The sequence below is a fragment of the Gallinula chloropus genome (genome assembly GCF_964237585.1).
Source record: "Gallinula chloropus genome assembly, chromosome: 4".
Lineage (NCBI taxonomy): Eukaryota > Metazoa > Chordata > Aves > Gruiformes > Rallidae > Gallinula > Gallinula chloropus.
In genome coordinates this window covers 69,423,797-69,495,306 of record NC_140088.1, presented here as the reverse complement: position 1 = coordinate 69,495,306, position 71,510 = coordinate 69,423,797, and the positions used below count along the sequence as shown (strand labels likewise).

At 45.0% G+C, this 71,510-nt stretch overlaps 2 protein-coding genes across 4 annotated transcripts; one reads left to right on the top strand and one right to left on the bottom strand.

Annotated features, from left to right (window-relative positions):
• Window positions 1–25,753: 25,753 nt before the first annotated feature.
• Window positions 25,754–38,318, top strand: LOC311191841 (uncharacterized protein C4orf54 homolog; the record flags this gene model as incomplete). 3 transcript variants are annotated; one of them, XR_014617310.1, is made up of 3 exons in its annotated part: window positions 25,754–30,115; window positions 34,538–34,651; window positions 36,817–38,318. XR_014617310.1 is itself a non-coding variant. In XM_084264138.1 (2 exons), the coding sequence occupies one exon, from the start codon at window positions 25,754–25,756 to the stop codon at window positions 30,104–30,106; it is 4,353 nt and encodes a 1,450-aa protein (XP_084120264.1). In that variant the 3' UTR covers window positions 30,107–30,115; window positions 34,538–38,318. The 3 variants fall into 3 exon arrangements, 1 of the variants encoding a protein (XP_084120264.1); XR_014617311.1 differs by having other exon boundaries at window positions 36,032–38,318; XM_084264138.1 differs by having other exon boundaries at window positions 34,538–38,318.
• Window positions 38,319–45,182: 6,864 nt separating this feature from the next.
• MTTP (microsomal triglyceride transfer protein) lies at window positions 45,183–71,181 on the bottom strand (the record flags this gene model as incomplete). Its single annotated transcript, XM_084263328.1, has 18 exons — window positions 45,183–45,724; window positions 46,632–46,802; window positions 47,133–47,257; window positions 52,002–52,229; window positions 52,988–53,109; window positions 53,211–53,308; window positions 53,917–54,128; window positions 55,192–55,404; window positions 56,405–56,512; window positions 57,062–57,230; window positions 58,092–58,249; window positions 61,455–61,605; window positions 62,381–62,520; window positions 62,797–62,913; window positions 63,626–63,733; window positions 65,682–65,825; window positions 66,391–66,578; window positions 71,121–71,181. The coding sequence occupies 18 exons, from the start codon at window positions 71,179–71,181 to the stop codon at window positions 45,556–45,558; spliced, it is 2,682 nt and encodes an 893-aa protein (XP_084119454.1). The 3' UTR covers window positions 45,183–45,555.
• Between the last annotated feature and the right edge of the window lie 329 nt (window positions 71,182–71,510).

The following is a 71,510-nucleotide window of genomic DNA, read 5'->3' as shown; positions in this document are numbered from 1 at the left end:
GCTGTGGTCACATATTCAAATGAAGAACCTCATGAGTTCAAGCTAAGCATGAGAAACTGGCTGTTAAAGGGGGAAATAACAAAAAAATCTGTTCTTCTAACTTTCCTGACCTCTACTCTGCAGCAACCCGCTGCTGAGGACAGCTGAAGGAGATGCACTGAATCAGCATGTCTCAGCTGCTTTGGCCACTTGCCCTCCTCGCCCACTCTTTGGGTTTCCCTGGTTATGGCTCGGTCTGTATTTATACCACGCTCCCCAGATACTGCAGTGGCCCCTGTGGTATAAATACTGCTAGACAGCTATATATCACTATTGTCACTGAGAGGCCTGAGTATGGTATAAATATGATTTAGCAACGGGTCTCCTGGGTCTAAGGGAGGCTTTTGAGCTGCTTTCTGACAGCATGACTTCTTCCATCGCTGAACTCCTGCCTTGGGATCTTGGGAACCTGCATATCGGTTGAGGGAGGTTGGGGTAAACTTGGGGCAAATCTCTTTCCTTAAATGACAGTGTCATTTTCAGCCATGTCACAGCAGACACAAACTGTAAGGCTTACTGCTCCTGTAGCATCTTTGCATTGCAGAAGAGCACAGGGCTTCACAGGACTGATAACATATCCATTTAGGTTTTTTGGGCCAAAACCAGCCCGCTTCATGTGGTGCAGAGTGCAGGCTTGAGACAGTCTGGCTTCATCTGCCTCTGCATCTGCAAGTGCATGCCTGGGGTTGAGCAGAGAAGCCAGTGGCTTACTGGAGGAGTGATGGTGGTAATCAGGGTGGGGACCTTAAGAAGAGGGTACCCTGCTTTTAGTCATGTGGACACTGGTTTTCACACTTAGAAAGTTTAGGGTATGGAGAGATTAGTAGCGTAGGAAAGTTTAAACAGGGGCTTTGCATTTTGTTTTATTTTCCAGAAAAAAAGACCGAAAAACAAACGCCAGCATCCTTTACCACTATGATGTATGTATGGGACTTGGAATATTTTTTTTAAATGCTCAGACTACTTTAGGGGTCTCTACATAGGAAAACAAATGTAAAATTTCTAGCAGCATTAGAGGAGAAGAAACAAAAGAGAGTTCTGCTTTTAATCTCCAGGAGTGTCCCTGAGGGAGGTGGATATAAAACACTGGTTTTATTTTGGGGAAAGTTTCCACATCAGCGCTGTCAAACATGAGAACTCAGGAGGCTGATTCTTCTCTTATCAACTAAGTCTGACAACCCCCTCCAACGTCACTAAATTTGTTTAGTTGTTCATGTTAATTTAGTTGAGCAACTACACAGTGCAGGAAAGGAACAGAGACTGTTTTTAGTGAAGCTAATTATTTGTTGAGAAAGCTAAGACTTCTTCTGGTCTTTCAATTAGGAGGCCAAATCAAGAATTTCGGGAGTTGGTAATCTGTTTGGTTTTGTACTGGGACATATGCATGGGCAGTTTGGAAAATGGTATTTTAATTCCTGCTCTCTGAACTCCTTTTTTGTGGGGTGGTTAATAAGGAGGGCAAGTACTATATGCATAAATAAAGGCACTTAGTGTTTTGTGAGTAACCCTGAATATAATTTTAATATATTTATATGGAATAACGTAAGTCTAAAGGGAGTGGACAGAGAGTAGAGGTAGCAGTGACAGTTTGTAGTTTCTGTGGAGGGTATGAAAAAGTCCTGTAACTCTTACAGGTGACATCAACAAGCTTCATCTACTAAGTGATTGCTTTGAACCCCCCACCCTTGCACCTGTAGCCTTGCAGCTGTCCAAGATGAGCCATGAAGGTGGCCCATCACCTAAATTTAAAGACCAGATTTAAATTTCTGCAGATTTAAATTTCTGCAGCACATGATATCTGAAGCCAGAGAAGTGGAAAAATGGAATTGTCTTTCTTGGCAGGGCTTTCTCTGACAGCTAGAGCTGCCCGGTTTTTCTCATCACCTAGTCTGGATTGTTTTGTCTTGTTTTATTTTTTTAATGAGGAGAGAACTAGAGACGGGGTTTCAGCTAGAAGTTGTGCTCATTGTGCAGTTGTATCACAGCATCCTCACCTCGTCCTGGTGTCTTGTGGGCAGGAAGACAAAACAAAGGGTGCATACTGCAGACAGAAAGTACGTAAGGTGGCTTGACTTTGCATCCTGATCTCTGAGCTGCCTTGCTTGGGGCTGTGGGAGTGGAAAGAATGAGAGGTTCAGGGGGTCGCATCCATGTCTTGGGGATGAGCCAGGGGCTTCTCGTTTGCCTTTTTAATGACGGGTGAGCAGCCCTGTGCACCAGGCCGCACCCCGCACCTTGCCCCCGAGGCCAGGGAAAGGCATACCCTTCGAGTCAAGCTGCCCATAGTCACTCAGCGAAAATAGCAGGAGCGCCAGCCCTGCCGAGGAGGGGGACATGCATCACCCTCTTGCTCTTGTGCATAAATTTTCTTAGAAGCAGCTACCTGACAGGCGTTTCAAGGGAGCGTCCAGGAAAGAGCAGCGCGCGGCCGCCAGCGGGGCATTCTCCGCATTGCTTCCCCCTGGGCAGCGGGGCTCGGGGGAGCCTCTCCCTTTCCCTTGCACCCACATAGTGACAGCGTCCAGGAGAGGGTTTTTTTCTCCCACAGCTTTGTGGAGTCAGGTTGGCTGAAGGGGCACATGGAAGAGCGGGAGGAACTGGAGTCACAACAACTTTTGGGCTCAGTTGCAGTTTTACAGGAGAATGTGTCTCATGATTCTAAAGAAGGGAGGTGACATTTGTACCTCTCCTAGCTCTTAAATCAGTCTTTTTCCCCTCACTGCAAAACACGGAGACGCTGTTTTCCCGTTGAAATATTTTCTTCCGAATATCTTGCTGCTGGTGCTGTTGCCCTGGAGGCTCACACTGTGTCAAGACCTGCTAACATCTGCAGCTTCTCTGGCTTGCAGATGGTGCCCCTACCTTAAAAACCAACTGCATTTTGAACTGCGAGGAGAGACCAGGACTCTTGAAACCAAGAGTAAGGTGTTCTCCCTGGCTTGTGTGGATACATGGCATAAAGCAACAAAAACAAAAGCTTTGAGGCTTCCTGTGGCACTAGGAAAACAATACTAGCATGAGAGGGCACGAAAGAGGTGACAGCAGAATATACTGTCCCAAACACTACTTTTTCTTACTTTTAAAGTTTTTAACCAACTCTTTAACTGGATTTTAAAAGCTTTTATTGCTTAAGGAAAGCAGCAGGGAAGGAGAAAAATTGTTACTGGAACAAAAATGCAAGCACTGGCATATTTATTTCTTTTTAACCAAACATCAGAACAGCAGATAAAATATATCTAATTCAGCAACTGTTGAGTAGAAAAATTATGTGCTTTGATTATATTTTGTGATACCACTGGGGGACAAAAAAAACCCTGAAAACAACTTTGAGATGCCACATGAGGAAAGAGCCTCAAAGAGTGGAAATGATACTCTGGAGATGTGTTTCTGTAATGCCAGCAGACCAGAGATGGACAAGAGCAGCCCCGGGTACTAAAGCAATGCAGCAGCTTGCTCAGGGGGAACTCAGGTCCTCAAGACAGGTTGCAAGGTGTGAGGACACATGGGTGTTTTCTTCCAATATAGGACATGTGCCTTCGAATTTGCAAATGGGCAGGAGCCAGACAAGCTAGGGAAAGTGTGATTACAGCATAGATAAGAACTGAAAGTGTCATAGAATCATAGAATCATAGGGGTTGGAGGGGACCTCAAGAGATCATCAGGTCCATCTCCCCTGCCAAAGCAGCTCCCTAGCTCATATTGCACAGATAGGCGTCCAGACGGGTCTTGAAGTACTTAAAAGTACTGAAGGTGGAGTGATGGAAGAAAGAAAAAAACGTGGAGTGGAGAGGTGAGAGGCAAATAGCAAAAAAGAAAGCCCTGAGCCTAGTTGTAGTCCTAGCAAAAACTTCGTCTGGACTATATTTAAAAAGCTTTCAGAATCTGTGGGTCATGGTATAAACAGCTGCTCCTCCTCAAGGCTAATGTCATTGAGGAGAAAAACAAAACGGGAATTTGTAAATGTGTCCGTCTGGGGGGTACCTAATGCAGCCTGCGTGTTAAGAGTATGGATGTGCTTCTGGTACTGAGTAGTGATTGCAGAATGTACAGTAGGGAATATATATTTTTATTAGAAGAAGAATAAAAACCTTAATCTTAGACTTAATTAAAATAGTATAACTCTTTAATCTTACTGCTAAGCATCTCTGGAGCAGTATACAATCAGAGGTGGAGAAATTGGGCCTCCACTCATGTAACAAAGAAGTCCCCATGTGGGTGTGTGCACAAGACTGTATCAGAGAGGAGGAACATACCAGTAAGCAGGGTCCCAGGGAGCTGTTTGAGGTAGGTACAGGTATACATACTGGCTCACCTGCAAGGTGCTGTTTGGGTGCTGGCAGGTAGTAAGCTGGTGGTTATTTGGAACACAAGAATTTGCTAATTTTAGAGCATATGTGTCCAAAATGGGCCATGCTTTGGAAAACAGGGACTATGCAAAGCTTTATTGTTTGCACAGCTGTGAGCAGGAGAGGGATGGCATTAGCTTAACGTGACATGAAAACAGTGCCTATCATTCTTCATGTCACACTACAGAAGGGTTGATCTGGGAGGAACAGTGACTTTCAACAGACAGAAGCAACCAGTGACAGGACACGTGGCAATGGGCACAAACTGGAACACAGGAAATTCCACCTGAGTGCGAAGGAAAAACATTTTCACTGTGAGGGTGGCAGAGCACTAGGACAGGCTATCCAGAGAGGAGTCTCCTTTTCTGGAGATACTCAAAACCTACCTGGACATTGTCCTGTACAACCAGCTGTAGGCGATCCTGCTCTGGCAGGGGGGTTGGACTGGATGATCTCCAGAGGTCCCTTCCAGCCCCCATCATTATGTGAGTCTGTGTTTCTGTCACCTCCTTGCTTTTCTCAGTAGACAAAGTGCAGGCAGCTTATTTCTGGTTTATGTGCTGGAAGGAAAAGGTGAAGGAGTACAGAAATGTGAGGGGACCAGAGATACTCAGGACCTGTCAGAAGTGTGGTCCAGAGGCCACCGTCTGGTACTTAGTGGAGGAGGCAGAGGGTGAACACAAGAAGTGTATGATGGCAGGGGGCAAAGCAAGCTGGTGAGCACTCCTTCCTCTGAGTATCCACCCATGCCAGAGAATTCCCTCACGAGTGACTGTGATGCATAGCAGCACCTCAGCCGAGATCCTTGCCCTCCAAGGAGAAAGCAAGGCTTGGTGTTTGAGGGAACCCTCTCTCTGCAGGTCATTTGAACCCAATAGCTGCCAGGTCTGTGCAACCATCCTCCCAGATACCACCGCTGCTGAGCTCCCCAAGGATGGAGCTTGTGATATTTAGAGAGCAGCATATCGCCTTTCCTCGGAGCTTGGTCTGGCAAGGCACAGGACGTGATCTAGCAGAGGAATTTTAGCCTCCAAGGCCTGTCTGCCCTGTCAAGGTATTTCTGTGTGGATGAACTGGCATACAGAAGGGTAATATTAAGTGCTGGTGTCTAAGTGTACATGCTAAAACATCGTAAGGAAAATAGTCCGAAAGGACCCACTGTCTGTGGAACTATCAAGGGCTCTTGTATGAGTTTTTCAAAGCAGTTTTTGTCAGTGCAGTAATTGCATCATAATTATGCAGCCGTAAAAAGCAAGGATGATGATAAAAACTGTGAGGAATGAGAAGAAAAAATGACATCGGAGCTCTTAACTCTTAATCCCCAGCAACATTTGAGTTAAACCAGAACTTTGAATCCCTAGTGTTACCCACTGATATGTGCAGGTTTCATCTAATCTTTTGGCAGAGTATTCAAAATTGGTTATGTAGTCAAAATTAGTTATGTAGCTAGAAATCATACTGCCTTAATGAGTTAAATAGTGCTTATTCACACTGGATTTGCAGACCTTATTTTCCAAATAGTGAGGAGGATGTGGAAAAATGCTTGAATATGATTATTTTTCGAAAGAACTGAGGGCAAAACAGCCTTTTAAGGCAGGAAATGTGAGACAGCAAATAACCAGTACCGCCCATAGTGTGTGACACAAAGAACCAGAAAATATTATTAAGAAAGTCTTGCAGAAACATCTTTCTTTTGCTTAAAGTCCCCAGTTTGTATACACATACATTTGGACATCCTTGTCTAAGACTTATTTGTCTGCTGCGTAGTACAAGATCTGTTGCTGATATAGGAAACGTTTGGGCTTTTTTTTAATGATTTGTAGTCTGTTGTCCATCATGAATCCAACTGGGATGCTCATACCTGAAGGAGCATGTTGCCCTTGTGTATAGAGCAGCAAGGCTCAGTAACATCACATGGTTTAATGCAGATGTCAGAGCAGGGAGAAGCCAGAGCCTGGGGGCTGGAGGAGAAGGGGGTCAATGTGGCACTGAAAGCGGACTGGAAAAAAAAATGCCTCAGGAAAAAAATAACCTAAGTGACAACCAGATGTAGTTCAGACAAGCCCAGTGCAAACTTCTGTGCTCCTCCAGTGGCTAATCCACTACAGAGGTTGGCGAGAGCTGCCTGCTCACCTGCTGCCCTGCTACCTAGAACTGCCACAGCAGGACTGAGCATCCATCCACTGAAATACCTAGTACAGCCCCTGCATTACACAGTTTGATATCCCTGAGGGCCAGCACATCGATTTCTTCCCCTTCATGCACAGCACTATTCACCCAACAGGAGAAATGTGAAAAAAATTAATGGTAATTTAAAAAAAGACATTCTAGCAGGGAGCACAAAGTACTCCTCAGTGAGCTGTAAGTGTGGGATAGAAATATATACTGAGGAGGAGAGGTCTGCAGCCATGCTCCCCCATATTCTTTCTCCACTGCCCAACACCTCTATCCCACTGAATGTTTTGCTCCCTGGGAAAGCAGGTAGTTTGAGATGTAAATTAAAGTTTGGGAACCCAAAAGCACATCATAGCTCACCACATGGCAAGGAAAAACGTAGCCTTGGATTTGGGTAGCTAGCCATTTAAAAAACACTGTAGTAAGCTCTGTGATGGTATCAGCAGGTAGCTCTGATTTATGTGTGACATAACCAGTGTGGTTTCTTCCTGGAGGGATATCTGCATCTAAAAATAAATATGGCACAGTTTGTGTTTTTTGGCAAGATGAGACAAATACTTTTCAAATTACTCTGTTCACTAGAAAACAATTGCACCTCGTCCTCTGATGAGCACCAGCACCTGCTGCCTCCTGAAGTTTATTTGCAGCATGAATCACCAGCAGGGCCTTGAAGTGCCATCGGTCCATGTTAGGCTCTGGAGACCTGGAACGCACAAAGACCTGGCCTTTTATGGACTCCACCTGGAAGGCCGTCTTCTGAATCTTTGTTTTGTTCCTCAGCCTGTGTCCCTCCCATGGGAAGGGAATATAACCTGTGTTTCAGGGCGATGGAGGCCCTGCTGCTGTGGTTGCTGTTTCTATTCACTCAAAGGGAGGCTTTCCAGCCTGTCATCTCCCTGTGCAGAAGTCAGGCAGTCTTTGCCACCCTGTGGTCTGTAAAGGAAGTGAATGAAATGTGATCACATCCATTAACTAAAAGAGCAGTGGAAGGATATTTCTGTACAAAGACATGTAAGCTTTTCTCATCTAGAACATGGGGAAAGCTGGTCTGTCCTGTAACTCAGACAACTTGGAAATGTTACATCGTTCCCCAAACTGCCAGTGGCTTTGCATACATAATCTAGTCTTTAACTCTTTCTCCATGCATTTCACCATATAAAAAAATTATTTAGAGTATAGAGCTATAAGGATAATGTCTCCACCTCAAAGCTGCAGAAACTCAACAGTTCTAAAAGCCCTTGGGTGCGAACAGCACTGTACAGTAGGCACTAAATGTTATAGTGGCATTTACTCAGCTAGGCTGGTCAGTTGAACGACAAGGGCCACATTAAGAAATATATTGGTACTATGAGTTCTTTAGGAAAGAGGTTGGAAGGCAACTCATGATGTGGCATGGTTTCCCAGACTGTGGGGAGAAAAGCTGCATAAACTCGTGTGTGTGTGTGTGTGTGTGTGTTTGTGTGCGCCTGTTTCTGGCTGTTGGCCTTGCCAGTAGATTCAAGGTTGCCTATGAGTGAAGAGCACATGTGCAAGGGAGCAGGGTGTTGAGATGATGAAGTTAACCCCAAATAAGCTCACTCAGGAATCAGAAGCAATATGCCACCTCTCCGAAGCACCGCGCTGGGTGTGGTGCCTCTGCTGAGGTGTGTGTGGTTGCAGCCAGAAATGGTCCTCACCTCTGGGGTCTTTCCTGCAGTACGTATAGGAAGGTTATGAGGTGTAGGTATCTGTAAGGATGGGAAAGGGGGAGTGTGTGTCTGTCTCATCCTGCACTGCCTTGCAGTGTGGACATGTTCTGGGTGTCCTTGAGTACCTCTTGTATGCACACTGTTCCTGTGTCTGAAGCCAGAGCCACTCAAATAGCTCCCTGGGAGCTGTGTGTGCACCCTGCGCTCCTCTCCTGAGACAAGACAGCTGCAACTCATCTCTCTTCCCCTTTGCCACGTATGGCAGCAAGGCACGGCTGGCAAGGGCTTAGCTCTCCTTAATGGCCAAATGTCTCCTGCCTTGAATGAACGTGACCCATCTAAACCCCGATTGGGCGTCTACCACCCCCGATCCTCTTGTGCACGGCATTTCGATATGATTGACTCAAGCCCTGAGGGCTTCGAACCTGTTCTTCCTGACATGGATTAGTGCTGCTAAAATATGGGCACAGCAGATGTCTCTTCTGTCCCACAGGTGCCAATCTGCCCCTTAGGTGCCCCTAAATGCATCTCCCTTGTTGCCATTTAGCAAGGGATTTTGCAAGGTCCCTACAGACACCAGCCACATCTTGCAGAACTGCTAAAACTCTGTGGTTAAGCATTAGTTCATTTAAAATGTGGTCACAGCATACAGTATTGCAAAACTTGCCTGTAAAAGCCAAATACCTAAACTGAAGGTAAGCTACAGCTGGGAGGCAAGCAGGTGTTGGAGAAATCCTCAACAATCTGAGAGTTCCCATGGGGCTATCAGACAAGTCTTTAAAAGGTCAAATAAAGCAAGTTGCCAACCTTACCCAGCAAAAGCAGCCTAGCTTTGCCTCATTGTAGGCAAAAGTAGACAAGCTTTTGGGCAGAGGTCACCTCCAATCCCTCAGTGGGAAATGGTGCCTTCTGTCTTTTTGAACAATACAGAAAGTTTTAAAGCAACCAAGCAAAGGATTTTCATTTTGGACCAGCATATCAGAAGCATACTAACCAGTTGGTGAAAGCTCCTGAAGCCTCACTGGGACCTTCTGTCTAGAAACATTTAATCTGTTCCTCCTCTGTGCCATTGCACAAACAGACTGCTTGGAAAGCCCAAGCACAGACTGGCCGTGTTCAGGTGAAGGAGCAAGACCAGCCACACTCCCAGTCTTCATAAAAATCCAGAACTGGGGGTAACCATCCTAATTGCCCCCCTGCCAGGGGTGTGCAGGCAGCTCCCCTGCTCCAGTATTGGAACAGGTCCTGCTACTGTTTATAGAGGCAATGGGTTTTTCTGGATGAAATTATTGACTGTAGAGATGTGCAGGAAGCTTCAGAATCTGAGAAGATCTTATTTTGCCTGAACACAACATAAGCTATTGCAGTCCACTGCTCAAGCCAATAGAAAGGCTAATTTTCTTTCAGTAGTTTAAACAAAACCGTTTTTTCTTACCATCTTAATTGAACATTACAAAGGGAGGAACTGGATCAGATAGATTAAGGACAAACTTAAAAGGAAATGTCCTCAGAGGGGCCTGTTTGATGTCTGTAGGGCATGTGCCAGGTTTATTCCAATCACTTCACTTTCTCTCCTTGCTGCCCCTGTTTCAGCCCCTCAAAGCTTTTGCTGGAGCTCTTCTGTGAAGGTTGGAGCCTGGTTTTACAGCACCTAGCGCAGCCAGGACCCTGTCCTGAACAGAGCCTGTGGCAGGGGCCCCACTATGAGGAAGAGCCACTACAGCAGGGCACTTCTTCTACTTAAGACAGCTAAGGTACTTAGCAGCCCTCCCAAACAAACTTGCCAATTGCTCATCTGACATGCCGAGATAGTATGTGAGCTTGATGTGCTGCCATTCAGGTTACTAACCTGTGATAAGTGTGGGCAAAAAGGAGCAGAAAATCCTGTCTGATGTTTTGCAGGATGCCAAGTCTGCATTTCAGGCATCACAAAACTCGGAGCTATTTGGAGCCAGGATTTTAGCTGGGTGCCTTTAGTTTGGCAGTAAAACTCTTCTCAAATTCCATTCCTGGAGTCCTAGGAGGAGTTTCAAATTAAATCTTGAAATTCTGAAATCAGCTATGTTGTTCTAGGCTTCCGTCAAGTGCAGGAGGTGATTTTTACCAGGATGGTTAGCTGCTTCCAGCTCAGGGCTCTGTGAATGTCTGATGAAGGTCAGCGTATTCCCCCTGATAGTTATCCATGCTGCTCGTTGGGATGTAATGAGAGATTAGCAAAAGCACAGGCTCTGTTCTGCTCCACATGCTAAACTGAGAGCAGAGAAGGTATTGTACCAGATACTTCCTCCCATCTGGCAGCTCTGAGGACGTGCTCTCTACGGAGAGCTTGCTTTCCATATAGAAAGGTCACATGAACTTCACACTTACTAGATTTTATTAGCCAATTTTACATCCTTCCTGATGGCTCTACCGCATGGCTAGCTTGACCTCTTCATCCTTCATTAGCAGTGATAATTATGTTAATTTTCACTCTTTGCCCCAACCCTGTAGGTGCCTGATGATTGCTCAGCCTGTACCTCTTACACTTTTGTGCATATACTTCTCCCATGAACTGAAGCACTCAGAAGCAACTTACTGCTCAGACAGTTTGCCCTGAAAATTGGGCAAGTGTAGACACTAAACAAGACTGGGTAAAACAAACCCACCTTCAAATATGAAACCAATAATTATGCTTTTATACTGACTTAGATGAAACTTGTCTTTAGAGTATTTTGCAGTCAGACTCTCACCAAAATGTACCTTATTTGCAAGGTATACTTTGTATTTGTACTTTGTACTTGCTGTGTATTTTAGCAAAACCCTACAGCTGCATTGTAACTTGGCCATGACTATGGCACGCTCAGTGTTGTGTTTCGGTATATGGGTTATTTTTCAGCGTCAGCTTTTGTTAAAAGTGTGATTTAATAGAATGTGAGTGACCAATGGAGGGTCCCAACCAGTTTGTCTGTCTACATCATGTTAAACAAATCTGATTAATTTGGAATTTTCATAGAATCGCAGAATGGTTTGGGTTGGAAGGAACTTCAAAGCCCAACTAGTTCCAATCTCCCTGCCATGGGCAGGGAAACCCTCTATTAAACCAGGCTGCCCAAAGCCCCGTCCAACTTGGCCTTGAACACTGCCAGGGAGGAGGCAGCCACAGCTGCTCTGGGCACCCTGTTCCAGAGCCTCACCGCCCTCATCATAAACATGATTAACATATTTCTTTCTTATATCTAATCTAAATTTACCCTCTTTTAGTTTATAGTTATTGTCCCTTGTCCTATCACTACACTCCCTGATACAGAGTCCCTCTCCATCCTTCCTGTAGGCCCCCTTTAAGTACTGGGAGGCTGCAATAATATCTTTTTGGAGCCTTCTCTTCTCCAGGCTGAACAACCCTAAAACTCTCAGCCTGTCTCTGTAGGAGAGGTGCTCCAGCACTCTGATCATCTTTGTGGCCCTCCTCTGGACTCACTCCAACAGGTTCATGACTTTCTTGTACTAGGGACCTCACAGCTGGACGCAGTACCTCAGGTGGGTCTCACAAGAGCCGAGAGGAGGGACAGAGTCACCTCCCTGCTGGTCACACTGCTTTTGATGCAGCTCAGGACACAGCTGGTTTTCTAGGCTGCAGGTGCACATGGCTGGCTCATGTTGAGCTTCTCATCAATCAACACCCCCAAGTCCTCCTCCTCAGGGCTGCTCTCAATCCATTCCCTGCTCTGACTGTATTTGTGCTTGGGATTGCCCCATCTATCTGCAGGACTTTGCATTTGGCCTTGTTGAACTTCACATGGTTCACCTGAGCCTACCTCTCAGGCCTGTCAAGGTCCCTCTGGATGGCATCCCTTCCCTCCAGTGTGTCAGCTGCACCACACAACTTGGGGTCATCGGCAAACTTGCTGAGGGTGCACTCAATCCCACTGTCCATTTAAAGCGTTTGTGATTGGCAGTACCATTAACTTTTAATCTAGTGCCAAGAATGTAACAGTACCTTTTCTGAGGTGTTGCTGCATTGTTGACAGCATCATGACCTTTGGCTTGCTTTCTCTGTGCAGTTCCATGTTTAAAATCAACATTGATCAAAGGCAGAAGCAGCCCACAGCAGTTGGACTAGAGCAGCAATTAGCCTAATGGCTGGTGGGTCATCTAGAAAAATCTCAACAATTCAGGACTTTTCTTTTTGGGTTTCTGCGTTATTGTTTTCTCTAATGCTCTGATTTCTTTAATGGGAAGTTTTGTGAGTAACCATTGAAGTACAAGGCTTTTCTGAAAACATCTGTTGATCTTTGTACAGTGCCTCTGTAAATAGCCAGTGGAGCTATTGCATCCTTGTCTTAACCATTATGTCAGCATTAACGTGACTGGAAAAAAAATTGTCTGTGGAAGATACCAAGTTCTTAAGGCAAAAAAAATGTTGGGGTGTCACTCCACTTTCCTATCTTCTACTGAGATATATTTCAGTGCTCTCTGGCTGCCAAGGGGTGATGGGATTATTGCTATGATACACTGAACTTAAAATCAGGCTAAGGAGAGCTGTTAAAATGCATCAATACAAATCCAGTGTAGTATGTCGCCATGTTCTTTTGTTTGAAAACTTTAAATCCTCCTCTGCTTCAGAGAGGTCAGATAATGTCCAGCTGGGGGGAAATCTCCACCTTGTGCCTGGTGAAAATGCTGGAGCAACACTGCAGGCTGTTCAGCAGCAGGTGTGAACCTTTGGTTCTGCTTTCATGCTGATGTAAATCTGGAGATATGTTGTAAAGTCAGCGGGCCAGCCCTTCCTCTGGCCAAAACAGGAGATGATTTGTCTTGTACAACCTGCAAAACAAAATTTACAAAACTCAGGGGCACCCAAGCAATGGGAAGTGCCCAGGTATGAGCCCAGGACCTACTTCTATTTCTCTAGTTTTGCAAATTAAAAAAAACAAACAAACTTCTTGTTAAAAGGATGTTGACTTTTCTGTTATACTTGTCTGTACATAACCAACTGCATGTTACTTTAAAAGTTAGTTTTTCTTAACAAGTCTGCTCTTTTATTCTGCCCTACTGACCAGCAGTCATGACGTACTGACAACACTTTGCATGAAAGATTAGGTAATCCATTTTCTGGTAGGTCAGCTGATGGGTCAGGAAATGATAGCGGTTTTCTCTCAGGGGTTATGGATACTCATATCCAGAGCAGCACTGCACAAGAACAGTGGCAAAGTTATACAATTGCAGAAAGCTTTGTAAAGTATTATCAGGAATATTAATAGCTCTGATGACTTGTCTTACTGCTGGTGGTGGGGATGTGGATATGTGGGGTTCCCCCTAAAACAAAACTGTGGTATTTGACCTAAGCCATATTCTGTATCATCCTCCAATAAGCACAAATCAACCAAAAAAAAAACCCCAAAACCTATTTCTTGAATTTTCAGTTTTCCTTTGAGACGCTGTTTAACACGGGTGCATTTCAAATATGCTCTTCCTAGGTATTTGTTAACTACTACTAGTACTTAACTTTGTAAACATGATATCAGAAAATAAAACCTAAGCAGAATGCAGTAGAGGAGAAATATGTTTTCATCTCTCATAGCAGCATACTGTGAATTTTCAGCTACCAAATCATTTCCTGCGCAACAAAGCTTGGGAACCGAGCTAATTTATTAAAAAGGAGAATGCAATGAACTTCCTCCACACTCCTACCCAAAGACCTCTCTGAGAACGCCTGGTGTGACTTGTCAACAGAGGGCATTCATGCATGTGGGGGCAAGACAGCTTTTGTGCATGTATCTATGTCTTGCCTGTTTGGCTTTTGTGCCAACTTCAAAGCCATCTGCTCTGGGGTAGAAAAGCCTGCCTAACAGACGAAGGCAGCTGCCATGGAAGTTTTTGCATGCTGATCTCTCAGCTACTTCTCCCGTAACCTTGGATGACCATCTTTTCTAGGTAGAGAGAGAGAACATGAAGCTCTGGGTTAGGATCTGATAAATCGTGCCTTTCCCCTAGCCATACGTGAGTAGGTATATTGCCCCTGGTAAGCAACGCACTAAACCGCGTAACTTGAGATGCTGGCTGCATACGTTAGAGACTGGCCTTGGTCTGCTCAGCTCCAGCTATGGGCTGTACTCCCTCTGCCGCTGCACAGCTCTTCTCGGGTTCCGGCTGTATCCCTTTAACTGCTTTTTGCTGTTTCTGACCACAAAAAAACAACTGTGCAGCCCAAACAGGATATGTGTTAACTAGGGCTTTATGGTCAAGTGGTGTTTGACTTTAGCCTGGGTCGCTTTAAGTGCCCACCCTCTTCAAGAGGAGCTATGGAGGTTTCAGCTGAGAGCAGTGATTTGTCTAAAAAAGATCAGTGCGTGCTTCCTTGTAGTGATAGAAAAGTGTTACTCTGCATTCTCTGCCTGCTTTATGTTCACTTCTTATGACCTACTGCATAGTCAAGTCAACTGGCTTGGGCTGCTGCTGCACCAGAATACGACCTTTGTGGACTCAGCTTTTTCCAGTGTGGAGACGAACATGCGCTGGTTGAACACGTTTGAACCAGGGCTCAGGAGTTCACTCAAGCTAAATATATCATTGCGGTGCTGTTCGAGGTGTCAGGTGCTAAGCTTATATATAACTGCTTTTTTTCCATACTAATGAAATTATACCATTCACAAAACCAGCCAAAGCACAAACTGGTTTCCATTTGCTTTCCTTTTGACTACACAGTCTCAAGGAGACCACTGATCCCAGGTCAGATGGAGATACCCACCTGGCAGATCTTTTTATGGAAACCTAACAGTGGATTTCCAGTACATCACATACCTCCCTGAGTCCCTTAAAAGTGCCACAGGGCTTTTTCTCATAAATGGGAAGTGAGGCAGTTATATAACCATGAAGTTCATGCTACCGAAGTGATTCATCTGAACTAAGAAGCTAATTACTGTAGGCTAATGACAGAGAAACTGGGACTTCAGGTGGGTTGAATTCACCCTTTGCTGGCTATACAAGGAACCTGTGCTCCCAATCTGAATCGCTCAACCGAATTCCTGGCATGAAGTGGGATGGTAATTGGTGAACCTCATCATTTGGGCAGAGAAGCATTAAATGAAGGAGTGTCCCTGGAGTTTTTTCAGCATTAAAAAATAGGATAGGAGATTTCTAAGGCCATTGATCAGGTGATTTTGGATTTGAGTGGTTGGAGAGGTTGCTGTTGGGTTTGTTTTCTGTTTCTTAAGGTTTGGGGAAGAGTCTTATTTTAGAAGCATTTTCTCCCATCTGTTCCATGTCCTGACAGGGAGGCAGAAACAGGAATGGAAACACGTAAAGTAATTTTAAAGGGATAAAATTCAGATACAGTTGCCGTTTTCCAGTCTTGTAAAGCATAGAGCAGCAGGCAAGAAATGCTTTTTTGTGAAAAAATCTAGCTGTACTCCCTTTTTTTAAAAAAATTATTTTTAATCTCTTTTACATCACAAATTCCTGAACATACCTGATCTCTCTGATGAGAGATCTCTCCTCATCAATCTGACGAGGAGCATGTTCTCAGGTTTGGCCCTTGAGGGTCTTCACTGTCACAGAGGTGACTGTGACATGGTGCTGGGACAAAAAATGCTCACAAAAGGATACCTAAAGGTGAGATATCCCAGCCCAACTTAAACCCTCTGCTTTTGCTGATGAACGAATGGCCAGCATCCCAATTTAAAGGTAGCTCAAGTATCTCTGTGCTACGTGCTACCCCACAGCCACAAGCTAATACAGTTGTTATTTGTGTCACTGCATAGCGATCTTTTGCAATGTCAAGGCTGGTACTAATAGTATAGGAAAGAAAACAATTGTTAGAGTGTGGCCAAATAAACTTCCCAGCTGGTCACTCATTTACTGAACACTTCAGGTCTATTTGTTATTTTGTGTTAGATTAAGAAAATACTTAGAGTTGGAAAAAGAGGAGGAGAAAGAGTTACTGTTAGGGTTTAAATTTTCTGAATCAGGGGCTTTTTATTTTCTCTATCTTGATTCATAGGAAGGCTTGGAAACCATCCACAGACAGGAAGGGCGAGTCTCCCCCTCTGATTCCTCTCAACCTAGAGACTTCTCCAAAGCAGAAGACGATCCACGCTCAGTTGTGTGATCCCCCTGCCATGGTGTGCCACTGCAGGTGGATGGGTAGGAAGCCACCTTGGCAACTGCAAGAGCCTCTGAGCAGAAAAGGCTCATTTGGAGGAGAAGCATTGCCCTGGGAGGTTGGTTTGGCCCAAGGCTCTGGGGATGAGGGAACGGAAACTCCCTGCAGCATCCATCTGGGCTGTACAGGGAGCCCATTGCTACAGCAGGTTTGCACACTGACCCTTTTAGCCGATGAGCTGCATGCTCAGGCCAGAAAGTGAACAAATACGTCAGCATTTTGGCAGAGTAGTCTCCACAGCAGCCAATGTTTGCTCCCACCCTGCCTCATTACTGGGATGAACATTAATTGAGGACCTCCTTGAAGACAACACTGGAGGATGAGGTTGGCAGGTGCTGCAGAGGGAAGGATTCACAGGAGGGTGTCAAGGGAGATGTGGTCAGCATCTGCCTGGCCTGGCCATCTGAATCACAGGGATTTCAGAGAGCTCATCGCTTCCTGGGAAGCGCTCAACACCTCGCAGGATCAGGCCTGTGTGCTCGGTGGAGAGAGCCCTACTAAACCCCAGCCCCAGGGTGCTGAAACATCACCGGCGGTTTCGAAATGCTGTGGTAGAGGGAAATAGTAAACCTGGTTGGAGAACCTTGGGCTGCTTGGAGAAAAGAGTATAGACAATTTTAATGTTTAAAATACTCCCATTTTTCCTAAGTCACTGTTTATATAAGCAAGTTATAAAAGCAAAAGCCTAGCTATTGATAGATACCATGTGTTTTACACAGCTGTAGATGGATATTGTATGTTTAGAGGCTGAAGCTTGAGATTGCAGTTTAATGAAAATTGCATTATGCTTTAGCACAGCCCAGTTGATGAAGAATGTGTCCAAGGGCTTCTTAAAGTCTCCTAGGGGCCATATTCATGCACGTAAAGATTAGAACAGTTTTAAAAAACCCAAACAATTGGATGTTGATACTGCTTTTTGAAGAAACAGTTTTAAGATGAGAGAGATTTTCTGAATTTCAAATGAAGAAGTACTTTTGCTCTGGTTAGATACACAGATGCCTATTCTCGGTGTGCACAGCTGAAGTCATGCAAGTTACATTTGTATGTGTCTCTGTTATAAGTGTACATCTGACTATAAACTCTTTCGGACAGGTTGCCCTCCTGTACTGCCACAGAGAAATGCTGTTCCTCTCAGTTAAAAATGCATTAAAGTTTGCATAACATCTCTTACTATTTCCATTCCTGAGGTCAGCTATTAAGATTTGATGTTTCATACATTTTTTTGCAAAGTACAGACGCTGAAAATTCATATAGCCTATTGTATATACTGCAGAAAAATATCTAAAAACTTCAAAGATAAGTTTACAGAAGAATGTCTTGCTTACATAAATAGCCTTTTCTTACCTCAGTAGTTCAGCTAAATGTTGTGGGCTACTTACACAAGTAAGGATTTCTCATCTCAGTGAGATTTGGCAGGATCAAGGACAAATTTCAAAATAAAAAAAGTAGTCCAATTTAAATAAATCCCTTGCTCTAGTATTACTCAGCTTCAGCCAAGCTATCATTTTCCATCCTCATAAAACTGTCATGTCATTAGCATTTTGGGATGGTCTCCTTATAAACCTGACCTTTACAATGGATTTTACACCTGGGTTTAAAAATCTCATTCTTACTTTTCTCCATAGTTGCTTCACATGCCAACTAATGGGGTCTGTCAGGCAGGGGCCGGTTGGATTTATAACTCCTCAATGTATAGCCAGTTTCTCACCTGGAATTATTTCATTTGTAAGATAAGCAAGAAACATATACCAAAGTATGCATGTGACCTTAATTCTGGGCAGGCAGATCGCATGGGGTTCATAATGGTGTTTATTGAGCTCCCCTATATATAGAAACGCCAGCCCAAGCAAGGCTTCACTCCGAGAGCTGCTTGATCCTCCTTTTCATCGCCATGCAGTGGGAGGCACTTTAGCTGGCTCTTACTGTAAGCCTGGGGAGAAATACCCCCAAGACGTCTGCTGCACAAGCTTCAGCTGGGTGACCAAACATAGGCCCCCGTGGCAGGGAGGTGTGCATAACGGAGGGGGATCACTTTTCACGTGGCCCTCTGAACATCAGTTATTGAACGCCGCGAGCGAATTAATCCCAGTCCGACGCTGGCCGCTCTCCCGAGCATGGCAATTTCATGTCACAGTCTCACGATACCCAATTCACAGTTTACTGCTCGGGCACGCGTTTGTCTGTAGGAGACATTCCACATCAACAGATTGGTGTCACAATTTAAAACCTCTCTGCAAAGTAGTTAATTGCGAATAGGGATGGTATTATCCAGCATAAAATCCAGCCTGGCAGTTCACTTCTCTAATTCTAAAGTAAGTGGAGAGCAATGGTATCACTTTATGTTTTCATGTGATGGCCCCATGCCAGTTAAAAATAGATTCAGATAATAGAAATATTTTTCCTTGATACATTTTATGAAACCTTAAACTAATAAACTATGGTAAAAATAATAAAAATATTAAATATACAGTTATATTTTAAATGTAATACAAAACATAATTAAGATATAAGAAAATACATCCCTGTTACATTCACACTGCTTCAAGCAATCGTTCCTATGTCCAAACATCCTAAACTCTGAAGAAGAAAGGTTTTGAGCCTGAACCTTTCAGCCCAAGTGCACCTCTATAAATAATCAGTTTTGTGTAATTTTAATGAATGTTCATAAATCAATTCTCTTGTCCCCCCCACCAGCCTGGCTGATAACACCTCAAGGAAAGGTCATGGTTTCGGGTTTTGTGGCAATCATCTGCGCGGTTCAAATAATCAGATACATCTGCAGTTCTCAGGTTACCTGATAATACTGTATAAAGAATAGGGTCACTGTGGAAAGTTCATTTCCAAAGACCCAGCGACCTAGAAGAGGTACCTCTTCCTGAGAAGAGGAACCTCAAGAGACCTGGGGGAAGGAGCAGCAGAGTTGAGATCAGTCAGTGTAACTTCAGTTCCTGAAGAAACACCAGCATAAATGTGCATTCTTCAGGCCCTTAAAAGATAATATATAAATAACAGCCAGCATAAGTTTGATAGGGTTTATTCTTCCCTCTAACCTTTATTCTTCCCCTTCTAAAATGGGGCTTTGCAGAGAGAGCAGAAATGGTGTTTGGCTTTGGCATGGCATTGTAGTGTCATTTTAGCCAGCTAGGGAAGCACTGTGTTGGTGAAATTCTGAGGATTGACTGCTAGAATCACGCTCCAAGGTCATTTATGAATTCCACATCATTCATATTAGTGAAATTACAGGGATCAACGCTGTTGCATTTATTCAGTGTAGTCATTAGTGACTGTAAGATGAGGGGAAACTCTGTTAGCACTAGGGCTTGAGCTGAAGGACTCACACGGTCATGCCAATGTGAAAACTGCAGACGTGACTCAGAGTTGTAGTAGCAGGACACAAAGTCACCCCTCTTCTCACCAGGGGTGAGGTTCCACCTCGCATCTTGCAGCCACAGATTGCTAAAGAAAGTCTGAAGAGCGGTGATGGGAGATCTAGCACGTATGTCCCACGGGTAAAAATTGCGTGAATTAGACCTGTAACACCTAATGAAAAAATGGAGAGTGAGGGAAACACACCAGCCACCCTTACATAGGCAAAAACTCGCAGTGCAGAGAACAGGAATCATCTTTTCTTCTGCCTGTGCCAGAAATTACAGCATGTTGTGTTACAGCAAAGAGGACTCAGACCTGAGGACCATTTTTCTAATGGTATATGGATAGTCAGTGGGCTGGGAAAGCTGTGAAGTCTCAGCAAGCAGAAATTTGTCAGGACAGGCACCTGTCGGGATGTTGGTGAAGGCAATGCAGTGTTTATAAATAGTCTTATTCAACATGTTCCTGCAGTTTGCGGGTGCTATTGCCATGTACGTGTAACAGCCACCAGAATATTCTCCTCTATCAGTGACACTGTGGACACTGTTTAACCTGACATTTGCAAAATTGGGCAAGTATTTAGTATATTTTCCCTGGGTAGCAAGACTCCCCATATAAACACACAAACTCATATTTAGACTGTATTTGCAGCACAACTGAAACGTACTGAGGAAATCCAAGCTCGTTCTGGGATTACGTTCCTGCCTGTTTGTTTTGGCATGAGATTTTGGGGTTTGGAAGAGAAGGATGGATAGTGAGGGGGAGGTTCCGTTTTAAAAATATATGCATCTTCTGCAGACCTTGTAAGGCATCCAAGCAGGAGCTGCTTATAGCGGGGCTGGAGGGAGCTGAGGGGTGCTTTTTTTTGTCATTTAACAAGCACTTGAGCCACCGATTCTCACAGAGGCTCAGTTACATGGGAACGCACCGCGGAGTGAACAGCAATGGCCAGAACATGATCCCATCTCATCCTGCAAGGACAAGCGTCCTTGCCTTTGGAGTGCCACGCTGAGGCCTTTGAATCCTGCAAACTCAGGTTAGGGTCTTGATACCCACCCAGCTCTGGTGTTTCTTTCCTTAGCAGAGGGTCTGACTGTCACTAAAATGGAGAGGTCTGCCGGGAAGGAACTCGCATATGTTTTACATTTGCAGGTTGAGTGTTTAGAAGAGCTCCTCAAACTCTCTGGCAGGCTCAGGATGGGAAAGGAAAGATCCCTTTGGCTGGTGTAGTCTTCTCCATGTGAGAAGGAATTGACTCATCCAGGTGTGTTTTTTTACATAGGACTCACTACTCTGTCAGCTGGGCCGTTGCTAAATCCCAGAAGAGACACTGGCAAGCTCATAAAAACTCATTTTGTTTCCACTTGGGTTTGTTAGAAAGTTTCCATACTATAAAGCATTTGTGGGTATTATATTTTCTTTCAATGTATCTGGTAGCACTTGGAGATTTATAACGTGTGTTGAGCTTTCCTGCTTATTGCTAAACCATAAGTCCCCTTCTCCTTTCCCAAATCAGCTATTGCTCCCTCCTTCTAGAGCACTATTCCTGAGGATAAATCAGGGTGCTGGTTTTGATTTTCCTTTTTTCCTTAACACACACACACACACACACCCCTCAACTCTTGCCAAGTATTTATTTGCTTTGATTTCAAAGATGAGAAAAATGCTGTCTGCCACAAAGCTCATTTGGACAGTACACAATGTTATCAAAAAACTGAGAGAAACCAAATCCAGTGGTATTCAAATGTTACTCAAAAGAGACTAGTTGGCCAAAGTTACGGTTTCTTCCTATGACTGTATCAGTCTTTGTCTTGAAATCCTTTTGCTTTTTTCCTTATTTTCTGCAAAAGCCATCATTTCTGTGCACACAAGAAGCACAGCCTCTCCTGCCGGGCATCTTGGTCACTGGAACCACGCCAGTCTTCTCTGTGCAAATAATGGTTTGATTTCCCTTCTGTATCAGCCTTGACTTCTTTGTAACTTTTATTCCAACTTAGTGCTTAAAAGCAGTGACTCAACAGCATAAGAACTAAAGTATGTATTGTGGTATTAATGTTCCTTAATGTTAATTAAAAAATTCATATTTTCCCTAGTCAGAGAAAGCTCAACTAAACCCCTCCCCTCCTGCTATTCTCTACCAGTCATTCTCTTTTCAATCCATGTCTCAGCTAAAGGAAAAAACCTATGCCTTCTTCTGCATGGTGTCCTATGAAGAGTATAGTGACAGTCTCCCTAACATCATCTTTAAGGTCTTTATTCTGCTTTTAAGTGCCTCTTCTCAAATCCCCTTTAAATCTCACTTCCCTGATGCTTACTTGGGTGACACATTTTAAGGTGCACAGATGATTCAGGCTGTCTGCATCTTTCCCATCACCTTTACCTGTCTGATCAAACCTTACATTAGCAAAGAGCAGTGTGGTTACACAGTGTGTGTTGTCATTTTTAACAGTAAGAACCTAAAAGTAGAGTACCTAAGGTGTTATGAAAGGCATTCAATGTACAGTTTTTATATGGTGGTCAAGGGTGGTTTAGGTAATGCTTCCTGAGAGATTTGGATGCAGAAATGACAGACATTGGTAGCTTTAGTCACAGATTTAAAGGTAGAAAACACAAAGAGTAATCCATGATAATGAACACCTGAATGGAATATTACTAGGAGCATAAAGGTGACGTGTTTATTACTGATGTCAAATATTGTTAAGTACAATCACATTGATTTCACTGATTATTAATGAGCAGAGACACTTTGCTAGAGGAGACTGAGAAACTGTTATTTGCACTGAAGTGTGGTGAAGCCACGATTTTCCCCTGTTCTTTTGGTTGGGATCAAACAGGTCTATTGCTACTTTTGTTTGATACAGTGTTTGTCTGGCAGCAGTAATACATATAGAAGAACGTTTTTGTAAAAATCAACCACAAGGTGTTGAAGAACTTTGATCCTCTGTAGGCATCCCTACGGTCCCGGGGAGTCAGTGTCTAGGTGCACCCAAGCTTCAGATATGAAGTGTGGGGGTTATTGGGCACCTCTGGAGCAGGCCCTACAAAAGCCAACACTAAGGTGGCTAAGAGGAAAGGCTGACGAGAAGGAATTAAGCCTAAACCCTCATGGAATTTTACACTTTGCTCTGGGCCAGACTCGCGGCAAAGCATCTCTGAGGGGCTGGCACCGCATCAGGGCAGAAATTTCTGATACACCAAAAAGAAGGGGAAGTCCTCCTCATTTTTTCCCTGTCCTCCAACACATGTGCAGTGGTTGTTAGAGCCCTTAAGCTGGATGTTATAGATTCACTTTTTTAAATGGGCATTAGGATTTGGGTGGCTCTGTATACCATAGCAAGCTCTCCGTGCCATGGGAAGTACACTGGTCTGACTGCCCGAGGCAGGCAAGCCACCGGGGCTCACTGTAACTGAAAGTGGGGAAGAACAGGTGTGGACTTTATGTAGGTATTTTTGTCATCTGGAACATAAACTCCCTGTGGTGGAGACAGATATGTTATAAACATATGTGTATGGCTGCTCCATTATAGTCTCAGCCCCCGCTGTGAGAAACGTCACTTGGTTTTGTGAGATTGAGCAGATTCATTCAAGATACCACCAAATGAAAATAGCAGGTGGGGGTGAAGGGGGGGACGACTGGGGGGGTTGGGGGAAGGACATCTCTGGAGCATAGCTGGAAACCAGACCATGGAAATAGATAGATAAATAGAGAGTCAAGTTTCGATGCTTGTTTAGATGGGGATCTTGGCAGGAGTATATGAACAACTGTTACAACATAAAAAACAAACCAACAAAACCCACTTATAATTCTGCAGGTTTCAGAAGCAGAGGTCTGATTTTACTGTGCACTCTTGATGCAGGAAAACTAAATAATAGAGAGGAGAGTAAGACAGGAGAGACTGACATCTGAGACCCTGGATAGGGTGATCAGAGGGTGAGGGCAGTGAAAATGTGGGGTGGATATAGGAGAAGGCAGAGCAGGAGGCAGGGATGCTACTGCTGCTGGCACTCTATCTACGTACAATGAATGACCAGGGTTTAAAAACTAGCAACATCCCTCTGCACCCCATGTGTTTGGAAAGGGCTGTATTTGCAGATCTAGTCTTGTCCCACTGCCAACTGAAAGCCAGACATCTCTTTAATAAAGTGCTGAAAATATTGTCTTTCTCTAGAAATGTCATGGTTTTGTTATGGATGTTTGAGACAGAGGGGCAAGTCTAAATGTGAGGGACACAAATGGGGGACTGCAAAACCGGTGCAGCTGTGTTTCGGGAATGCTGATGTAATTTGCCATAGCTCTGTGGAGGACTTCACAGTTGTTGCATGTACAAGGAGAGTTGACGCTACATGAACCTGGGTTAAGGAAAGATTAAGGCTGGGTAGGTCTTGTACTCCTCAGAGCTGGTGTCCAGCCTCTCATTAAAAAACATGTTGGAGATAGGACAGCCTCAAGAGGGATGGGAACCATGCCTGCTGCATGGAGAAAGCCTCACCACACTTGACCTGACTTGCCCCAAACTCTCCAAGTATTGGAGGATGTGTCTTTCTGTTAAAATATCACCTGGCACTTTAGCAACAGTTTCTACACCGTCACTCTCCAGCCAAAGAAACTACTCCCTGTCCTTGTAGGGTACTAAGGTGGAGCTGCAGGGACCCTCACAAGCTGCTGTTTGGGCTCACCAAGGGAGGGAGGCCATTCTTCCCAGAGGCAGTGGGAACAAGGCAACCTTGTGGGGCAGATGGCAGCAGAGCTACAGGCGTAGGGTGAGGAACTGGAGCTACCTTGGAGCTGGGAGCACTGGGAAACCCTTGCTTCGATGTAGACAGTGCTGGGGAGAGGTCTGGGATAGCCTCTGATGCTTCTCTCAGTCCCTGCATCCTTGCAGTATCCCTGGCAGAGGTGCACACCATGCCCCCAGACCAGTGCATGCAGCTGTAGGGGCATAAATCCTGATAATTTCTTTCGGGTCTTCCACAACCCTCCCCTATGTAACATCCAGTGTTGCCAGCCCAAGTGTGCAGGTGCTTGTTTGTTTCTTTAGTTGTAAATTTAGGCTATCTGCATTGTATATCCGAGGGCTGCTTCTCGACATGACCCACTTTCATCCATTTCTCTTTCCCACTGTTGGCCTTTTGCTTCCATGGCTCTGGAGTGATTTTGTTGTGTCATCCTGGGGGATCGCTCAGTAAAGCCCTCAGCCACTACAGGTCGGGTGCAGAAATGCCTGTTAATAGGTCTCAGGTGCTGGTTATGTCTGGCGTTTCCTGGAAAAAGGCAGTTTGGGTCGCCAGGCTGGCTGCAAAGGCTCAGGGCCAAGCCAGCATCCACAGAGCCCCCTCTGCAACGCACCTCCTGCAAGTGGAGACACGGGGTGCAGGCGGGCAGTGTAAGAAAGAAAAAAGCTGCTTGTGGGACAAGGGTGCGTTTGGTGCAGGCAACCCTGTGCGCTCAGCCGGTGCCCTGGGAGCCGCCTCTTCCACCCGGTGACGGAGGGCGGCCGGCCGAAAAGCCGGGGCGGCAGCAGCATCTTTGCAGGCGGGGGTGGATCTCTCCTTCCAAGGGGCTGCCGGGCGCCTTTATTCCGGCAAACCACAGTCGTTTAAAATAGGATTTCGTTCAACCGGCGGTAAGTGACGCCGGCTCTATGTATAGTCCGCGTCTGGGACCGGACAAGTGACGCCTACCTCCGAAAAACACGGAGTGGCCAAGCCTGGCCCGGGTTTCCCTACAGGGCGACCGGTCGTCTCCACCTCGGCCGGCTGCGGTGCGGGGGGAGCCGAGCCCGGCCCGGCCCGGCCCGACCCCTCCGCCCCCCGGCGGTGATGCCCTCCCGGGCCGGGAGCCGGCGCGCCGGGTGGAGGAGGGGAGGGGAGGGAAGAGGAGGGCAGGGGTGGGCGGCCCGCTGCCCCCCCACACCCGTCCCCGCTGCGCTGCCCGTCCCTGCCGGCACGTGCCCGCCCGCCCCCTCGGGCCACTGCCGCGCCCCGACGGCCCCGGCATGGACGCGCCCGGCCAGCCGCCCGCCGGTCCCCGAGCCGGCCCCGAGGGCGAGGCGGCGGAACGGGGCTCGATCCCGGAGGCAGCCATCGCGGAGAAGGAGGCGGCGTACGTGGAGATCCGCGGCTCGCCCCGGGGTCCGGAGGAGAGCCGCCAGTCCCCCGAGCTGGCCCCCGCCGGCGGCGCAGAGCGAGCGGCCGGTCCCGCACAGGAAAGCCAAGCCGGCGGGACCGGCGATGTTGGCGGCTTGGAGAACGGCGAGCCGCCGGGCGGGGCTGCGGAGCCAGCATCCACGGACCGCGGGCGGGATCGCCCGCCTTCCCCGGGTGCGGCGGCTGCGGCGGGATGCGGCGTTGACTCCGGCCCCAGCTCCGGGGGCGCGGCAGGGAGCGGCCGGCCGCCGGAGTCGGGGGGCTGCCCGGAGTCTTCCTCCTCCTCCTGCCCTTCGCCGGTTATCAAGGCGGGTGGCTCTACCGCAGTGGGCGACCCGGTGTCGACGGAGGGCAAAACCTCCTCGTCCTCTTTCGGCTATGAAAGCGAGGAGGAAGAGGACGCGGGACGCAAGGCGGCCCCCGCCGGCACCCCCGTCGCCAGTGGCCGCGACGAGGCGCACTATATCAGCACGCAGGAGATCCAGCTGAGCGAGGTGGACCACGACATGGACTTTGACGCGGGGCTGGCCGCCCGCTGGGACTTCGAGGACAACAACGTGATCTACTCCTTCGTGGACTACGCCTCCTTCGGGAGCGACGAGACCCCGGGGGACACGCCGACCGAGGAGGAGGAGAATAGCTGCTACCTTAGCACAACCACCAGCGACCCTAACAACCAAACGGACAGCATCGATAACACCAGCAGCACCGAGATCGTCAGCCTGACTTCCGAACACGACACCCCCGGCGGGGAGAAACGCGCCAGCTCGGGGGAAAGCCCGTCCAAGCAGTCCGGCCGCCCCGGCGGGAGCCCGGCCGCCCAGCTTCTCCTATCAATCAAAGCCGCTTCCCGGGCTATAAATGAGTCTAGCAACGTGCGCGGAAAGCAAAACACTATTTACGCTGCCAAGCATGAAAGCGACATGAGCCTCCGCGTCCCCGCGGCTCCTGAACACAATGCGAGTTTAAAACCGGACGCGGGCCGCGACCACGCGAAAAAATTCATCGCGGTCCCGGCGCGGCTGCAGACCCGGTGCGGGGCGGCCAGGGCGGGGGAGCACTCGAGCGGCGCCTCCAGCGCTGTCAGCGAGCTGGACGATGCCGACAAAGAAGTGCGAAACCTGACGGCCAGGGCTTTCCGCAGCCTGGCGTACCCCTACTTCGACACCCTGCGCCCCGGCTCCCGCGCCTCCTCCGCCTCCCTGTCCGACAATGCGCTGGGCATCAATCGCTGGTCCACCTACCTGGACCTCAAGTGCGGCAGCCTGGGGCCGAGAGTCGAGCCCAGCCTGCTGCGCTCCGGTCGGTCGCAGACCAAAGCCCTCGAGTTCGTGGTCAGCAAGCTCGACGGGGAGATCGCCCACGTCGAGGCGCCGCGGCGGCTGCGGGCGGGCTCCCGGATAGTGACCCTGCTGGACCTGGGCGATGCCCCCGAGGCGGGCGGCGGGGAACCGGCGGCGGCGGAGGGCGGCGGGGGGGCGTCAAGCAAGAAGTCCAAGTTCGCCTCCAGCCTACTCAAAAATGTCATCTCCAAGAAGATGCAGCTGGAGCACGAGTTCAAGATGGAGCGGGGCGAGATCACTGACACATCCTACACCGGGCTGAACGCCGGACGGGAGCTGGAGCCCGGCGGCGGCGGCCGGGAGCGGCAACGGGAGGGCGGCGTGCAGCGGCAGAGCTCCCGGCACTCGGAGGGCGGCTCGGACAGCACCGCGGCGACGGCGGAGGAGGTGGGAGAGGGAGGCGGTGGCCGGTCGCCGGCCTCCAAGGCGTCGACACCCCGCGAGGGGACCCGCAGCCTGGACCGAGCGCTGTCCGAGGAGCTCTGCGAGGTGAAGCGCAGCGCCTCGGAGGCCATCAAGGCCACCTTCCTCCGCAGCCAGAACAGCGCTTTCAGGTCCTGGAAGGAGCGGGAGGCGGAGAGGAAGGAGGAAAGGGCGCCCGTCGGCAAGCTGAAGCTCTCCCCCAGGCGCGACTGGCGGGCCGACCTGGGAGAGATCTCCGCCGGCAAGTCCACAAAGATGTCCCGTCTGTTCGTCCCCGCCATCCAGCACACCGCCCGGGAGAAGGAGCCCGGCAAGCAGGCAACCAAGTGTGCCGCCGCCTCCTCGCCCCTCGCCGCCAAGCCTAAAGCCCCCGAAATCAAGATCAGCCTGGGCAGCCTGCAGCAGCCCCGGGACGCCGCTTTCAGCATCGCGCAGCTATTGACGCCGCAGATCGCGGGCCGGCCGCCGGAGGAGGGCAGGGGCCCGCAGCCCAAGCCCCCCAAGGCCGGCGAGGGCCCCGACAAGGTGCCGCAGTTCCTGGTGCGCGACGTGAGGGACGGCAAGCACAGAGCTCAGGGGCCCCTGCACCAGGTGCGGGACGTGCGGAAGCTCATCAAAAGCTCCTACAGCTGCGATTCGGGGGATAACAGCAGCGACAAGGGCAGCGTCGCCTCCGACCAGGGCGGCCAGGAGCAGAAACCCCGGCAGCAGCTGGTCATCGCCGGCGTCCCCAGGTCTCTCTCCCCCGTGGTCATCACCTGCCAGGCGGTCGGCAACGCCACAGCCAAGCCCACCGAGGCGGGGGCCAAGGCGGCGGGCAGGGTGCCGGCCTGCCCCCCGGACGGCACCGTCCTGGTGCACCGCACCTCGGGGAGGCTGCCGGTGGCCACCATCGCCCCGAACAAGAGCGACCCGCGCCAGCCGGCCGTGCTGAAGATCGTCTCCAAGTCCGCTGCGCCCTGGCGGCACCAGCCCCCGCCGCCGCCCGCCGAGAGGGGCCGGGGACCGGAGGAGGAACCGCGGGAGGAGGGCAAGGCGGCGCCGGTGCAAAACGCGTTGGAGAAGCTGACGGCGGCGGTGCGGAGCATGGAGGAGCTGTACAGCTTCAACAAGCGCGAATGGAAGCGCAAGAGCGATCCGCTGCCCATCACCGACAGCCACGTCCTCTCCCTCATCGCCAGCCAGGAGCGGGGCGCCGGGCCCCGGCCGACACCCGCCGCCGCTCCTCCCGCGCAGCCGCCGCCGTCGGATAAAGTGGAGGAGCCGTCGGGCAAGGGGTCGGGCGTCGAGAGGCTGCCCCACCGTCCCTCCAACAACTCCTCCGACAAGGTCTCAGCCAAGGCGGCCGCCTTCGAGAGCCTGGTCCGGCAGCGGCAGCGCGGCCCGCCGCCGGCCCGCGCGGAGCCCCCCGCCGCCCCCCGCGCCCTCCTCACCCTCCGCGGAGCCAGAGGAGCTGGAGCCCCCGCGCCGGTCAAGCCCCCCTCCGAGGGCGGCGTGCGGGGCCAGGCGGCGCCGCGCTCCTCCCGGTTGCCTGCGGGAGGCGGCGATGCGGAGCGCGGCCCGGACTGCGGGAACTACCTGGCCCTGCCGCTGAAGGCGGCCGCCGAGCCTGGCTCCCCTCCCTCGCCGGTGCCGGCGTCGGGGGCGGGCGGCGGCGTCCGCCCCAGCACGGTGTCGGCGGCAGCGGCGGCGGCGGCGCTGTGCGGCCTGCAGCCCTTCGGCACCGCCAAGCGCCCCGGTAGCCCCGGACCCCCGCCCGCCGAGGAGCCCCCCGCCGCTGCTCCGCAGCCCGCCGAGGGTCCGCCCGCCGCCCTCTACCGCCCGCCGCTGCCCTTCGCCGCCCTGCCCGGCGCCGCGGCGCCGCCGCTGCTCTGCTTCTCGCCCTCCATGCCCGCCGCGACGACGGCGGCCGAGCCCTTCCCGCAGACGCAGCGCAAGGTGCTGCTGGACGTGAGCACCGGGCAGTACTACCTGGTGGACACGCCGGTGCAGCAGCCTCTCAAGCGGCGCCTCTTCGACCCCGAGACTGGGCAGTACGTGGAGGTGCCGGTGCCCCAGCAGCCGGCCGTCGCCCCTGTCCCACTGCCCCTCTCGCCCCTGGCCCTCAACGCTGGAGCCTACGGTGCCACATACATGCTGTACCCTGGCCTGCTGCCCGCCGCCGCCATGCTGCCTGCTGGTGCCCTGCCACGCCCGCTGTCCCATCCGGGCAGTGATGCCAGTGCCCCAGCTGAGCCCAGCAGCCCGGCGGCAGAGGCAGCCTTCACTGAGAGCCCGTACTATGTGGCTACTGGCAAGGGGCCGCCACCACCGCAGAGTGGGGCAGCTGAGGCGAAGCCGGTCATCAGCATTACAGCACCAGCCACCGGCCCACGGATTGTTGCGCCTCCCTCCTTCGACGGCACCACCATGCGCTTTGTGGTGGAGCACCGGTGAAGAGCGCAGGTGAGTGGGTACAGGACATGGTGGTCAACAGTGGCAGCTAAGAGTTGACCAGGTTCTCCATCAAATGGGAGCTGTGCCACAGCATTCCCTCAAGGGGGGTAAGTAATAGGCCCAGGGGGCTGCAGGCAGGTCCTGACTAGGACTTAAAATATAGGCATAAAATAGAAGTGCAGAGGTTATGGATGCTTGCAGGTGTAGTTTGGTATTCTGCGGAGCAGGCAAATGCCCCCTTTTTCTTTGGCCCAGAGGCAGTTTTAGTAGATGTGTACCATAGTTGCTCATCACACAGCCTATATGTGTGCAGTCCCGTGGCTGGGGAGACCCCATCTCAGTGGCGTCTCCTAGCTCCAGGGAAGGGGAGTGCAGCTGGGCACCTCCTCTGGACCCACCTTGCAAGCCATGAAATGGCCCTTCAGCCTCCACAGAGCATCCCCCCTTCTCACCTCCCACCTCTTCTTCCCAAGGGAAGGTGAGCTCCCACCTCTCTGGCCTGAGCCTCTCTTTCTCCTCATCGTCAGGAAGAGTGGGAGAGGGGCCTGATGGGGACAAACTCTTATTTCAGGCCCTTCTTGCTAGTGGGATGAGGGAGCGGGATAATGTGGAGTACACCCTGATGTGGTACCCCAGTGCCATGGAGCTGCGGGCAGCAACAGCTGCCTGTGCTGCAGGAGGGCTTCAGTGGCACCTGTGGGCAACACTGCAAATTGTGATTTTGCGCAGCTACTACGAGCTTGGCTCATCACAGTCCCACCAGGGTCTGGTTACCTAAAGCTGTAACCCAGGGCCAGCCTCCAAATTCAGGGATGTGTGTGGGGGGGTGTTGAGTGCCTGTTCTGGAGCGAGGAGGAGAGCAAGGGCATGGGACTGGGCATACAGCACATGTCAAAACCAATGCGCAGGGTATCTTGCACAAAATAAACGAGGAACAACGACATTTTGTTTTAAAATACCTGAAATATTAAGAAAACGCCTTCAGGAGAGGTGTCAATGCTTCTTTTGCCCCTTGCATTGAAACACACAGCTCATCTTTATCAAGTGCAGCATTGGGCAGAGCTACCAAAACCTTTCCCAGCTTATTGAATACTTACAGTTTGTTCTTGATGCACATCAAGAAGAAAGAGAAATAGTGGCAGCAGTTGGAGGGTTTGGGTTTGTCACCAGTTTGCACCAAGTTTCGCTCGGCTGTGCACTTGAGGGAAAATTCTTTCTTCTGGTGTTTGGATTGTCTTATTTTGCCTCCATAGGTCTCTTAATTTGCATCCCCTACTACAATGCAGTAGCTTATTAGTTGAACAAAGCCTTACCGAAATGCTTTATATGCTTACTCCTTGCCTGCTTATAAACAGTTTATTTCCAAACCGTTATTCTTTTACCCTGGGTATAAATGAAGGTGTTTTCACTGCCCCTTGTGGGGTCTCTCAGGACAGGTGAGGTATCAATTTAAGTTGAACTCTGCCCTGCTACTTGAGACAATCCTGTCAGTAAAGCCTTGACAGAGCGGCTAGATAGAACAGCAGAAGGTGTTTTTCCATGTGGGATGTAGGCCGATTCAGACTGCTAGCACCGGGAGTCGGCTGCTTGTGAGATTTCAGTTTAGACACTCGCTGGTTTTGAAAAGGGTACTTCAGTCTTGCAGCTGCTGTCTAAACAAAAAGCCCTAGCTTCTTGATCTTACTTTGCTCTTTAACAGCGAAACCCATTGTACTCCCTGGTGTGATTTGCCCCTCATTTCCTGGGGTGGGGAGGGGGTTATCCTGCCATGCCATGTGGCTGGCTTCCCTGTAGTGCCTGGAGTATTGCTGTCCTGGATGATGCTCTCAGCAACTCACCCTTTCTAAGTGGCAGTGTTAACAACTGCGTCGATCCCCTGCTTTCTGTGTTACGTCAGAGCTCTACTGTTGCTCGCAGGTGCGAAAGCTACTGCAAAAGATCGGTGACACAGGAACTTTCCTACTCATTATGGAAGGTCATTCAGCAGTTTGAAGACTTCATTTCATCCTTCACCAGTAAGTGATGCCAAGGCAAATGCTGCTGCGATGAGGACAGGGAGGGATGCCCCCTCCGTGTGGAGGGGAGGTGGGTGTCCTGCCAGTGTGTGATGGCTGTGGTGTGAGGCTCTTTACTCAGCCTGTTCTGACAGTCAAGCAGATTGTTGGAACTGCGTGCTGGAAGACATACTTAGCTTGTCATCAGGCTTTGGGAATTCATGTAGCTCTCAGTGGAAAATAAGGTGTTTGCTGGAGGGAATCACATCTACAGCCTCCATCCTCTTTCCTGTTACTCTGTTGCTCCTTGTACCTACTCAGCATTTTCATTTACCTACATAACTTCCATGTCCTTGTGGACAATTTTTTCTCTTGTCTCTTTTATTTGCTTTTTTTAATGTTTTCCCTTCTTGCCCTATATCTCTCTTGTCTTTCTGATTAAATGTGTTTGCTTCGGGTACTTTTTGTCCTCTAAGAAGAGCAGGAGTGTAATTTCATATGAATCATTTTCCATTCCAATTGCTTTCACATGAGATCAGGATTTTTTTGATTGCAGTAATGCTGTGTAGATCCTAAAATGGTTCTTAAAATGGCTACATTTCATCACATGAGCATGGGTTTTGACTACAACACTGTCCTTTGGGTCCACTTTTTTTACTAGCCAAAATAAGCTGAATAAACCAAGCGCTTTCTTTCCACACTTGTCTTTTCCTTCCATGCTGCACATCCTCCCTTCTTTACTCTATTTTTTCCACATGTTCATTCACAAACCGCATCACCGTGTCCAGGACTGATCCATCTTGGTCTCTGTCACCTCTCGGAGATCAGCGTGATAGGGCTGACTTGAAGCTTTGGTGGTGGCATGATGCCCGTGGTGCTGTTGGCATTGAATCCTCTGCGTGTCTGCTGCTCTTCCAGCATTTCCTTCTGTGGCCAGGGCCCTTTCCTGCATAATCAGTGGGGTAAAATGGATCCTATACATTTTTAATATACAGTAAATATTAAAGAATACATGCATGTTTCCGAGACTTACTGCAAGGTCAAGATTCTCTCTCTTCTTCTTCACTCAGAGTAGTTGAAGAGCTTTTAGCCACGTAGTTCTTGCCTGCTGTGCTTCTTCCTTCACATGGAAAAAAGAAAAAAAGATGCTAATTTCCAGTTCTAGTAAACTTGCCTGTGTGTGATCCCTGGCAGCACTGACCCACGTGAGCAGACTGCTCAGCCGGGGCTCCTTCCCAGCCTGAACCACCAAAAACGTGTTTTCAACTGTTGTATCTGGTTCCACAATATATTCTGGGCAGATTCTGCCTTGTGTTAGGTAAATAAATTAGAAAATAACGTGTAGCAAAGTAGAGGGTAACTGTAGTAAATTGTACTGCCACTATTAGAAGGGTATTTCTAATGTGTGCCAATGCTGAAGCTGTCTTTTAGTTAACATGGGGCATTCGTTTTTGTGCTGAACATAGACTAAGTCAAATGCAGTTCTGTCACCAAAGTATGCAAATATACTGGTTAGCTGTGTTTCTTCCTGCCTGCCAGCAGACAATCTGTGCCTGCCTTTAAAAATTAATTTTGTGTGGATAGCATATATTAATGATTTTTTTAAAAGGCTCATAAATGTTTACACTATGTTTTAGTTGTGCACTATTCAGCAGAATGTATGTTCTACATTATTGTCAAAAAGTCAACTTACACTCAAATACACACTGCTACTAGGATTTACTCATGCTGATGCCTTTACTGAGAATTTAGCTAAGCCCCCCTCCAATTTGATTAGGAATTACAGGAATATTTATTTCTTCAGCATTTGATCTAGTAAATCAGGCTACCAATAGAAATAAGCATGAGCTTGTGTTCAAATTCACAGCTACTGGGGAAACGTCTAAATACAGCTTCACATTGATACCAGTGAAAGTTAAGCTTGAGCCTGGGATGTGTTCCTGGGCCAACATTAAAGTCTTAACTACATCAGTGTTGGAGCACATGGTTATGGGTTGTGTCACTTTTTCCTTATGTGCACCAGGCTGTGTGCTGTGTCCGTAAGTACTCAGGTCTTAAACTGATGGATCGCTTAAATCCCAGATGGATTGCTTTGCCCTCTTGTTACCTATGTATGTAGGGTTCCTCAGGACCAGTCCGTGGGGAGCTGCGGGGTTGTAAGGCACCACACGTCTTGAGTAGCAGGGATCAGTTCTGCTCAAAAAATAAGGCTGCCCAACCAGTGACTCCATTTAAAAAGTCGTGTGCTGTTGTCTGATTCTCATCGGGAGCTTAGGAAATTAACAGTAAGAATAGTGGGACATGGAAGGAGATGCTATGCACTTCTCTGAGTAGTAAAGATGGCTTTCTAAGAACTGGCTGTGGCAGCTCTCTAAGAATCTGCTTTTTATTAATGATGCTTTTATGTTTTCTTGTTGTTGTTGTTGTTCTTTTACAGGAAGAAGAATGATGCTCCTTTAATCTGAAGCACACTTGGTAACTCTAAACATGCAGCCTAAAAACTGTTTCTACAGTTTTCTCATTTTTTTGCTTCATCATACCAAACAAGTGTGTAAGTTTCTTGTTTTCTCCTACATACCCCCCAGTTTTGGAGTCTGCATACATTTAATTCTGTGAGCAGCACTAAGTTACTGCATTATTTTCTGCAAAGCTGTTTGTATGTTCAAGCTGATCTGCAGGCTTTAGGCACTGCCTCTGTCCTGGCAGCTAGCTGTAGTAGTGCTACTACAGCTGGTAGTAAAGCGCAGGGTGTAAATGCAGCGGTGCTCCAGTGTGGACCGATGCACAGCCGTATCCAGGTCCCTGGAACATGTTGTGATGATCCAGTACATTTCCTAAAAAAAAAAAAAATTAAAAAGAAAATAATAAAGCTCTCAGCACTCTCCCACTGCAGTACATGAGGGTCTTTCCCATAGGTTTTGGTGAGGATTTGCAACCAGGTATCTGTTTCGTACCCTGCAGCTCTGCACTTGGAATAGCAAGCAGAGAGATCTGTAGTGGTCAGGTTATCTTTAGTGTTTCTTTTTTGGCATGGCTCAAACCAGGTTGTGTACAAGCCAGAAAACACGTTTGATTGCTTTCCTTTCTCATTTGTTCCTCTATCAGTCCCTGTACTGAACATCACAAGTGTCCCTAACTGTGATGGTGTTTAACTACTGGAAAGCCAGAAACTGAATGTAATATTCTTGCATCCTGGCTCTAAAGGAGAGGATGGCATTTATTTTTCTTTAAGACTGCAGTCTACTCTTCCTTAAATTGCAACATTGCTGAAAACACAATCCTGGTGATTACCCTATGAGAGGAGTTTTTTAATGTTTCAGCTGCAAAAATGTGTGGTAATTTCATTAGCCATTGCTCAACAGGTTTATCTAAGGGCTACATCCACACTGTGTGTGTTCACTAAGAACGTATTTCTCCTTTGAACAAGAAAATATGCAATAAAGTTATTAAAAATGCAGTGACATGTATGTCCATCTACCAAACTTTGCTTAAAGGAAACTGATGACGCTGTTGCCAGTGACCAGTTTGTCTCAGTAATAGAGAATTGTTACCATGACAGAAAAACTAAGCTACGATAGTGCCTTTTCCCCACCCAAAATTTCGGTTCAGTGAAGCGCTTTGGAAAGCAAATAAATGTAAGATCAAGCCTAAGTTACTTGGCAGAAAGCTTTCCTGAGGTAACAGGCTGGGAATCTAAAATCTAAACACAAACCCCAAACATCTGCATTTGAGCATTTACCCACTCGCAGGACTTTCCTGTGCCTGTTCTCAAGGCTTCCTGCTGCTCGGGAAGTTTTGGGGTTTCGCATTCTTACAGAGAGCCCCAGTGTTTAATTGCCATGAGTAACTCTCAAGGTGCAGAAAACTCTGCTGCAGCTGCCTTTAACCATGCAGGTGAGATTGTGTTTCAATGTGATTTGCTTGTTTACAGGCACGAATTGAAATTACCTTCAGGATGAAATGCACTGCCAGTGCACGCAGGCAGCGAGTGGTTTTACATGTATCTTCTCATTTGCCCTCGTCATTGTGGAAATCTAATGACAAAATACTGTTCTAACCCCTTTTAAAATGCTTGGCGTGCCCAGCTAGAGCATATAGTGTGCAAACTCAATCCCTGCGCTCTTCGGTTGTACGGTCCACAGTTACAAGCCTTAACTTCCTACTAGGATTCAGGCTGAATGCCTCTTAAAGAAAACAAATGCCTCTTCACCCTTTTCCCGACTGCTAAGTGTGTAGATGTTACGACTAAAGTATCAGTGTGAAAAGAAGCAGTACTTCAGACTGCCGGACAGTGCAGGTACCAGAGTAGATGGTCCACTGTGACACACTCGTGCATGGTACGTACAGTATAATACTAGCATCTGCCTTTAAATATGTTTCTGACCTATGTTTCCTCATATGGGTGCTGGGAGCGAAGTTTCCTGTAGCAGTTTACAAGATACAGGTTTGCACACACAAACTCAGGGTTTACAGTTTCACCCGGTGTACTTGAAAGGAAAAAAAAATGCATAGGACACAAGTGCCCAGGATTTCAACATGTGTTTGTTGGTGGAAAAGTTTGCAGGGTTGGTTTTGCTTTTTAACTGTCTGTGGAGACAAAAGCAATGAAACAAGGCAATACCAACAGCTATTTATATTCTCAGGGGAGCTTTCTCCAGTGGGATGTGTCAATCCTAATGTCAAACAATGTTTGCTTAATTTTGTCTTTTACTAAAGAGACTCCGTGTTTGTGTCAAGGGGTCAGCTTTGCAAGGAGCTTCACTTCGCAGACACAGTCCAGCAAAGCCTTCATGTGCATCCCTGAGTTCAAATATCGAAGCTGATTCCTGGGAACTTCAATGGAAGCACAATCTTTTTTCTTTATTATTTTTCCACCTGACAATGCTTTGCTGAGCTTGGCCCAGAGCGCCGAGTGCCTTGCAGACCTGAGTCCCAGGTTCTTCACTTCATACTTATAAAACCAGAGCTCTGGGCGCTGAGTCTGGCCGGACCCAGCAGATAATGCCACAAAAGGTCACCAGACAAAAGGTCTGGTAATAATGGTGCTCCTCCTTGTATACCCCGTGGTGAATTTCTCCAGCTGAAGGGGTGATGTGTAACCACGTGTCTTGGGTTAGAGTCAAGCCCTCCTTGCCAGGGTTCACAAGCTGCTAGTATTATATATTTCACGGTGCAGTCATAGTACGTTACAGCTGAAATTCACTCCGTGTGCAAAGCAGGGCACAATCCTTGCACCACTCCAGTTCCCTCCCAGCCCTGCCATCGGGGTTCGGGGTCTGCAACAACCAGCCAGCTGCATCCATGTGTTTTAGGGCAGGATCCCATTAGAAGTTTGGGCGGGACTGGAGTGATGCACGGATATTGTGCTGGTCTTTTGCCGCAGGGTTGGTTTCACTCAGTTAACTTTAATCCTCGGTGAATCACTCAATGAATGATTTAAAATGTATTTATGGGTTGTGTGGTTGGTTTTGGTTTTTTTTTTCCCTTGTCTACATTCAAAGCTACCTTTACTCTCTAGTGTTGATGGCCAAAGTGTCATTCCTTACGCATATAAATTACCATTAACTTGTGGCTACCTGAGAACATACTTTAAAGTTGCTTGTGTTTTTTCACCCCTCTTTCTGTTCTTTTTTTCCTTCTTTTTTTTTTCCTCTTTTTTCTTTTTTCTCCCTTTTTTAAGATGTGGGTTATCAGTATAAAGATATTTAAAAGTGCAAATGTGAAGTAAGGATAATGATTGTTAAGAGGATGTGAGTATGTCTGATGAGAGAGCGGTGGGCTATGAAGCAAAGGGGAAAATGCCATGAACGCATTGTGTTGATTGTTGCCTGTGGGGGGAAAACATTGTTTTTTAAAAAAAAAAAAAAAATATATATATATATATATATATAACTGGAGAAAAATGGACTTTTTGAGCTGCTCTCAACGTAGATGACATTGTGGCAAGTGTGAAGTTGAAGCCCAAAGTGGTCCTGCTGTAGGATGCCGTCTGCCTGGGGTTGAAGGACAGCACAGGCACTCTGGGAGAGAGAGAATTTGCACTAGCAGCGTGTTGGAGGTTGGGAATGCTTCAGTACATCACAACCACCTGAGAGCAGACTCTGAAATTGCTGAGTACCAAAGTTTGTAACTGAATGAGTTAGCATTTGTATTATGTTGGGTTTTTTTTGAATGTTATGATAAATAAAATGTATTTTTCAGTAAAAGATGCGCTGCAAGTAAGTCTGTAGTTGGTTGTATGTTTGTGAAGTTGCCTTCACCATTGTGGAGAACAAGTGATAAGAGAGGTGTTACGTGGTTCAACATGTAAATGGTACCAGAAGAAAAGATTTCACCAGAGACCAGATCCAAAATCCCACACTCTGAGTCTCCCCAAGTCTGTCCCAGTGTTGCAAGTCTCTTTCCAACTTGATCTCACTGTTTATTCTGCCCTCTTAGGACAAAGGGAAGTTGGAGGCGTTGCTTCATTTGACTCTCCTTGGTTATTTTTTTCCCCCATGAGATACAACTTAAATGAAAAGAACTCCCCAGTTTCAGTGGACTAACTTTACCCAGTATATGGGTTTGGGTATCCAAAGAACTTTATGTTTGTGGTGTTCAGTCAGAGCAGCTGGTGGGGTGAATAAGCTCTTTCTGCCCATTCACTGTGTTATTTTCATTGTCTATTATTGTGATATAATCAAAACCAGGATCACTTTATTAGTGAGTAGCAGCATCACATGAATTATGGCTAGGAAAAACCTTTTACTGCCTTCATGTGTTCCTTCTACCCTAATGGAGACTGAGCAGCTTTCTGACGTTAGGTCAAGCCCAAGAGTTTAAAAAAGCACGAGTCAAACATCACAAAATGGCCTTGAAACCTAGATTCATTCTGCAGTTGTAAAAGAACACTTCACCACTTGGTTTTCAGTATGTAAGGGGCACGTTATAATGATCTTCCTTTTAATCATGTGCCCAAGATGCTTAAAGGAAAAGCGATTCCCACCTCATTTATCTGCAATACAAGATGACGGCACCTACCATGAATTTGCTGTGTCATTCCAAGTCATGGCGACGCATTCCTACCTTGCCAGAAGCACAGGTTTACTGGTGAAACAGTGGTTTGGTGTTTGTGGCATTCTCCCTCTCTCTCTTTTTGAATTCATTAGCATGGCATTTAGGATAGATGTCATCAGTGACTTCACTGACAGTGTATAGTTAGTGATACTTGCACAGAGATACAAACAGATCGATTAGCTGACCCAACAGACTTGAGAGGAATGACAATAGATGCAGAAAGGAAAAACTGGGGGATGGAGGGGGAATGAGCTGGGGAGAGCACAGCCACACGGGCTTTGCTCAACAGGAGCAATCTGGGTAGTTGCAGGACATCGAAGGATGACCAAACCAGAACCAAATGGACAGTGGGTGTGTAGAGCAGAGGGAAAGGTCTTAGATCACTTAGTTCAAACCCCAGGAGTCTGAAATTGCAAAGGGACCTGCAATTCTCAAGAGGAAAATCTGGGAACTGCACCTTTCCTTTGCTCCAAGATGAGCTGATGTCAGTGGACCTCTGTAACAAGCTCGTCACAGTACTGCTGGTCCCCCATGACAGAACACAGAATCACTAGGCTGGAAAAGACCATATCCCTGAGCACCTCATCTATCCGCCTTTTAAATTCACCCAGGGATACCTGGGCAGCCTGTTCCAGTGCTCGATAACTCTTTTGGTGAAGGGACATTTTAAGGTGAAAACTCTACAGAAGATTTCAAGAGTAAATGAGTAAATACACTTATAGACATGAACTGTAACCTTTCTTTTAGAGGCCCTGTCTTGTAGCCAGTGTTTTTCCAACAGCAATGCACCTCACGCTACAAGAATCCATGGAAATTAAAGTGAGACCTTACACAGGTGAAACACGCCTGGGATTTTCAGGGATTGGTGGAGAAAATCTTAGAAGTTTCTAAATAGTCTTTAAAACATCACTGCTAGGAATGCTGAGACCAAAAGGTAGAAATGCAGAACTTTTTGGCAGAGGGAGTGGAAACAAAGCAAAATGAGAGGCAGAAAAGTCCCTGATGTCAAGTTTTCCAGGATTAAACAAAGCAATTTAAATGGGCAGGGGGGTTGATTGGGGGTTTTTTAAGTTGCCATTTCCTTGGATTGTTGCTATGGAGAGCAAGTAATCCTCTTGCCAAACCCAAATGGTATCTCTTGTCTTTCCAGCTTTTTTACTTTTGAGGTAACTATCATCTAGGTACCAAATTTGAACCTGACGCTGCAGAATAGTGCCTGCCAGCCCAGCTCTGCCATTGCCCCTCTTTACATTGACCTCTGCTGGACAAGTTTCAAGTTGAAAATGTGGTTAAAAACCTTGCTCAACCAGGACTTGTGTTTATCTTACTATTTTTAACAAATCCTCACATGTTTGAAGGTACAGCTGCAGCATGCATTATATGGGTCTGTAACTCTTAAAATGTATCCAACTGCAGTTCCTTCTATACCATAGATGTAGTCTGTAAGTCAGCCTTGACTTCTTAAGTAACATATTCACTAGCAATCTGGGATAAGTATTTTAGAAGTCGTGGCCTGTGTGTTAACCCTAGTGCCTTTCACCAAGCATCGATTCATTTTATCGGAAGTAAAATAATTCAAATTATGATCTTGTTCCCACAGACAAAGGGAAAGGAAGGTGCTGTCAGCATGATTGCAGGCTGTTCTGAGTTTGTGCTGATTTAGAATCATAGAATCATAGAATGGTCTGGGTTGGAAGGGACTGCACGGATCACAGAGCTCCAACCCCCCTGCCACAGGCAGGGACACCAACCTCCAGGCCTGGATCTACACAAGGTTGCCCAGGGCCCCATCCAACCTGGCCTTGAACACTTCCAGGGATGGGGCATCCACCACCTCTCTGGGCAGCCTGTTCCAGCACCTTTACCACTCTCTCTGTAAAAAACTTCCCCCTAATATCTAATCTAAACCTTCCCTCCTTTAGCTTCAATCCATTCCCCCTTGTCTTGCCAGTGTCTACCCTTTTAAAAAGTTGATTCCCCTCCTGTTTGTATGTTCCCTTCAGGTACTGGAAGGCTGCAATGAGGTCCCCTCGCAGCCTTCTCTTCTCAAGGCTGAGCAAGCCCAGCTCCCCCAACCTCTCTTAATAGGGGAGGTGCTCCAGCCCTCTAATCATCTTGGTGGCCTCCTCTGAACCCTCTGCAACAGTTTTACATCTTTTTTGTATTGCAGGCCCCAGATCTGGACACAGGACTCCAGATGGGGCCTCACGAGGGCAGAGTAGAGAGGGAAAAATCTAAAATATAATTAGTACAAGGGATGAGCCTCACCCTGGGAAAACCACCTGCCTGATCATGGTGTCTCCCCTGCCAGGTAAGTACACCCATGCAACTCTGGTGTGAAGAGATGGGTGTTGGGCTCTTCACCAAAGCAACAGGTGAAGGGACCAATGACAAAGGGAAATGGACTCAAGCTGTGTCGGGAAGTTTCAGATTAGACATTAGGGAAAAATTCTTCACCAAAAGGGTTACCAGGCACTGGAGCAGGCAGCCCAGGGAGATGGTTGAGCCACCGACCCTGGGTGTATTTAAAAGATGGGTAGACGAGGTGCTCAGGGATATGGTGTAGTAGAGGACAAGTATGGTTGGACTCGATCTCAAAGGTCTTTTCCAACCTTGTGATTCCGTATCCATTATTGGTAGGAAAGAATTTTACCAGTAGTTACTTATGGTCAACCATTACAAAAACAGTGGTGTTTACTCCCCATATTTGTTAACCTATATACTGCACTGATGGCTTAATTCATAATCCTGTGAGGAGGTCTGCTTTCCAAACCATTGATCTTTGTATTTCCCTGTGCCTTCTGCAGCAGAGTATGTTTAGAAGTGGAATGGGAAACTGAATGCTGGTATTTTTATACATATATATATATATATATATATTTTTTTTTTAAATAGTATATGAAAAACGCTCTTTAAAAATTAGCACTCCTTCCAAGTTTAAGGGGGAAGTTTCAAAGTCCCTTTTGCAAGTGAGTTGGCTTTTGGATTTAGCTGGATTCTCATTGCTCTGTTCTTTCTGTGGCTTCTGATTAGAAAGGACTGAGTATTTGTTTGCTTCTTGAAGCTTCACATATGAATTGGTGTTTAATTGCTCCCATTGCTGATTATTTAAAAGTACATAGTAGCCATTAGTGAAGATGTGTGCTGCCTATTTGCGATTCACCCCGGTGGCTTTGACAAAGCTGATAGTGTTTTCACTTCAAATGCAGGCTCAAGCCATGTATTCATTTCACCTTATTTTTAGAAGACTGTCAGTTTTGTTGTTTCTGTAGCTATGGAGCCCACATAAGGAAGCTGTGGCCTTCCATTACCCAGCTGTTGGGCTAAACCCCTTCTGGAATGCCCATTATGTCCAGCTGTTGGGGTCAGATAGCTTCAGAAACAAGTGTATTGCTGTGATATCAGGGGGTATCCACGAGGACACGTACCACTTCTGAAGGAGCAATGCAGGCCTCAGAGGCACTGATTTAGTTTCAAGGGATGTTATCAAAGCTATGGAAGCCCAAAAGTGCCCTTACAGGCTGGTTGTCCCATTCTCAAAGGCCGTTTTTCAACAGTGCAGGTGGGCACACGATTTCCCTCAACTACCCGTGCCGGGGCTTGATGAGTAAATAAAAAAGCAGAAGACACAGGCCAGTATCACTGCAAGACTTGAGGGATTTATGTGCATTTCATGTGAAACAGAAGCACGCCTGGTGGTGTTGGCCAGGTACCTGGCAATAGCCAGATTGTCTTTTGGAATCAGAAAGCATTTTACATCAGGCTTTTAAAAAGGGGGAACCCATGTTAAACTATCTTTATGTGGCCAAGGGCCCTGTTTTACAGGCCCTGTTTTACACTTTCAGAAGGTTCTTAGGTTTGATAAATTTGAGAGGGGGCAACCCTTGCTGTGAGATTGCTGATGTCAGACACAGATCAAGCAAAAGCAAATTCCATTATCTATAACTTTTGTATTCTGATTCTGGGCTGTGAAGTCATGGGCAAGCCTGGCAGACTGTTGATGCAAATTAGAATGCAAAGTTGAGGTCATCATCTGTTGATATCTCAATTATCTACAAGCAAAACAGTGATGATAGCTATTTCTTTGTGCCTCTGTCCACGTTCTATATTTAGGATGTGAGATCACTGCAGGAGGAGACTGGTTCTTTCTAGGTGTGGGAACACTTAGCTTTGATCTTATTTTTATTTTGTACATCACAAATAGCAAGTAGTAATAAATGCAAAAGCTTGCCTTCAGTTTCAGTTCCTAAAACAATAGTGGAGGTATCAAACAGGGTCTGCAAAACAGGGGGTGCCGACTTTAAGCATGCATATTGAGGGGAAGAGACAGCTTTGTGGGAGCCTTGCTGAAAGAAGGGCTATGTTTGGGGAGAAGGAGAGGAGGTCTGGGAGGGAGGAAGGAGAGACTGCCTCTCATTGAGGGAGGAGGAGTGTCTGGGGATGGGGTGTTGTGTAAAATCTGCAGCAGAGGAGTGAAAGGGGGCATTTAAGGCAGAGGAGCAGGTTTGCTGGCAGTGCCGGCCACGTTATTTTACAGGGTAGCATCACTGCCAGCACTATTGGTATTGCTTTCCCCTTAACTCATCACTGGTAAGTGTTGATACATAAGAGGAGCGACTAGGTCTTACCTCTCCTCTGGGCAGAGTTTTTGGGCAGGCATGTCCAGCACATGATGGATGCAATCTGCTTGGGGCCTACACCACCCTCCAGAGATGCCTCAGTCTCCTGACTAGAAGGGGAGCTCAGGACAAGTCAGCGTCCAACTTACATTCTTGGTTCCCATGTGCAGGTGAATTAACTGGCTCCTCTTGCTCCTGTCAGCCCCATGCCTCCCCCCACAAGAGGCTTTCCCAACCCAGAAGGTAAGAGACAAAAAACAAGACTGGAAGCAAAGCGGCTTTCTCACACTGTGTTTTTACCTGCTTTATTTATGCTTTGACTATGTACGTCAGCATTTTCAAGAAAGACAACAAGCAGATTGTTTCATCCCATTGATAGTTTGATTTTTGCAGATTTCTGCACTCTTTTTTACAAGTCCCAAGAATTTGGAAATTTTTTTATTCTTGCAATACTTTTATTTTTTTGTCCATAACAATCTCTGAATTTTTCCTGCCTGATTTTTGGGGGATTGGGGGTGGGGTGTTTGTTGTCTTGGTTTTGGTTTTTTTGAAAAACAATTGCTCCTGACTTTTTATTTTACTTTTTTGTGACCAGCACTCACCCCCTTTGTCCTATAAAAATTAAATCAGATGGATCATGAGCTGGGATGAGGTATATTCTTTCTTAATCTGCAATGCTGTTGCAAATGTAAAACTTTTATTTTTTTCCTAGTCCATATGAAGATGCTGCTTGAACGAGCGAAAAGGTGTAAGATATTTTAATTGGAAGACTTGTATGAGTAGTGATTACTTTTTCCCATTGAAATACAAGCCTAACTTACCCAGGAGAAAATGTCCTGGCTCTTCACAGGCTTTGCTAAGACTGTGCATTCAAAATGGCTTTCTTTCAGGACCCTTTCCTTCACAGAAGTTTGCAATTGCCATAGTGGGTACACATGTTTTGAAATATGCCTGCCTTGATTACACACAGGGACACGAATTTTCAGAGGGCAGCCTTGAAGAGCAACCAGTGTTGGCTTAACTCTGCTCCTGCTGACAACCACAGAAATTATGCCATTGATTTCAATGGGAACAGAATTAAGGCAACTGTAAGTATTTTGGAAATGTTGCCCATGGTTCTAATCGATCGCATTTAATTACAGCAGTTAATAAAAAAACCCCAAAAGATAAATAATAACAACAATAATCAAGCTCTGACTGCTTAAAAAAAGGGAAAATCCTTTAAAATCATGTAAAATAAAACCTGTATTTTTCTAAACAGGCAATAGTGAGTAAGCAGGAATTCAGGGTCCCATTTAGATGCTAGTTGTTCTTGACTGTTTAATGAGGATTGGTCATCGGCCTAAACCACCCAAATACTTTAAAATACATTTATAAATAATCATTCTTTATACATGGTAATTGTTTTTACTGCATGTCAAAAACATGGACTTCTGTATTCCCCAAGACAGAAAAAACCAGGGGTTATTTTTGCTTTTGTCATGAAAAAGTAAAAATAAAGAGCTAGCAGCACCCCGAAGGGAGTGCCTAGAATACTACCAAATTGGTCTTCACTTGCCTTAGCTTTTTTTTTTTTTTTTTACAAAAGTCTTAAATATAGGTTAATATGTAAACACTGTGCACGCACTGAGAGTTTGATCCTGGCCTGTTGAAATCAATGGCAAATTTCCCATTAACTGCAGTAGTGCAAGATCAAGCTCCGAGTTAGTACGGTACGTACAAGCCTACGTCGTTGAGGGAGCCATGGATTCAGGGAAGCAAAAGCCCCAGGTGCTCGTTTTCAAAACCAGTTGCTGGAGGAATCAGACTTTGCGCCGAAGACCTTCCTGCACATGTTGGAGTTTTCTTGATGGAGAGGGTATTCGTTACCTGCCAGCATCTCTGCTTTCCCTCTCCTTGCAGTGTAGCGTCTGCCAGATGGTAGACTTTCATACTTGGTCACGTGGCGCCTGCGGAGACACAGTGTGGTGGTCTGGCATTAGCAAATTTATGCAAAAGCTGCACCCGGTGGGTGAGGTTAGGGATACATACAGATGAGATCACACTTCCATAGTGTGCAGGTATAATCAGAAGATGTTTTAGTACCTACAGAATAACAGGTACTGTTTTTTAGGATTTTCTGCAGGTCCTTGAGTTCTTTGATTCCTCTCAGGCTTACCATCTTTGGGATCAGAAAAGCCTAATGGAAATCTGGCACGGGCTCTGCAAATGTTATTGCCCCTAGGCCTTAGCTAATAAGGATTAGGAAGGAACAGTAAACTCAGCTTTTCACATTGCAATGCAATTACTACTCTTTGGCTACTGGAATGCATCTTCTTTTTTACCTTATTGGGCCATTGTTTAGCTTTCAGGGAAGTTGGTGCCTTAATAAAATATGATAGAACATGAGGGTTGCATGTGTTTAACACACCAGGTACTTTTGTTGACACTAGTAAAGAGCAGATGATAAAGGAAACTTTCCATTTCAGCTAGTTTATGGCTACACACTTCTCTTGGTGGTGTAATAGGGAACTACTGCTGGCAGTGTTTCAGGTCACCAGCAGAACCGATTGTGAGTGCTGGCACCAGTGTCCTAGCACTTTGCTTAGTTTACCTGCAAAGCCAAATTAGAAAATTGGACTGAAGTGCACACTCAGAGCAAGTTGTCATCTTCAGTTGTCAGTCTCAGGGAGGAGAGAGAGGGAAGAACAGGTTAGCAGAGAGGCTAGTGTCTGTAACAGTCTACACTGCACTTGGTTGTGTTAGGCTGAAATTTGCCCTTTGTGGTTAAACTCTTGTGGATGTGAACACCAAAAGCTCCAGATTCAGCAGCTGGCTGGAAGGTTGCCTTGGAAATAGTGTGCTCCTAGTTCTTACCTGAAGGGAGACTCGACTCTGTCCATCTGCATGCAGACTAAAAATGGGTACTGTGAAAACTGCACTGTGGAGATGAAGTCTAATGCTGTTTCTACTTCCAAAGTGGTTTCCATACCAGTTTTTACAAAGAACGAATCCACCTCAGTGTTACCAGCTATAAACACGGCTACCCTGCAAATAAATTCAGATATTACAATTAATTCAAAACACGGTAAGAAACAGGAAATTAAATTGCAAACAGCCCTACCATCCATCCATAAAAAACTGCCCTCAAAGGAGCCAGTTCTTCAGGTAAAGGTATATAAATTCAGATGAGACCAGTGGGATCTGGTGTTACCCAGGTGGAAAGGAAAAGAGATGTACAAATGTCCCAGGCAGGTTACTGTTATTTAATTTTAACTCATCTGCACCGTCTTTTATATTTAAATTCTTCTCATTGGGACTGTTTAGGCTCAGGAACCTGAGCTCTCTACAGCTATAGCGCGTGCTGGAGCATCTCACCGGTTCTTGACATTGGTTTTGGATTCCCTGTACCACAGGCTGAACTCCATCCCTCCTGAGATGTCGATGGCAAGGCCGCCCAGGAACTCCATGCTGGCCCTCGGCCCAGACTGCAGCTGAAACTCCTAGAGCCATCAGAAAGCACAGGTAACTGCTCCGTTACTGATTACAGACCTCCCTGATGTCCCTACTCCCTTTCACACTGAGATCATGCCACTTGCCATTTCTCCTGATGTATTTCACTCCCTAGAAAACATGATGAAGCTAAGGCAAGGTGCCTTGCACCCTTCCCCTCTCCCCACTGTGCCAGCTGGCATAATTTCTGCCAGGGGTATCACTGCAAGGAATATCATGGCCTCTGTCTCCATGAGCTACACACGCTCTTGGAGAGCTACCCTCACAGAGGCTCAGCTGGCAGTCCAGCTAAGTCAGATTAAACTCCTGGCTGGAGCTCCAGCAGCAGTGCAATGCAGCCTGACTTCTTCAGCACACCCGCAGGCAGCCCTGTACTGGCAGTGGGATGTCAAGTGCTGCAAGGAGTCGTGCAGTGCACAGTGACTCTGAGCCCACCATGTGGTGGGGATTATGTCTTCGGTGGCCGGGTGGTCAAACCCATAAGCTGCTGTACTTTAACTGCCACTGTGAATTTTCATTTAATGCATTTTCCATCAAGCATCACGTGTGCTCACACTTTCTTGAAACCTCTATGGCTGGACTGGAAACACATTGCGTGAAGCCCGTTTCAGAAGTGATGACACAGTTCAGCATCATGGCAGCTCATTACTTTTGAGTTTTGACACACAGCCAGGATTTTAAGATTCACTCAGCTTGGCAGTCTAGCTCACTTCATACAGTTGTCCTGCTTCCCTAAGAACTGGTGGATTAATTCACTAGTTTAATGCTTTAAAACTAGATTAATGTTTTAAAAGAACTATTAGCTTGTGAAAAGTTTATTTTGATCACGCCCCCTGCATACAGGACACTTCCTTCTCTCTCACAGCTGGTTTTGTCCCTCCTCCCAGGTTTCTGTGCCTGTGGTATTCTCAGCACCTTTAATGCTGCAGGCATTTTCAGGATGTGTGACTATGCAATTTCCTCCCCTTTTTTGATTTCCAGGCACCTTAAAAGTCTCTCTTATCTTTTTAGCTATTCAGTAGCTCAGTGGTTTCAGCTAATGCTGTCCCAAGATTTAAGAAAGAAGCACACAGAGAGAGCCTGGCTTTGAATCCCTATAGAAACGAGCAACATTTGGGGAGGCTTTTATGCAGAGCATTAAAGTTTTCCCACTGTAAATGAGGACATGGATAATTATGGTGACTGTATGTGGTTACTTCACCTTTTAAGGTAAATAAATGATCTCTGAAACAATCTTCTTGGTAGAACCAACTTGGCGGTCAGTTGCTGCTGAAGTGAACTTGAGATTTAATGTAAGAATGCAATGGGCTGTCTGTGGCTTATAAATCCAGCATGTCCCCAGTGAGCGTGGTCATATTGTGCTCTGATTTCTTATCTTCACCCAAGTAAAAATCATGGGTTGGAAATGTGGTCTTTTTGAAATCAAAGGGAGCTTTTTACTGACTGCAATAGGGCAATGAATACTTTTTTTGTCAATCTCATTAGGTGTAGAGGTGAAGCTTGTTTTACTTTATTTTACTTTGCTTTTAATTGGGACAGAATTGGTGGGTAGCTGTTAACAAGTCAGGAGGTAACAGGATACATTCTGGCAGAGACAAGTACACACAACCAGAGCAGCAGATATTTTTAGATGCATTGTCAAATTGCACCTAAGAATATGAGAGTAGGCTTGGTTTGCAGTGACTGCAGTTTAAGGCTTTAAAGGCTACCTAGAATTCAGTCATTTGTCACTGAAACCGGTAGAGAAGCTAAGGAGCACTTGTCTCGTGTTTTACTAGCTCATCTATTTCCTTATTTAGAGCTCAAGTCCTGTCCTTCACCTCACGAGCAAACCCAATCCAGACCAATGGGAGGTGTAAATCACAGGGGCCCAGCCGCCTCAGGAGAAGTATTCTCCTTTCCCTTCCTATTTTAAGCCTCACGTATCATTTGCAGTGGAAAATGTGATCCGAAAGATCAGGTAGTTTGTTACTGTTTAGAATGCTGAAATGTGCAAAGTTTCAATAAAAGATTGTTTGTGTTCTGCACTGACAGTGCTGCTGTAAGGCAACAGCACAGCTGAAATGGGCACTTCTTCAGGAGCTGGCTATCTTCCACTGGGGTCTGGCTTTCAAGCGCTTTCTCTGACCTATTAATACAGTATTTAATTTCTCTGTGCTTCTGGCAGGTGTGTTGCCTAGGAGAAACATTAACACTACTGAACTTTAATGCAGGTGACTTAGGGGTCTCAGAAAGACTTTTATGAGAGGTGTTTATTTTATAGAGGGAGTTACAACTTCTGGGCAGTTATTCTTAGCCCTCAGACAATGCTGTAAAATACACTCTGATTCCAGTTTGTGGAATTACGTGAGAAAAGATGTGCCAGATGGTGGGCAGGAGTGTGAGTTTTAGAGGTAATATTATTAACTTGGAAATCACCTCTCTAAAATGTGCCTGTTGTGATTACTACAGTTGTAACGTTAATGAAAGGAAGCTATTATCCAGGGAGGGCAGTTATTTAATCGATTTGACAGCACTTTGAGTACAACTCAGTTTTGGTCTTTCTGTGCAAAATGATCCTTATAAACAGCAATGGGGTAGCAGAATTTTTCTAGTATTTTCCCAAAATCAGGCTGTGCCAATGCTAAAATTGCAACCCAAATATTAGATAAATTATTTTCTGACAATTCAACTGCCCCATTTTTAAGTTCCAGTCTTGTCTTCCAAGCCATTGTTTTGATGGTTGATCTCAACTTCACTGCCCGTACCTTACATTTGGTTTTTGCCTGTTCTGGAATCACACAGCGGGCAACTGTGGCACACTGAGGTTTGGTAGCAAGGAATGGGCACTGTTTCCTATGCCTTGTTTTCTTCTTTGAAAGAAAAACCTGCATTTGGCTCAGTTGTCTACAGTATGAGTTTGTAAAGGGGCTTATGTTCTGGGCAAGGCTGGCCGGGGAGAGTGGAGGCAGTACTCAGCGATCAAAAAGCTGGATTAGTTATGGCTCCCTTGCACTGCTTTTCCTCAGTTCCAGCGTCAGGCCATTCGCACTTGCTTTCTAACAGTGTTCCTGCTATAGCTGTAATCACAGTTCAAGAACTTGACAGGTGAAAGCATTTCTAATGAAGCTTAACGGGGTTGTGTGGAAGTGCCAAAACCATCTTGATGTTGCTGTTGACCTGGAATGTAGCTGTAAAGCCATTCTTAGAAAGATATGCTGTGTTTAGAATGCTCAGCCTGAAGCTATATTCGACAGTGCTCTAAACAATTTTTGCCTTTGTGGGGTGTAGAGGTAAGAACATGTACCTTTTTGGTTATGAACACGTGTCTTTTGGCTGTGTCCATTGCTTGAGTCCCAAATTGCTTAGGCAGCAACTGCACTAGTGACAACCCAAGAGAGAAAGCAGGGTGGGATCCCATCTCATCACACTGCTGCCCAGGCTTCTGGAGAGTCAGTGACTGATGGAAAATGCTATGTGCTGATATTTTTCAAAGTGGCAGCCTGTCTCAACCCTGGTGTGCTTCAGACTTTTGTGGAGTTCTCCAAAGACAAGGAGTGGAGAATCTTCTGGCTGGCAGAGCTCTCAGCATGCCCAGCCAGCTGATTCAGACAGGGTATGTACAGAGCTTGGTGCATGCACAGCAGCTGGAAATACTTAGTTCTGTAAACACCATGCTCATATGCTCAGGACTGGGCATGATTATCTTTCTCACCTCTGCAGTCTGTTTCTTAAATAGGTCTTGGTAAAGTTTTTGCCCATAATCTGCATGTGAACTGTGAAGTGTTGTTGGAATGAGCTTTAGTTAGCCAATTTGTGCACTACATGGGAAGCCCTCTAGACTTTTAATACCATTATAAAGGGGTCAAGCTAGGTTCAGGACGGGGACAGCTGTCATGTTCAGAGGGTGTTTCTGTGTAATTTTGATCAGAGTGGATTTTCTCATCATCTGCTTCTGGCATTTTCTTTCGCCAAGATTTAAAGGGAACAAGTAAAAAGTAAGGTTTGAGCCTGCAGATGTTTCATGAGCTTGGTGCTGCTGCTAAATCCACAGGTTCTAAGGAGACCCTCACTCCAAAACAATTGCCCACCCCACCTTTTCAGAGAGATGTCCAATAACACATTATGTAGCCAGTTATATTTGTATGTGAGTCTATACTTAAGCATAAAATTAACAGTCCATTTGTGGTGGCAGTTGCATAAAAAACTGTGTAATCCTCATTTTAATTCCTGCTTTTCCCTAGGAATAAGCATTTGATATTTGGACATCTTAGCATTGTTCTTTGGAGGTTAGTTATCTAGGAAAGTTTGAGTATCCGTGATTAATTCCTTCAGTACCTGATAGTTATTGCCTTATTCGATGTAAGGTCTCTGGACAACTTGTGAAGAGGAAAACGTAGGCGGTCACTTGGGTAATACTGTATTACAAGAAATTGTAGGAGGGGAGGCCACAGCTGTTAGTGATATGAGTTTTCTATAGGAAACTCAGTTGGATTTGCTCTTAGCATTACTTTGTTTTCTAGAATGTTATGTGCTCTCATCTTTGTTCTAGATTGCTGTTCATGTAATTTCATTCTGGTTTTTAATACCTGTGACTTTTCTATTGCTCTCATAGTAAGAGAAGCCTATGTAACATTGATGAGATTTATCAGCATTGAAAAGAAAGAAAATAAGGTGTCCTAAAATAATGGTGTGGGGGTAGAAGCATCTGTGTTTAAGAGACAGAAAAATAAGCAGACAGTGTGCTATTAGTACCTGTGAGTAATCTGTCAGGAGGAGAAGTCCTTTCACCACGTTAATGGGATCTCCAGTTGCTGAGAACATTTTAGACATTAAATCACCATACCCTTGGAAAAATGTAACTGGCCTGAGTTGGACATCAAACAGAATGGCTGACATGCCAGCAAAGGAGTCCAGGTTTTCCTCGCCTTCATCAGGAGTTGCAGCTATTATGGACTCCAGACCTTGAGCTTCAATCACCACCTAAAGCAACAGTGATACAGAATCAATGAAAACACTTTGCCTGGCCGAGGCTCTTAACAACCCTACAGGTTTTCTTAGAGCTTAACTCACGTAGCTGTAGATGAAAAGGTATGAGTTTAATATGTAAGGGAACTATGCAGAGCACCTAGAGAAACAGAAAATAAAACAATCTCATGGCATGTTTTTTCCCTTGAGATGCAGGCGGAATTTGCCCACAGGCAGATCACAATCCTGAGCCTACTTTTCTTTCAGACAAATTTGCCTTTATTCATATATGACTATTTTTCACAGGCAGTTGGGAGGAAAACCAAAATATGTTCCATTGCATAATTTTTGTCCCACAGAAATTTAGGAGGATTATAATATTGAAAGTATTTGCCAGCATTAAGAAAAGTCCAAACTAGAGGCATCTCATTTAAATCTCTCTACATTTGGTCTACTTCTTGCATTTGCATTCTATGTTATACCCAAACCAGAGGACTTGGTTTTAGAAACTCACAAAGCTTTTAATGATTACACCAGATAAACAGGCTTTAACCAGAGACAGAACTTGAGATGTGATACAGAACAAAACATCTGTCTGCTTGATTAAACATGTGCCTCACTGGCTGTTGGGAGTTTCTTTTCCCTCTGTTACTGGCTTGTTCCCTGCCCAGTCCAGCAAACCTTATGGTTTTAAGCATTAGCTGAATTGGTTTAGAAACTGTAAGAAGAGGCCCACACACTGGCTTTGTTTTTGTGTACAGCATAGCAGTTACCTGGATGGCATGAAGTTCAGCATTTCTATCAAAAATACGGATGTTCATGTTACTTCTCCTTAAAATGCCAGAGCCTGAATACAGGATGTCAAGGCTGTATGTGGATGATACATCAGGACCACCTTAATTAAAAAAGAAAGAAGGTACCTGTGACTAAATTAGTGGATTAATTAAATGTTTGGGAATGAAAACAGGGTTAAAAAAGCAGTTTCATGTTACATACGTGTAATATAGCCAGAGTAGGCAGAGGAAGAGCCCATCTTGGAGAATCGATCATAGTTATGAGCACGCATGTCCTTCAGAACTTGCCGAATTATTTTGCTGTCATATTTCAAAACGAACAAACAACCAAAAACACAGAGATACAAAAATGTTATGGAACAAAATGTATTACTGTTCTGCAGAAATATAAAACTTGAGATGGGTGAATTTCCTAGCTGGAAAGAGGGTCTTCAAATCCCCTCATATTTTCCCACTAAAAATCTGCCCTAATCCAGAGTCTCTTTTCCAATTCCAGCTCCTCGCTGCAGTCATAGGTAGAAAGGGAAGCAAAGCTCTTGCTGGAAAGATATTGAGTGTTGAGATATTTTGATTATTTTCATTCTAGTTCTGTGAAATTTAATTTTTTTCTGGTTTGCATAAAGGGGCCTGCTGAGAGGATGAAGACCAACAGATGGCATTTGTTACAGTAGTGCAAGTTAGATGCCTAATTCTTATTTGTAACTAAGAAAATGTGAATAGATGTTAAATGCATGCCATTGAAATGCAGAGATTTATTCTGAAATATCAATAATTAGAAGTAACACAAAAATAAGGTGTCTTCTTATGCTCTCCTTAAATTTTAGAGTAGTAATTACACCTATGTGTTCTTTCAGCTTCTGGCAAGAGGTAAGGATGAGCTGTATTTACTTGTACCAACTGTAATGTACCTTGAAGGCATTTCGAATTGAAGTATATCTTGGATCATGGCAAGCATGTACTTGTTCATTTCCAGAGGCAGTTCACCAATGGAGAGCAGGATGTTTTTTACTTCCATGTGGGATGGGTTACTGTTTAAGATGATGGCAGCTGCAGTGGTTCGCACTGTCTTTTCGTGGACTTTACGATTCTGGTGGTATATCCTGTTCATTGTTTCCCTCACCTGGTCAGGAAACAGATTATTCAGTCAGTGCTCACACAGATGACTGGGCAAAGTGCAGATCGGAATCTCGTTTATAATATCAGCTTAAGCTAGCTCCATAGCTAAGGCTAACACACAAGGATGTATTTTCAGCACCCTGTTTTTCATGGTCCTTTTGGAATGTACGAGACAGCTATAGCTCAGTGACCACATGGGCAAGCGAGGCATCTGTTATGTTCTCTCAGCCACAGTCCAAATACAGCCTTCCACACGGATTTTCACGGCAGGGCTGTAAGTAAGTAGAAGCACTAAGATCAAAATACTGTGGCAATGGTAAGATCAAGAGAGAGATTTCCTTGACTGTTAAGGGAATATGTTCTTTAAAAATTTTTAAAATATGGCAATTTTAATTTTCTAGATAGTGCCGTGGTGGCCTCATGTCCCATAGAAGGTTGTGGCACATCTTTGTTACATGTAAATCCACGGAGAGCCTCACTGACAGAACAGCCTCTAGCATGTTCACCACCCTGACAACCTCTGTCAAAGCTGCCAGAGATAGGCATGAAATGGGATGCAGGGTAATGCAGCAGAGGCAGGACCTCACTCTCCTCTATTTAGTGTATTTTCTTTTACTTTTGGAGGTAGCAAGCTAAGATGCAGTGATTTTACCCTCCTCTTACTTCATGCATTCTCCCTGGCTGTGTGAAAGCACAAGAAAGATAAGGAGTGCTACGTAGGTGCCCAAGTGTCCCTAATGTCTCCCATACATCACAGAGAAGGCAGTGCTCTTGGGAAGGGAGCCCAGTGTTCCCTGCAGTCTGCCTGCCACCTTTGATGCCTATCTGTGACTGGAGCCTAAGGCTGGCTAGCACTGGCAGACTGGGAGCTGGGACTTGGCAAGCAGGAATGTATTGAGTTTTCTGGCTGGATCTGAAGTATGGATAATAGTTTCCTGGAGGTAAAAAAAAAAAAGTATACGAGGCATCTTTAAAAACAGTGTGACTGACAAATGAATTTGTTAATTTAGACTTTATGTTTAATACAGTCTCTTGAACTTATTTTCTTAGGCAGTATATTTTCTTACCTCTTTGGTGAGAAAAGAAGGATCATATCTTTGTAAGGCAGTAGCAGCAACATTGCTGATGGGCCCTTCTTCTGACTCAGCATACTTCAGAAGCAGTGGAATTGCCTCAGGAAGGAGTGCGTTCTTCAGTGCCAGCAGGTACATCCTCACATTGTCATCTTTCTTAGCCTTCTCTAGTCTACTCAGAATCAGCCTTTTGGCTTCCACAACAGCCTAAAGAAAATCAACATGTTTAGATGGTGATCATACAAGGCAGTGGGCACAAATGGGAATGCAGGAAGTGGCACCTGAATATGAGTAAAAACTTCTTTACTGTGAGGGTGGCACAGGCTGCCCAGAGAGGCTGTGGAGTGTCCTCTGGAGATATTCAGAACCTACCTTGACATGATCTTGTACAGTCTGCTCTAGGTTTTCCTGCTTAGCAGGTGGGTTGGACTGGATGACTTCCAGAGGTCCCTTCTAACCCTGCTGTTCTGGGATTCTGTGATCAAATATCTACCTTTTTTCCCTCATGGAAGTCAGAGGGGCAGGCCTGGGTTCTAGCACATTTTTGTTTCACAGCATCATTCTATGATTCTATGATCATTGCACAGGGTTAGCAAAGGTATAATTTGTAAACTGTGTGTCAGTGGCTTCTTTCAAACATAACCAAAGTGGCTGTGGCCAGTGTGCTGCAGTCCCAAACTGCACAGATCCAAAGGGTAGCAGTGCCTTGTGTGATCATCCTCATTCTCTGTCACCATGATCAAGGTGAGAGTCTTCCTCTTGGGTTGTTCTGTGTATGTTTGGGGCAGATCTGAGTACTTGAACTAATCCATTTTCTCCACAGAGATAAACTAACCTAAGGTGATGGCAAATATTAAATAGATCCTGGGTTTTCCAGTGTTTCTTTGAGGACATGCAAAGCTTTTGGACAAGGCAGCATGAGTACTGCTTCTGCTGACAAACTAGGCTGTGAAGAAAATTTCTGCCAAACAAGGGCAAACTGGAAGAAATCCACAGAAATGGGAAGAGACCAGATTAAAGCCTAAACTGATACAGTAGATGTCATTGCTTTAAAAAAAAAATCCTCTCTATCAGATGTTGGAATTTACAGGCTTATTTTAAAACAAAGGGGAATATGTTTCCCATGCCTCTCCCAGCAACATCAGCAGGGATCATTCCAGTGTGCTGCAGACCAGAATTTGGCTAGCAGTGAACAGCAGGTACTCACTGGAAGCTTGCAGCCTTCTCTGTCACACAGCTTTCTGATGAGTGCTCCCATGACAATGACAACAGTTTCTCTGATTTCTTCATTTGCAATATCACCCTTGAACTTAGCCTGTTATGCAAAAGAAATTCTGTTAGTCTCTCTGATTAAATATGATGAACCACAGTCTTTAGTGGGCTGAATACCCTCCCTCATTTGCTGTGAACATAAGTGCAATGCAAAGGCAGAGATGACCACCACAGCCTGGGCTTAGGCTAAGCAGAGCACGGCTCTATCATTACATGCAATAACTGACTGCCATTTTCCCTTGAGTTACGTTCAGCTTCTCAAATACCAGACTCACTTGGAAGCTATATTTTAAAAAAACCCCATGAAAGTATTAAAAGGTTACAGGACTGATAAGACAACAATCAAACAATCCTCAAAGCATTTGTTTTTACAAGCAGCGGATACCAATACCATTTTACAACGTAGATAGACTTTCAGTCTGGACCTACAGGAGTTTGGGGTTTCCAGGCTATATGCTACTGGCATACTTAAAGGAAACCTTGGCTGGGATAAAGTATGGAAAACTGGAAACAGCAGTTTCCAGTTCCCCTTTGACAGGCACGAAGCTCAAGAGTATTAACTCTGTTGTATTTGTTTTGTCCTTTGACTTACAGTTAAAGATTTCAGGAGCATTTCACTGGGGTGAGAAGCAAATCCACAGGCATACAGGAATCTCTCCTGCAGGACAGAAGAGCTTGCATCCTTAAAGTCAAGAAACTCCAGTACAGCCTCCAGCGATTCTGGGGTCTGAGCAGAAGTTACGGCGTCCACTACCTGAGGACTACAAAGAAGTGGAAATGAACATGTCATTGTAATGAGCTAGAAAATACCAAAAAGATTTGCTACATATATAGAGAAAGAAAAAAGCTCATGTGCTGAAAGATCTCATTGCAGGTAAGAGACAGAACTTTTTTACTCCTGTTGGAAAAAGCTGTGTCCCCAAATTCTTTCTCCTCAAAATGATAGATGAACTCCAGAAATTATTCATATCCATGGATAATAAGATTTTAATTTATATAACTATGGGACCAAAAAAGTATTAAAACTTTGGACTGTTTTAAAGTTTACAGGACAAGGCTGTAAATGGAAAGAAAAGGTTTATTTCTGCATACACAGTGCCAGCTAGAGAACAGGCTAGAACAGCTACCTGAGTTACTCTCAGGTTTATCAGCAGTTAACAACTGCTATAATTTGTTTGAAAGTTCCTGACTGTATGGCAAGACTTATAAATGCTTTCCAATTCCCAATCCAGGTGCACATGTTGTGCACTCTAATATTAGGACAGTATTCAGGCATGAACCATCCCCTCCTTTGCTGTATTCCCCTTTGAAGGAATCAAATGGGTGAGTCAAAGACAAGTTATAGAGTGTTTCAGAACAAGCAGTCAGGATGAGAACCTTTGGGTAAGCTACAAAACATGTCTGCCTTGTGCTGTAGATGAAGTCTCAGTGGCTGTAGAGTGTGCTGCAAATATATTATACTACAAGAACAAACACAGCTTTGTAAAAGAAATCCTTTTCCTGAATACTGTTTGTGCATTGCTAGAACATCACTAGTAGAACTGAATCTGTTTCCATGGAATTTGCCTTTCTGGAGTTGGAAGTAATTTAAACCTTTTGAATGCTTGTTCATGATGACTTACAGAAGTTCTTTATTTTCACTTCTAATAAGCTGCAGTATGTCCTCTTTCGTAGCTTTCCTGATGCTCTGAATGAAGGACAAAAAGCTTTTTGCTGCTTCAGCTTTGGAAAGTTTTTCAGGATGCATATGTTCTCTGATGCTCTTCCAGTGTTCAGAAAGCTGTGAAATAATTCACATTATGTCAGATCTCTCAGATTGTGGTTCCAGTTCTCAAAATCAGACTTACTAAATGCAGGTATGTGGGCCAGCTATTGCTTAAATTAGCAGAAATCCAATAGATTGCTGATCCTTTATCTAAGTCTTATGTAATGTACAACAGCACAAATATATCTGAAACCTTTCTATAGCTGTCTCTCTTCCACAACTTTAATATTTTGCTGATAATGTACATCGCCCTAAATGCAATCTATTTTGGAATAAAACATGATTATTTACACTGTAACCAGAATAAGGTGAATGCTCTTATCTTGCAAATTTACTGCACTTTCTGATGAATACAGTGTTTGCTTTCTGTTCCCATTTTCTCCTAAATTATTTCTTTTAAAGCAGAGGATGCACAATCCTCAATTCACAAATCAATCATATTTTCTTAGTGGTAAGATGGTAATTTTGTAAGTGGTTGGTGTGGAACAAGAGTAAATATCCCATAAGTAATTCTCATTTCTTATTCATAAACCTGCATGAGATGGGGAGGGATTTTTGGTTATTGTACAAAATGATAGGAAATATGGTATTGGCTTCTTCATATATTGTTGCTGTATCCATTCCACATGCCACATTTTGGATTTAAATGAGTCAACAAGGTACCAAAGCACCTGTATCTCTCCTTCCAGATAGACTCCTATAAGAAACTGGTTGAAGGTATTTTGACCTTTCCTCTCTCACTTGCCTCTGCCTCTGTTATCTCAAATTATCAAGAACATTCTTTGGTGAAAACTTAGCTGTTCTCTGCAGCAGTCTTTACTGCACTTCTCCCAAGTGGGAAATAACACTAGGACCCATTTGACCTTTACTAAAATACTTCCCCTCTACATGGATTCTGTATTAGGCAATATCACTTGAACCTGAGCAGTACAGAGTGCAACTTCCATCAACTGTAATAAACAATAATTAGGCAACAATGATTGAGACATAGGATATTTCCTGAGGATTAATGACCAGCTGGGAGGAGCTGGTGTTCTGAGGCACAGATGTGTCTGTTAACCTCAATTGGTGATTAGTGCTTAGCACAAGGTCAGTGCAGCTATTAAAAGCTGAAATTAGATAAACAAGTGGGGCACTTTCTTTGCCCCCTGTTGAAGTTGCACCATAGCCTGGCAATGAATGTTTAACCTCATTAAGGAGGGGTATTTTCTCCTGTGCAGAGCCCAGCTGTGTGGGCTGCTATCAGTCAGCTTAGCCCATAGCTTAGAGACAATAGGAGCTGGAGCCATCTCAAGATAAAGACAGTGGAGACCAAGTTTTTGTCTTTGGGGGAGGTGGAGGGGGTGGGTGTTCTCTAACCATTCAACTGCTACAGGGAGTAACTGCTGTCTCTGCAGTGACAGTGACTCTGGAAAACAACATTCATATTTGATTTTTGTGAGAGGCCTTGTTCTCCTGGACCCCCAAGATTCATGCTTCTGCATGGCAATTCAGCCAAGCTTGGACATGAATCTCAGTCTTCCTTAAGGAGACCAGAGGTCTTGTGGGCACTCTAGGAAAGTTCAAGCCAAACCAAAGAGGTTCTAAACTGAGCAGGAGCTAGTTTTCAATGTCAGTGCCTGACAGCTGCTTTACCAACCTATAAAGGCTGGCTGCACAAGACAGAACCAACGCACCTCAATTCCAGAACAGGTGAATGCCTGTTCCTGTGGGAACCACGAGCATAAAAAAAAGGTAAGAACCATGGACTCTTCTGATAGAGCACACTTTATGATGTCTAAACACAGAAATCTAGGGCTAAATTTAAATACAATTGTTGGCAGCTAGTGCTGCTGTCTGTAAAGTGGGGATAGTAGTTGTTATTTTACCAAATTCATAGAGATGAGACCTCTTATGATTTAAAAAGGGTTTTGAAAATGTAAAACTGTAGGGAGTATCACAGCAGCGTGGCATTAATGTATACTCTGATATATAAGTACCAAATGTTATGTTGCTGCTTCGGATACAGTGTTCTGTTTATAGACCCCATCTTTTCATAGCAGTTACTGTAAAATACAGTGAGAAAGCAGGACTTCATTCTCATCGTGCCATTAGGTTTATAATGACATAGCTCCAGTCCTCAGGCAGTGCTCCGGAGTTATACCCCATGTTGGTTATCTTGGTCCGGAGATTATAACTATCATGACAAACTCAGTTCCAAGTGACAAACTGGTGAGCAGAAACCCCGATGGGCAGAGTCAGGGAAAAAGCACCTGTCCCTGCTCTGTTTAAGATCCCTTGATGTTCCCTGCTCAGAACTGCTCCAGCACACATGCAGCATCATTTCTATTTCATTTCCCCCAACATATTTTTCTATCATCTCTGAGGCTCAAGCAAGCATTAGACAAGATAAATTATCACGGTGCAATGCTGTGTCCAAATAACTAGCACAAGTTCCAATATGGTAAGGTATTTGTGCTCATAAGGATTATCTCTGGAGGATTCAAATTGTGTGCTGAGTCTTGCTTATCAAAAACTGTCAGAGAATAATAGTAATCTTTAAATTAATGTTCCCATTCATTGCTATATTCATTCCACAATGATAACAGCATTAAAACTGTTTGCTTACAATCTCTTTATAAATTTGTATTAGTTTATCATGAATAGCATCAGTAAAACAAAAGATGATGCATGTACAGTAGCAAACTCCTGGTGGTCTTTAGAGGCGTTGAATATAAACCCCCAAGCTGTTTGTTTGTTGGGTTTTTTCCCAGAACAGATGAGAACAGTTTTGGACTTGCCAGGAATACTAAAGTCCCATTTTATACTTCCCATTTTATACTTCTAAAATACTTACAAAGTCTTTTAAATAAAAGACTTCCTTTGGGGTCAGGCAGTAGGAATAGTCTAGATATATTACCAACAAATACTTAGCCTACCTGAGCAGTGGGTAACTACCTCTGATTTTCAGGAGCAATTCAGCTCCTCCATGACAGAGATGTCTATAAACATTGTCCAACCATCTTAAAAGTAATTTCTCACTCCATTACCCAGAGGAAATAAGCTCCTGCCAACTCAAATTTGGCAAAGATGAGATGAAATGAAAGGGTGATGTATTTTCTAGTGGTCCTGAGAAATACTGCACTCAGTCTTTGAACAAAAGCAAAAAGGTTGTTACCTTTAGAGGTAGATCTTAAAACACCCTTGTGCAGCGGAGCACTACTGTCATGTGTTTACTTACTGAAGGACACTTCTTGCATTCGGATTTGACTGGCTCTGCTACTAGTGGCACAGAAACGTAACTGGAGTCCACGGTCTTGACAACACTGGCGACTTGCTTTCCAGCGATCAATCCAGGGCCAGCTTGTACTGACTTCAGTTCCAGTCTCTGCCTGTGCATCCATAGAGTGAAGACACCATTAGAACACAGCAGTTACAGCAGAAATGCAGAAAAATAAAATTAAGAGGAAACAAAACAACCCCTCCACAGATCAATATTATAAAAAATAGAGTTACTGAAGTTCCATTTTAAAACGTGCAGAACGTGGCAATTTAAAGGCTTTTTTAAGGTAACAGAAGTAACTGATACCAGCAGGATTACTGCTAGAGGTATGTGGCATATAATACTTAAATTTATAGCACCTGGGAAACAGCCTTCAGGAACCATATATTGTTATGAAAGGTTTCATAAAAAGATCTGGAAAATGAGATTTTTGTATGTACATCTTTTTGCATATTGTAATGCTAAGGATATGCCTGAATAAGTTCTCTTCACTGTCGTTTCCTTTCTATGCAGCAGATTTTGTTTTCTATAACTCTCAAACTTTCACATAGTAGAAATGGAGATCATTTTGAAGTATTTCTTATGAAATGAAAGGATTCAGAAACAGGATAGTTTGTAAATACCACAACACATTACTACAGCCATAATGTGCCAATTCCAGATGTTCCATTTAATTTCTTATGACTGTAATTATTTATTATTTGCAGTATGGAACAGCCCTTAATCAAAGTTGGACTAGGTACCATACAGATACAAAAGAGACCAAAATCCTTACCTGGAGAGTTTAGTGCCTTAGATTTTGGTGCACTTAAGAAGTACACATATAAAATTACTTGAACCACTAGTTTTGCTACTATCAATGACAGTGAAATCGCCAAACTTACTTTGAGACTATTTTGGCACCTGATTTTCGTCGGGAATTCAGAAGCAAAACATAATTCTCTTCAGCCTTAATGGATTTGATGAAACTGTCTTCTAGCACATAAATTGTGGCAGATGTGGCTTTTGTAGTGGCATCTAGAATCTGAAAATAATTGAAAAATAAACCAGAAAAAGGGCTGATCCATAAACGAAAGACTAGGAAAAGAACTCATAGCTCTAAATCAGGAGAAAAACTCATGATGAAATTGAGCCAAATGAAGAAGGAGCACGTGGGTTGACAACATTACAAGCTAAGCCCATAAACCAGGTTCTCAAGAACTCCTTCTGCAACAAGAAGTCACCCACTTCTGCACCACATGCTTCATGGATATCTTTTAAAACAGACGGAACCAATTTTCTTTTGTTAAAGAAATCATACCCGGTTGTGGCTGTTAAATCCTTGTTTTTCTATTTCACAGGAGTCCAGGGCTTTTATTTTAGTCACTTGATCTTGCCGCACATGGTAAGTGGTATTGCATTTGCCAGATATGTCCACCTTGAGAAAAAAAGATTTGGGTTAGGACAATTACCTGAGTTTATCTTTGGGACCCTGGAATACCCTCCAAAGATGAACCATCTTCTCCACTGTCGGAATCTTTTACATGAGATGCTGCACTGTTTGGGTTTATTTACCAGTTTTGAAGGTCTCAGTGTGTTCTAACTACCTGCTTTGCATAGGCAGGGGTACTTTTCATTAGATGGCTATGAAGGAAAGCAGCGATGTTTGGCAGTAGGCTTATGGATTTGAGTTCAATCCCAACTTTGCTCATCTGGACAGATGTAAAAGTTTAACGCAAGTTAAATGCACGAGGCTAAACCATTACTAACTTTGCATGGATACTCTGATTTTAAATGGCATAATTCACTGAACTGAGTTTAAGAATCATCTGTCTTTAAACATCAGTATAAAGTACAATTTCTTTTATAGTGACTTGGGTTAAGATGGATTACCAAATCCTGCTAAATTGTTAAGAGTATTTTAAGCCAAATGGATTTCACCAATTCTTTATGCTAATTGCAGCAACTTGACTCATGTCACCAAATTTTCAGAAGGCTGTCTTCATGTCCCCAACCTCAAACGTGATACAAGGGCTGATTTCTATTACACTTTATTCCTTCTGAAATCAGTGGGAGCCACAGTTCTACCTTGCAGAGCAGACCAGGCTCTGCCTGTTTCTCTGATGATGATTGTCAGTAGAGCATCATACCTCATGGGCAGCACCAGAGTGCAGCTGTAGCTGGAAAAGGCTAGCCAGACCTCTCTTAATGTTTTGAGTAAAACCAGGCTCATTTTGATACGAGTAGAAGGTTTTGACCTGTATAAATAAAAAACAAGTACATAACAAATCTAGTTAAGTGAGAAAGGAACAGTGAGAACCCCCTCTAAAAAAATACACTTTATTTTTTCCTGATTGGGAAACTGAATTTGGACCTGCTGTCCTTATTTAAGCAAATTCCAGAGTCTGCATGGCCCATCAATAACACTACCAATATGTTTCAGGCTTTAGCTGTTTCAGTGCACTGAGCATCTTTCCTGCCCGTTAATTAGAGGGACTTTAGGAGGCAAAACTACATAAGTTCACAAGTGACTCATTTTCCTGCATAATTCTCAAATAATCTCTCCCCACATGCACATAGTATCTGTTGCACTTTACCACAGATTACAAAAACCCAGAATGAATCATAGGTAAATCACAGAATGGCTTAAATGACGTGTCAAACATATTACAACCTTTGCACCTTGTGGATCGACTGTTGTGCCTGAGCCTCACCTCTGGTAAGAAGACTTTGCACCTCCACTTTGCATTAAATGTGCTTTAAAATTGCACGTTTTTCAGGAACAGTAAGTACAATCAGTGTGTTATCTCAGGAAAGTGAAGTCACTGTGCCAGGGATGAAAGTATCAGAAGAAATTATAAAAGGAGTGTACAGACCCTGTTACCTGAGAAAAAGCCCAAGTTTTTAATACTACATCTCAATCTTAGTGTGTAAACTGCTTAATTTACTGGGAGCAGATATATTTTGACTCTGTTTTTCTGATACCTCTGCCCTCATTTAGGGATGTGTACAGTTGGGAGCCTGTGCTGTCCTGTTTCTTTTTATGTTGTGTAAATCTGATGACAAGGCTGAGTCTGAAAGTTTCTGAGCAGGCCTGATAGCAGCTGCAATTCAGTAGGCTGAGCTGGTGGCCAGAGTATGTGCTCGGTGCCTATTTACAGCAGGAGGTAAAGATCCTGCTGGGATAGGGTGTCACAGCCCCCACTCTGCTCTGCAGAAGAGAAAAGGGAGTGTGACCTTCAACCTTCCTCCTTTCTCACCGCCCCTCTGCCCACGTCCCACCTGCTCACTTGCTTGGCCTGTGGAGGAGAGAGTGAGGTTCCTGGCTGCAAGCAATGAGAGGGTGAAAAAGCGTGGAGAGGTGGCAGGAGTGGTGATGGCTCAAGCCTTACTGCTCCCTGGCCAGAATAGTAGGCTGAGCACAAAGGGACAAGTTAGCAGCTCCTCAGGGAAAAAGAGGTGGAGATGGATTTATTTAATTCCCTTCCTGAGCAAGACTGGGGCTCTGAGAGCTACAACTGGATATGGGTGCTCCTGCAGTGGAAGAGTGCTTTATTGCTGTCTCAGGGCAAGACACACCTGCACACTGTCCCTTCTCTTCTGGTTTCTGAAGACGGTTCCCAGTAGAGGAACAACATAAAAGGCTGTTTCATTATCAAGCTCACTAAATTGAGACTACTGAAACCATAGGTAACACTGAAGTAAATTGGCAAGACAGAGAGGTGGGAAAAGCAATCATGCTAAAGTATTTGCTAAAGGTATAAAGTCATTAACACTGTTCCTCACAGACTCTGTATAACCTCCCTCATGACAAACTGTATCTCCTTTTCTACCTTTAGCCCTTGGATAAAATCCTGGCCTCGCTGAAGTCAACAGCACAAATCTCATGCAGCGATTGTGCATGCATCTGCACGCCCGCCCGCATCTGCACGCACACCCCCATCTGCACGCATACCCACATGTCAGTCTGCTGTTTACTTTGCTACTGATGGTATTCTCAACACACAGGAGTCTTGGGCTGGAAGGGTCCCTTGTGCAGGTAAACTGCAATCTGTTCTACACTACTGGATTTTGTATGGAAAGATAGGATACAATGGCATATTAAGAACACTGAGAGGATAGTGAATTGGTAAAATCTCCAAGCCTGTCAGAAAAGATTTGTCTCAAGTTTTCTTAGGGATTTAATTTTAAAAGACGTGGCCTTACTTTTCCACGAACCAACTCAAGAACTATGGGCCTCTGTAAAGCTTGCAGGTATTCTTTCCCAATGATTTTCTCTGTGCTTTTTCCTTTGAAGATGTTTTTAGCAGCTGGACGTTCATTCACATTTTCAACTTGAACATCTCTTATCTAGCAAAGAGAAAGCAGAGAAAATTAATTTAGAGAGCAGGCTAGCATTGACCTGGGGTAGGCTGGATAGACTAAATCACCTAATAATTTTTTTTTTTATTTCTTAGTTTCTGGTTTCTGATCATTAAACTTCCATGATTACTAGGTCTAAGTTTTCAAAAGAAACCAGCACTCACCACTTGATAAATAAGTGGCAGAAAAACTCGCTGTAAAGTACCAAACCCTTCTTGTGTTTAGCAAATGTCAAGATTTGCAGCTAGAACCAAGGACTTCAAGTGACCTACTGCCCCTCAAGTAGGTTCTTGCACACCAGTTTTTTTAATCTATAGAATCTGTATGAAGCAATTAAAAAGCATAGGAGATATTCTGAAGTTTTGGCTTATGACATCAGATACATTCTTGTAGGAATCAGTTTATCAAAGAAACTGGTTTTAGTTGATGAGACTGGAGAAGAATAACAAATTTAACTCATCTTATGAAAATAAGTTCTTCAAGGTTAGATTAGCAGTTAGATAAATGGGTAAAAGTTTGGGCATATTTTAAGTTGTTTGATGGCATTAATTACCGTAATTTTGATCAACTGGTCATCATCATTGTCGGGATTTCTCCATAAGAGGTTGACATCCACATCAGAAGAAATCCGGTAGCCTGCGCTTTCCTGCAGTGATGCTTTTGCCTGATCAACATACACTTCAGCAGAGTAAGCAAATTTATATAGCTTGTCATTATTTAAGCTTGGTCCAGTAGTGTGTCCTGTTTGGAAAGCAAAACCAAACGTAGTGTTTTAGAATCAACTAACATAATCTGTCATTTTCTCTAAAAAGCACCTCTAGAGAAATGAAAAGTTTCATTGCTGACTAAAGATTTATGGGGCTGATCCTGCTACCCTTGATTACAGAGGTCTTCCACTGGAGAACCTGGATTTGCTTGTGATTTACACAAAGTTCATAAATTTAAGATAAGAATGTCCACAAAATCATTTGTTCTAGCTCTACACTTAAATGAATAAAGAGAGTCAAATTCTTTACTTGCATATGGTAGCATTAGAAATGGATCCAAAATTATTTGCAACTGAAAATACAGTAATTCATCACACAATTTTTGCACTTATAATTTGGAATGCACTGATGTAATTTGTTGGAGCCAAAAGAAATTGGTCTCTGCACCTCTTGCATGTTTATTGGGAATTTTTTCATTGAGAGGGTGACATGAATGTAATGAAGACATCAGGAAAATAATTTAAAAAATAAATAATTAAGTCCTTGTTCTTTAAATAATTGTCCCCACAGCTGTGCCTCTTCTGTTAATTGATGTAGTTTAAGGGATATGAAAAGCCAAATTCTAGCATAAATGCAACCTGCATACCCATTTTACAGTGCCATTTCCATCTTCATTAACAATGTGGACAGACTGTTCCCTAGGGATTCAGTTGTACTCTTGTTAGTCTAAATGAAATCTATACTATACAAATGTATTTTATTTTTCCTTTATAAAACTAGTTACCACCTCACCCTTTCCCATCTCCTCTCATGCAGAGCCATGGAGGTTGGGGTGGGGGGGGAGGGATGTGTGGCCCCCGTGTCACAACTCTCTACCCAGCCTCAGGCACAGGAATTACCCCTCACATCTGTGTCCCAGGAAAATCAATTTCTTCTTGAATGTGCTTTAAATTTTTTGTCATGAAGGGTATACATAACATCCCTTTTCACTGCTTCCAAGGGCTTCCCTCCTCTAGTGTGGATGGCTACAAAGGTCTCTCCTACACAAGAAAAACTGATGAAGTCAGTTTGTAGAGGGAAGGGAGGAGAAGCTGGCTGCACACAAAGTGCTTTTACATCCACAAAGTAAATATGCATACAGTGACCTTAGGTGCTATCTGTAAGCAGCACGGCACCACCCTCTTGGACCTGAATGCTACACCACTGAATCCACCAGGAATTTCTTCATGGGGTTCAGGAGGTACAGAGAAGAAACAAAAACTTCACAGCAGAGCTAAGCTAAGGAAAGCAAAGTGCTGCCCTCAGGGAGATGCATTTCAGTCTTACAGCAAGTGAAGGGTGGGAAGAAAAAAAAGTCTATCAAAACATCTCAAACAAATTCTAAAGCATGCTTTAATGTAATCAGTGTGTTCAAAGCCTCTCACAGAGAATCAACAGGTTATTGTGATTTATGTCATGTCCCTTAGTGTTTTATTTGACTCTATTAGATTTCAAATCACTGCATTGTTAAAAGGAGAATCAAAGTCTTTTCAATTTCACCTTCAGATTTTAAATCCCAATTAAGTAGGCAGCAACTGTTGGACATATGGATATATTCTGCAGAGTTCAAAGAGTGCAAAACCCCCTTTTTTCAGTATTTTGCTCCCTTCTTTTCCCTGTTCACTCAGATGTAATAGCAATAGATAATGGCAAGCTTCAAAGAACCTTTTCCTGAGAAAAATAACAGCCCCCCCCCCCAAGTTTGGTCTGCAAGTTGTGTAACTTGGCAAAGCTACACAGAACTAAACTGATTTATACTTTAAGCCAGCTGGAGATGTGGCACAGCATGTTTGGTAGCCCCAGAGGGAGAAGCCTCCTTGCATGTGAGAGCTCAAAGCTGTGACCATTTTTTTGCAGAGATGCTGAAGCATTATTGTTGGCACGATGGGGCTCTTCTGGTTTTGCATGTCTTGTGTGTCTGCTTTAAAAAAAAAAAAAAGGCCACCAAGAAGCATACAACCCTTCCTTCAGATTTACTGTGAATTTCCTAGTCACTTTCCCAATTTTGCACACTCCTATCATCTTTGAAGCTACATTGCCCTTGAGCACAGACGGTGCCCAGTGTCTGCCCAGAGATGGCTGTGCCTTTCAGGGACACCCCTGGTTCTTTGCAGTACCTCAGAGCAGGTTGCTTCCTGGTTTGAAATGTCCTTCATTTGCAGCAGTGCTAATGATTTAATATCACCTGAGACTTTATGACTGCCACCCATTAGATGCTTTCCAAATGTACTGGGTCACACAGTCCCATGTAAAGATAAAGGTAGGTAGAAAGCATATACAAAAATTAATCTGGGTTCTGACAGACATGTGTCTTACTAGTTAAGATGTTTTTTCTCCCTCTCTCTTTTCAGTTAAATTCACCTTTAACCTATCCTTTTCTTTTTCCCACACCTCAACCCATAGATCTTATTTTTCCTTTTGCAAGAGTTCCTTCCCCCTTCCTCCTTCTTAGCATTTTCTTTTCCCCACATGCAAAAGAACTGTTCCCTTCTGAAGGAAACTTTGAGCAAATGATGCAGCAGCTTCTTGTGAGTGTCAAAGAAGAGATGAATAATTGTAAAGTATTTCTGGGGCCGAGAAGAATATTAGGTTCTGAAAGCTTTCACCATTTCATACGAGGAAAAGACTGCAGGAGACAGGGGATAAGATGCCTTTAGAACCAGTATTCAAAACAGCATAACTAAATTTTCATGCCATTTTTCATGAAGAAAACATGATAAAAAGGAATATTCTACACATTTTTGATTGGAACTTTTTCTTTAAAAAAACCACCTGCCTCAAGATCTTTCCTCTGTATTCACCAGAGTACTGGGATCCTTGCTGCCCATATAGCCACTGCCATTTCAGCTGATGGCAAATGTCCCACTGACTGAGAAGGGAGGAGAGACAGACATAAAGACTGCAATCAGCCATGCTCTCTTGGGGTCAGAAGTGCTGCTTTCAAGGTGGAGTGCATAACACATAGTTTGACTAGTAATGTTAAGTGTCTGTCATTAAGGGTAACATGCCAAGTCTATAATTAAATCATGATACTGTATAATACAGAAGGTTACAGTGCATGAGTAGAGACAGCTGTCAAGTCCTGTGCGTTTTATTAATACATATGGCATGCACAGCATGTGTGTCTCTAACTGCATGCTGGCTCTACCTTCATAAATTATATTTGCCCTGTTTCTGATACCAGATAGCTTTAAAAAACAAACTCCATCCGCTTCTTTGAAAACATTTTTTTCAAGTGGAACTGCAGTAGTAAAGTTTTGTGTGTGCTGATCTAGCTGACTTAAAATAATACTCCTTCACTATTTCCAAAAGGCAGTATGGTCCAAGTGGAAAGTTAAAAACATTAATCCCAATCCCAGTTCTGCCACTGAAGCACTAACTGGCCTTTGGGTGAGTAATTTAGCTTTCAATCTCTCTGCACAAGAGAGACATGAGACCTCGCAGAGCTGAAGGGGAGACTAATTAATGGTAAAATGTTTTCTCAGTACCCTGGGGATGTAAAGTGACAAGCAAGTATTACTTTCACATCAAGAAGGAGCTTTGGTTAACTGACACTAAGAAGAAGCTGAGAAGATCAGACACTAGAACTGTGGCACATTGGTATCTAGCCATAAATGTTACTTGGCAGTCTCACGAAATACACTCATGGGTAGAGGAACAGCCTGCACAATTCTCTGCTTTAACTCCTGCTGTTAAGAGGGTGCAGAGGTAGGGAGAAAGGTTGCTGCTTTGTGCTTAACAAAGATACAGTGTCCTGGTTTCCCTGCAGAGAGCGGGAGGCCCCCATGGAGGCACTTTTACACCATTTTTAACCACTTAACCTAGGAAGACACATACCCATGTTCCCTATCATGATGAGGACACCCTCATGGGATTTGAAACTAGGTGTTGGTTCATGTTTTAAGGTTGTTGCTCCTCAAAATTTAATCTCAGGTTGCACATGAAGGACCAGTACTAAAAACACCTTTTCTTGCTTCATACACTGGTCCTGCTGAAGAAGGAAGTCTCGAGATTTCATACCCTTGACCGTTGTCAGGACACCTGAGTAAAGCTCTGCCCCTGGGGCTTGTGCAGACATCCAGGTTTTTGTGACTAACTGCAAAGCAGGCCCCCCATGAAATTAGTGGGACGTCTGTTACTGACTTCAGCAGTAGATAAGTCAACTGCTCAGAAGCTGAAACCTGGAGAGCCCTGAGCACTTACTGGCTCCACTCCACCAGCGTGCTCCTGTGTGTTTAAATTCTCAACATTTCAAGTCGGTGACCCCACAGGATGTCCTGACTACACAAGGTCAAGATCCCCAGACTTGTGGCTTACACTGCCTGGCCCTGTGCACCTGAAAACATTGTCTCTTCCACCCCCTCTCCTGACATGAATGCTACAAGCACTTAAGCCTTTGGAATTACTAAATGCATTTTACATTACTCAAGGATGGATGAGTATAGGTGATCGGTTTTGATGCAAAACAGATCTGCACACACACACCGGCTATGTCTTTGCTGAGCCAAGAGCTGAACCAAGCGCAGTACAGACCTACCTTTAACAGAGGCTGAGTAGGTGGAAATGATGCAAAGGAACAGCACAGTAAGAAGAATCATGCTGAACTCCCCCAAGCTCCTGACTGCAACATGAAGTGCGAGAGCCTCCAAGAAGTGAGCTGCCGAGAGTGGAGGGGTGCTTGCAGAGAGAGCTGCTGGGACGGCCACACTGTTTATCTAGATGTAGTAAAGGTCAGATTCCAAATTCCACACTCAGGTACTAAGTTCATCAAAGGACTTCCAGTTAATTATTAAGAACTAAGGTAACTGGTGGTTTCTACCCCATTTTATCAATAGCCTCAGCTTTCATTTTTGAATAGTGAGACGAGAGCGCCACATTTCTGAGTGGCGAAGCCCACCTCCAGTTCAGGCAGGACCAAGAGCTTCTG